The sequence below is a fragment of the Barbus barbus genome (genome assembly GCF_936440315.1).
Source record: "Barbus barbus genome assembly, chromosome: 21".
In the NCBI taxonomy this organism is placed as follows: Eukaryota; Metazoa; Chordata; class Actinopteri; order Cypriniformes; family Cyprinidae; genus Barbus; species Barbus barbus.
Window position 1 is genome coordinate 20099915 of NC_136749.1, and position 72089 is coordinate 20172003.

Here is a 72089-nt window from a genome sequence, read left to right on the forward strand (position 1 = left end):
CTTCTGAAAGCAAAATCAGCTCCACCCGTCCCTCATATCAGGTTTCTCTGTCACTTCAGACCGAGGGAAACACATCCAATCATTAACTCACATTAAATCACTCGCACAAGGTCCCTGAAAGAGAGCCCTGCTTTAAAAATAGACATGCTTTGCAAAGATTGCACATTCTTGTTGGTGTTTTTTCACTCTGTAACTGATAACCGTCTTGATTTGAATGTCACGGAATGAGGAGATGAGGAAGGCAGGAGGACACGATCGTTTCGGACGTTGCCCTTTTCTGATTGCACACCCACCTCCTCTTCACCAGTCAGCGACATGGTCTAAAACAGCACGCCTTTGCACCCGTCATGCCGAATCTCAGCTGAAGACAGAGTGAAAATGGCATCCTGGGATTTGTGGCGACAGGAGATACTAATGGCCGACAACATCTCCAGAAAGAGAAAGGGAGACAAGGCACCCAGAGACCCCAAATGTAACGAAATGAAATAATTTCAAACCCACTCAAAGGTTTTCTTCAACTAAATGTATTTAAATTATCATTTTAAATGATTTATACTGGATTATGTTCACAAAATTCAAGCAAAAGAACTGCTTGAGGAACCCTGAAGCCTTATACACCACACAAATCTATGGTGTTACAATATCTGCCCAGTTAACAGAATAAATAGTATTGAACAAGATTCATATTTTACATACAATTATGTATATTTCTAATCAGTATATACACAACCTGTTCTCTTTATACTCCTGTATGAATTGAATACTTAGCTAAAGACATGCAAAACAATCTCAGCCCTCATAAACCGTAGGCACTGATGTAGTTTCAAAAATCTTTAGGGGAAATAATAATAAATTGTTTTCTACTCGTATTCATTTCTGGAATAGAAAAAATAAGCAAAGTCCAGGAATATTGCACCAACTCCTTAACCATTAGATATTGAGAAATGTATCGGAGTTATAAATTCATAAAACTTTTGAGGAGGGCCCACTTTTATAATTTGAATCAAACGACATTCAAAAACATTAGTATTGATCAAGCAAACCAAAGTTAAACGTGTTAGCACAAAATTAAATGAAAATCAGCAAATTACAATTTATTATATTGTTGTCAAGCAACCTTGTGAATATTAAATTGTCTCCAAGTAAATGATGACATGTTGTTTGCGTGTGTGTGACTAGTTTGTGTGATCCAGTGCAGGATATGGTGGGTTTAAACGGCTCTGCAAGCAACAGCTGCATTTTGTGCTGAGTTTGCCTTTCACAACAGAGGTTATAGACTCTTTTGGCACAATCCTCCCTCTCATATCATATATTCTATACATATTTATCCTAAATTACTCTTTGGCAATTTCTCCTGCAAAATGAACAACCCCAAAAAATAAATGCTAAGTTCAAATATTAGCTGTAAAATATAAATAACTTAAACTCATAATATTATTTTACATCAATAATAATGGCTCCCCATTTTTAATTCAGATCACCTTGAGTAATGAATGAGCCATAAAACAAAACTTTTAGTATATGACATCTTTCCTATGTTAAAATACAGGGATATAGTCATGCAGTAAGTGCTCGCTTTTGTCTGAGCTGATATTGCCTTTTGCATTCGTCTGATCATCTTGCATTCACGCGCCTGTCGGGATCTATAGGAGTTCTTCATAGAAAAGTAAATAAGCTTGAGAGTTCAGCACTCTGGACTCCGGTACAGTCTGTACGTTGGTGTCGCTAACATACACCCACTGACCTTGTGGGGCTGAGCTGGCTTCTCTGGAACCTAAAAAACAAAGAGATGTTGGTATTTAGAGGAACATTCACAAAAACATCCAGACTGTATTAATAGTAATCAGTTTAATAGTCATCATGTTTTTGTATATTTAAAACAATGCATGCAACAAACAATACACTACTGTATGCAAAAATGCATAGAGTAAGGCTGGTTCAAGTTTATGGCTGTGTATTTTTAAAAAACAGTAACAAACACACTGAAATGAAATGTGTACCAAAGTAATGTGTAATTAACTTGTGTGTGAGTGTATATGTATATATGTATATGTATATGTGTATGTGTATGTGTATGTATATGCATGTGTATGTGCCTTTGTGTGAGGGTGTCCCTCAGTGGTCAGTTCTGGGTCCTGTTTTATTTAGTGTTTACATGCTACCTCTTGGGCAGATTATTCAGAAGTACGGCCTGGGTTATCATTGTAACGCGGACAACACCCAGATTTATATTAGCACTCAGCTTGATTCCACTACTTCCTCTTTGACTCTTTCTGCCTGTTTGCTGGAAATCAAGGCATGGATGAATCACAACTTTCTAAAGCTAAATGGTTCTAAAACAGAAATTGTATTAATTGGCACTCCATCTAATGTTAATAAGTGCAGTAATTTTAAACTTTCAGTTGACAATACTCAAATATCTCCTTATGCCCAGGTGCGTAATTTAGGCGTCATTTTTGATGCTCAGCTGACTTTTAATTCTCATTTCAAAAACATAACTAAAGTTGCCTTTTTCCATCTTCGTAACATTGCTCGCATTAGACCCTTTCTTTCCTGGCCTGATGCTGAGAGGCTTATTCATGCCTTCATCACATCACAGCTCGATTATTGTAATTCTTTCTTTGGGGGTTTACCAGTAAGTTCTGTTAAGAGATCGCAATATATACAAAACTCAGCTGGGCGAGTTTTGACTTATACATCTGCATGCCATAACATTACCCCAGTGCTCCAGCAACTTCATTGGCTCCCGGTTCAATCACGCATTAAATTTAAAACTCTGATTTTAACCTATAAAGCTGTGCATGGGCTGGCTCCAGATTACAGCTGTGATTTGGTCACTCTTTCTACTCCTTGCTCTCTTCGCTCTGCTGGTTGTCTCTCCTTGTATCAGCTTCGTTGTAAATTAAAAACCATGGGGGGGAGGGTTTTCTTATAACGGGCCTAAGCTATGGAACGCATTACCTGCGTTCATTAGGAATGCTGCTTCCTTGGATTGCTTTAAGAAACTTCTTAAGACACATTTTTTTAGTAAAGTTTTTAATTTGTGATTATTTACTGTGATTTTATTTTGATATGTAGTTTTGGTTGATTTGTTATTTTGTTTGTACATGTTGTAGCGCTTTTGAGTTTAAGAAAGGTGCATTACAAATAATACACACACACACACACACACACACACACATACATACACATATATATATATATATATATATATATATATATATATATATACACACACACATACACACACATACATACATACATACATACATATACTGCCGTGCAAAGGCAAAAGACTTCAAAATTGTCAAAAATTAGTTATTGATATTTTTGGGATATTCAAGACATCCTTTATCATGTATATAAGTCTCTTGAGTCAATTTTGTTGTTTTTTTCGAGAAAATAATGGGTCATCTCAACCGTAACTTCAAAAAGCCCCGGAGGAACCAAGGCAGAACACCGTATAACACCAGTTACTGCTCTTTCACTGTTTGGAACGCTCAAATTGAGTTACGGCTAGAGCTGCACGATTAATCGTTAAAAGATCACGATCTCGATTCAAACACCCACGTGATCTCATTTCTCAATGTCAACGATTCGCCTGTGTCTATTAAACCTTTGAATAAACCTTACCAGAACATTCAAATCTGCGTTCGTGCTGCCGCTGGCACAGAGAGAGCCGTTATCATGTAGGTAAGAAACAGCTTCACAAATAGTTTCTCTCAACTTCACAGTATTATTTCTGTCTTACAATTCATTCATATTATCACAGAAATACTGGGATGAAAGTTTATAATTTGGATATAAACACTGATGTCTATAGTAGCGATCAAAATATAGCAAATCACCTTTTAAAAGTAATTTGCGCTTCAAATAACGTTTGTGCAGGTTACACTGTTTAGACACTAGGTGGAGAAAAGTGACTGTTAAAGATGTAACGTATTTATTATCATTCATTCAAGAGATTTGTTCAAAAATGCTGATTCATCCAGTAATGAAACGAGTGAAGTATTTGAGTGAGCCATTGAATCATTCATTCAAACCAATTTTTCATTATTTTAATTAAAAATGGGTTTAGTTAAATATTTTAAATATATATTTTATATATTTAAATTAACAATTAAAAATGAATTAAACACTCTTAAACTGACTGCAGCAATTAATATTTGGTCTCAGCCTTTTGTAAATTATGTGTTAATTTAAGTTCAGAATCGTGGGAATATAGTGATCTCAATTTGAGACATAAAAAAATCGTGATTCCACAATTTACGGCGGTCTGATACAGCGGTCGGACTTTGTTCAACTGTGCGTCAAAATGAAGTTACGGTTACGGCTTGGAGTTATACGGTGTTCTGCCATTAAAGTCTGCTGCATTTTAATTACGGTGCAGACAAACGCATTAGATAGATCACGATCAACCAAACAGCTCCATATAACAAAGCACTGTAAAGACTAGACACCTTGGCAGCAATACATTATCGTGAATAACCTTTAAAGACTTTTTTCCCCTTTTTGTAGTGCAGATTATTTACCAGGCTGTCACTTATAGTTGGACGCGTGTGTAGGCCTACTTGAATGCCGTAGCATGTAACTTTAGCACAATCAATCATAAAATCAGTAGCCTAACAGTTCGCAATTCCAAAATCCATATCCTACCTTTTCTTGTAACCCGATAAAATCAATGCATGGGGCTGAACATCGTCGGAGATGTTTAATCCACAAACAAGCATGCCTGCATGCTGGCGTTCACACAGATCCACAAGTCGTTCTTTTTAGGTTAGGCTATTTAATTCAAGTCAATATAAGCAATTATGCTATGACTAGCATTCTTGTACGTTACTGAGCATAGCAAATAAATTGGTTGCAAAGCGGTATCCACTCACATTTAACTTTTGCTTGTAACGGTCAAAAAAATAAAAACAAAAACAATTAACACAGTCACATTACTATAAGGTATTTTGCCTTTGTAGGGCAGTATAATATATATATATAAAAAATAAATAATATAAATTTGTTTACATAATATACGTGTACTGTATATTTATTATGTATATATAAATACACACAAACATACAGTATATATTTTGAAAATATAACAAAAATATAAACAACATTGTTCTTAAATATATACATGTATATGTGTATTGATATAGACAATAAATATACACAGTACACATTATGTAAACAAAAACTTTTATTTTGGAATGCAATTAATCGTTTGACGATAGATAGATAGATAGATAGATAGATAGATAGATAGATAGATAGATAGATAGATAGATAGATAGATAGATAGATAGATAGATAGATAGATAGATAGATAGATAGATAGATAGATAGATAGATAGATAGATAGATAGATAGAATAAAAAAAAGAAAGAAAAGCAAATAATCTAAAAACAAAACAAAACAGATGAGTCCGGCAATATCCTTCAAATCATATTTTAATGCAATGTTTTAGTTCTTCAACCTTCACCAGGCATTGTTGTCCTAAAATAATCTATTTTTGTTTGATTATTTGATTTTGAGTATTTATAGCCATTTAACATATGTGACCCTAGACAACAAAACCAGTTGCTGGGGTATATTTGTAGCAATAGCCAAAAATACACTGTATGGGTCAAAATTATTGATTTTTCTTTTATGCCAAAAATCATGTAAAGATCAGATTAGTAAATTTACATTTAGTAAATTTTGTACATTTGTAAATATATTAAAACTTAATTTTTGATTAGTAATATGCATTGCTAAGGACTCCATTTAGACAGCATTAAAGATTTTCTCAGTATTTAGATTTTTTTTGCACCCTCAGATTCCAGATTTTCAAATAGTTGTATCTCGGCCAAATATTGTCCGATCCTAAAAACCACACATCAATGGAAAGCTTATTTATTCAGCTTTCAGATGAAAAAAAAATTGACCCTTATGACTGGTTTTGTGGTCCAGGGTCACATATTTGAAATGAATAATTTAGTCCTTAACTGCAAAACATCCAATTACTGTATTTATCAATTATTAAAAATTACAGAACACAATCAATACTAAAACAACCTTTTATTACGACAAACTTAAACGATCATCACAATCAATAACCTATTCTAATAAAATGCCACCTTTAGCTTTGCCTTCATTAAAGATTAAATAACACCACATGATGTTTCTCTGTCTCCTGTAGAGTGGTCTACTTTTTTCTCTATTTCAGCTTTTCAAAGCTTTTTGTGATAGATAGATAAATAAATAAAATTGACTTGTTCAAAACCTAAGATCAATATTTTTCTGTGAGAATCAATCCTCATACTACAGGAAATATTTACACATCCTAACTGATTTGACATACCATTTGCACTTTTGCCTTTTAAACAGTCCTAAAAATGAAAGCACAAGAAAGGCAACTGAAAAAAGCATGGTGACAGACACAAAATAGATTTTCAGCCCATGCTTCCATTCAGTCACTCTTTTGGAGATTGTGTAGCCTTCATTATAACCAACAATTCAGCTTCAATCTGTGCACTGCAACAGTTAACTACCACGGCTCTCCGTGGGCTTTTTACTCTGTTCCAAACACTGCTGAAAGGTGTGCTCTCTCCTTGAGTAGAGAGTGGCGAAGAACGCGTCTATAGATCATCAACAACAAACAAATCCCACTTGGCCTTTACTAAACAAGCTGCATCCTCAAGGTTGTGGTCCAATGCCGAGATGCAGACAACCCTTAGTTTACCCACAGGTTTTTCAGGCCTTTCAGAACCAGCTGCAAAGAAATGCACTGACGAGCACATGGAAACTATAAGGTGTCTGGGCAGCTTTGTACCTGACTGGTTCCGGCGCTGCTCAGGTTTACGCTGGGGGGTGCGGACCTTCACGTAGGCTGCATAGTGCCCACCTCGCATTGATCCGCTGTGTTCCACAATGCCATACAAGCTGTACAGCACACGCTCTCCTGACCCGAGGTTCTGCCACACACATATACTGAATTAATACCGTATACGGATTCATAAATCATTGGTCTTTACTGATATGCATAACTCTAATCAATACCTTACAAGTGGCAGAGCAGAAAGGTGCCAGGTCTATCAAAAGAGGAAAATCCACATGTCTATTAACTTTCCTCAGATTCATCCCGGCCTGCAAAGATAAAGAAAACTCAATCAGTGTACCGCCACACAATGAAGTATATAACAAATGACCTTGCTCACATACATGCATACATATATATATATTTTATACATTATTATATATAAAAAAACTGTCTGAAATGACACAAAAAGTACTTATGTGACACAAATTACGAAAACGGGTTATAATGTACGGAATGCTGGGGATTCAGACCTGGTGAAATCGTTTAAGGTGAAGAGTGACCACTGGAGGAAGTGCCGAGATGAGCATCTGTTTACGGGCACTGGTGTACACTTTCTCAGCCCTCTTATCTGAAACATATATAAAAACAACAGTCTGATCTACACTTTTGCCAGTATTTCTGATTAGCCATAAAAATAGCATTTTATACTTTTTAATTTATTCCTACATAAAGATTTACATCTGTGTTCTGTAATAGCTCCTAAAAACCCTACTCTGGACAGCATGAAGTCATTTTTTATGAAGTCAGTACTACAAAATTTTTTAATGAAATTAAAGACAGAAATTGACAAAGCAATTGCAATGCTTAACATGGTGTGAAGTGTGAGTGTGTGAGTGTGAAGTGTGAGTGTGAAGTGTGAGTGTGAGTGTGAAGTGACATTCAGCCAATGTCACTTCACATTGGCTATGGCATACACATAGCTAGGTTAAAAAAGTAGTATGAATTTTTATATTTAAAGCATATTAAATGTTTTCTATATATATGTTATGTGTTTTATACTTCCTAAAATAACATTAAAAATGTAAAATGCTTACTGCATGACAAAATTAAATGACACATTGGGCCAATTTGTTTCAATTTCAATTTCTTTGTAAAGAGTGTGTAAAATACTTTGTCCATAAATTGCCAGATCAAAATGGATTTATGAGCAATTTCCAGAGACATTTTTGATTAAAAAAAAAACAAAAACAAAAAAACAAACAAATAATTTTAAATGAAAATAAATGTAGGTTTGGTTAGCCTAAATATGTATGTAGTTTTTTTATTGCAAAAATATTTAAAACAATTTTGAATGTTAGTGTATTCATTAAAGGTAGTATATCTTTCAGCGACTCTTCTTTACTATGCAGTGGGCAGTATATACAACTCTATATATATTTCATGTGTCAATATACATACCACCCCTCTTCATCTGTCTTTGCCTTCTCTCAGTGCAGTTCTCACAGAGCAGTTTGTTGTTGCCCATCAGCAGCTCAACAGAGGTAAACTGATGCAGGCAGGACTGTACAGAGCACTCTTTAGAGCTGGGAGTGTAGCTGTGACAGAGTGCTTGGAAGGCCCCTTGATGGTGCTGACGGTCCCTCTCCCGGATCTCGGACGGTTCCTCTGGGCTGTGACTGACAGGTAGAGTGTCAGTGGAAGTGTGCACCAGGCCAAGCTTGGACACAGCGCTCACAAGCTGCTCTACAGCGCCGCCCTGTTGAGGTCTAATGGTGGCTAAGGGAGTGGGGCTCGTGTTCAGGTTTGGTTTTAGACTTGGATTTTGTGCTGTTGAGGCTGAAGTCGAGGTGGTTGAGACTTTATCTGATGTGCTACTGTGAGTGGACACAGATGGGATTCGTGGTGACCATTCGCTCTCAGAGGCCTCGCTGTCTGCATCGTTACTGCTGTCCTGCAGGTTTGAATCCTTCTCGCTGCAGTCTGATTGACTGCCCAGCGTATCCACCCGGCAACTGGCCAGTCCACGCCCATCCACACAGAGCTCCTCGTCTTGTCGGCTAGAAACCGAATCCGCACCTCTCTCATCATGAGAAGTGGAGGAATGGCGACCCTGCAGCTTCTAAGCCACCATCACACAAACATAAATTAATGTTAAAAACAACGAAGCAAGGAAACACATACACTACGACTCCAAAATTTGGGGTCAGTAACATTTTTAAGTAATTAATACTTGTATTCAGCAAGGATGCATTAAATTGATCAAAAGTGAAAGCCTTTTATAAATGTTTTTAAAAATTGTAAAATGATTTCCACAAAAATATTAAATAGCACAACTGTTTTCAACACTGATAACAAGAAATGTTTCTTTAACACCAAATCGGCACATTACAATGTTTTCTGAAAGATGTGACACTGAAAACTGGAGTAAATGCTGCTCAAAATTCATATTTCCATCACAGGAATAAATGACATTTTAAAACACATTCCAATGGAAAACAGTTATTTTAAAATGTAATAATATTTGACAATAGCGTTTGCACTGTATTTTTTATCAAATAAATGCAGTTTATTTAGTCAAAACAATGACTTGGTGAGGAAGAAAATAAATCTTATTTCAGACCACAAATTTTGAACGTTAGTCTATAAGGGCTATCAATGATGTTGGCTCCACCTACCTGTCCACTCAACCTCCTGCTGTTTCTATTGGCTTGTGAATGGGCAGCTGATGAGTCATCATGGGAGGCCGGTCCGTCTTGCTCCCGCCCACTCTTCCCAAGTCTACCAGGATTTGTAGGCTTGGAGATCTGAGCAAGAAAAACAACAAACCCTCAAAAGAAATCACTCAATTCAAGGCAGTTTAGCACATTTAGAGAATGGACAGATTATTAAATGCAAATAAAATAAAGCAACAAATGTTTTACAATTGTGAGTCTTACCCTTTCTTCTATGATGGGAAGGGAAATGTCAATGAAGGCTTCTTTCACAGTGGAAATCTAGTGAAGAATATAAACATGTTACACATTACAATTAGTAGTCACTGTATTATTATAATAAATATTATAAAACAATTTTTGCACTACATTATATATTGTATACATATTACATTGTATTATAGTAAATTAAAAGGCATATATTATAAATTAAATTAATATGTATACACTTACAATACTGTAACATTTAAAGTGCATAATTTTTATTTATAAAGTTAAAATGTATTGTTTGTGTGTGAAAAAGTGAAAGTGACGTGACACTGCCAAGTATGGTGACCCATACTCGGAATTCGTGCTCTGCATTTAACCCATCCAACGTGCACACACACAGCAGTGAACACACACACACCGTGAACACACACCCGGAGCAGTGGGCAGCCATTTATGCTGCGGCGCCCGGGGAGCAGTTGGGGGTTCGGTGCCTTGCTCAGGGGCACCTCAGTTGTGGTATTGAGGGTGGAGAGAGCGCTGGACATTCCCTCCCCCCACCTACAATTCCTGCCGGCCGGGGACTCGCACTCACAACCTTTGGATTAAGAGTCCGACTCTCTAACTATTAGGCCACGACTTCCCCTAAAAAAAAGGGGGAAGTGGTGTGTGGCCAAGTATGGTGACCCATACTCAGAATTTGTTCTCTGCATTTAACCCATCCAAGTGTACACACAGAAGTGAACATACACCCGGAGCAGTGGGCAGCCATTGCTGCGGCGCCCGGGGAGCAGTTGGGGGTTCGGTGCCTTGCTCAAGGGTCTCACCTCAGTCGTGGTATTGAGGGTGGAGAGAGTGTTGGTTATTCACTCCCCCACCTACAATCCCTGCCGGACCTGAGACTCGAACCCGCAACCTTCGGGTTACAAGGAGATTTAGGCCACGACTGCCCCCAAAATATAAATAAATATATTGTATATGTATATGTGTTTCTTTATTATGTATATATAAATACACACACATACGGTACATATTTTCTATTTTCTATTAATGTGTTTAATATATAAAATATATATTTCTTAAATATATACATGCATGTGCTTGTATTTATATATACATAATAAATATACACAGTACACACTTATGTAAACAAAAACTTTTATTTTGAATGATTATGATTTGAATGATATTGAATTATTTGAATGATATTGAATTATTTTGATTTGAACGTTCATATATATATTTTTTTTATCATTATTATTTTTTTTTTTATGTGAACAAGTTATATAACCTGGCTTTGTATGAGGACATTGTACATTACAAAAAAAAAAAAAAAAAAAAAAAAAAAAAAAAAAGAGAAACTCTTACATGTTCACACTCTTCACACATTATGGTGCTGGTCAGCTCTCCGACAAAGATCCGATCGACAAAATTCATTTTCACTCCTTCCTTCCCATAAGCTGTAGAACATATTAAAATTGATATATGTTATACACAGCATATTTATGTTATATAAAAACACATTCAAACAACTCAGAACACAAAAGAATAGAATTTTTAGAATTATGTTTTCATGTGAACAGTGTCATTATTTTTTTAATCTTGCAAAAACAAGCTGTCACTAGATGGCAATATTGTTCTGAATGATGTGAAATGCAGGTGACGGAAACATAGAGTGATCACCCTTCACTTTTCGTTTGGTCTCCTCGTCAGCTGTCTTCTCTGTGGGGTTGTTAAAGGCTTTGAGGATGCCTGCTTTAATGCGCTGTCAATGTAAACACAATGTGATGCCACTTTGTTAGATAAACAGTTGCTGTCACAAAAAGTTCCTTTTATCATGCTCATAATAATAGAAGCACATGAAAAGTCTCACAGCTTGTATCTTTTAATAATGAAAAGTTAACGTTTCAATTAAATAATGAAAAAAACAATGTCAACCTTTTCGTTATATATGAAAAATTACTTGAATTTGACAGCTATAAACAAATCAAATAAGTCACAGCCGTTTCCCCCTTCAGACTTTAAACTCTTCACCCTTGGATGTGTTCTTTTTTCCTCAGGTTTTTGTTGTGGTAAATAAGCTGAAGCAAAAGCAAGGCCATGAACACGTGTATGTGATGAAAAGTAAATGTGTGCTTCACATATTATACACAGCAGCACATATGCATTGTATATCCCATGTATATGTGGGCATAAAGACTTGTGAAGGCGAGTGTCCCTGTGGTCTTTATGAGAGGTGACATGGTCAGTGACTGTGTTGGTGAGAGAGCTGTTAGAAGACACAGTCACAGTATAGCACCAATCAATAGATAATTGGCCGTGGTGGCGATGTCTGTGGGGCTCGACCAGTCTCCCCCATTGTCCCGTCCCCACGCTCGGGACGGGCTATTTAGGTCAAAAGCCTGGTTAATCCCACTCCTTTAGCTACTCAACCCCCCAAACACCCATCTGTGTCGGACCCTGCTGCAACACACACTAATTAATCACAAACACATACAACCTAAAATAACTAGGCCACCACACTCTCTTGAGAAGTTGAGCTCACTTGAGCACCCCATTCTTAGGAGTTTTATTCAACGGCTAATTGGTGATAATTCAGTGATGTTAATTAGCATATTGTGACCCGGAATCCTATTGGCTAATCAACATAAATAATGTGGTGTCCACGTTTGGTGACTGGCTCAAAGGGGTCTCAGCTCCGTTGCACTCTGTAGATGAGAGATGAGGCATTTTAAAGAATGCTTTTATAAAACAATCTAAATCATAATGCTGACTGTAACCTCAACTATTTTTAAAGTTGACAAGATAATGTTTTTTTGTGCAAAAGTTTGTATGTTTGTATATACTTGTATACACTTTTGCATGTTTAGATCTTGAAATCAGTATACAATTTCAAATATAAATAGTTATTTTGGTTCATCTCTTATGCTCACTAAAGCTGCTTTTCTTTAATCAAAAATACAGTAAAAACATTAACATTATGAATAGTATTACAATTCATAATAGCTATTTTCTAAAGCAAAATTTTCAGCAGTCATTACTCCAGTGTCACATGATCCTTCAGAAATCATTCTAATATGCTGATTTGGTGCTTTAGAAACATTTATTATTGTCATTAATTAATGTTGAAAACAGTGGTGCATTTTAATATTTTTGTTGAAATTGTAATTTTTTTTCAGAATTCTTGGAGTAGAATTTATTTGAAATATAAATATCTAACATATAACGTTATAAATAATTATTTCTGTCACTTTAAAAAAAAAAAACAATTGTACTGAACGGTAGTGTAAAAATATTTTCCGTTCGTTTCGTCTTAAAAACTATATATGTGTGTGTGTGAGAGAGAAAGTACATGCTGTCTGTAAATTTATTGAAGTACGTGATATTGAGAAACATTTAAACCAGATTGTTTCCTGTTTTCTCCCCCTCAGCCTCCCCTAAGTGTGGAGGGAGGGAGGGAGGGAGGGAGGTGGAGACGGTCCTCCATCACAAAGCCTCAACAAGCAGCTGACTGTTTCCCAGGATGCACAATGAGGCCAGTCGCGCCACTTGCAAGGTTCCTAAGTGGCACAACTGTCCACATTCACAAGTCTGAATGGGCCTTGGCTGGCCCTGGGGCTCATCGCCTGATGCTGCACCCACTTTCTTAGGGCAGTTAGAGCCACTGGTGGGGTTGTGTGGGTCTTGGCCCCTAGCACGTCAGACAAGAACCACTCTATCAAACTACTATGCATCTGCCCAAAAGAGGTCATCGTCCCACCGTCAGTTTGCAAATGCAGCCCTTTGCAGTGACTGGTATAGTTTATATATGCAGTGAGGAGGACTGAGGGCATAATGCTGAGAACAAGACCCCCTGTAGACCTGATATTAACATCCGTTTTAGGCCTCTCCAGTGGAAACAGGACAATGCAAACACATAAGCAGGGTGTAAAACTCTACCACCCTGTACTTGAAGTGTAAACGCTTCAAGTATATACATATATACCTGTGCGTGTGTGTGTGTGTGTGTGTATGTATATGTGTATATGTGTATATATATATATATATATATATATATATATATATATATATATATATATATATATATATATATGTATATATGTATATATGTATATGTATGTGTATATGTATATGTGTATATGTATATATATATATATATATATATATATATGCCCACATAAATATATATATAATATATATAAAAAATAAAATAAAATAAACAAATGAATCATGCACTCACCTTTGTCTCCTCCACTCTCATGGAGTCCAGGAGGTAATGCAGCAATTCCTGACTGTCCTGTTGCTGGTAACCCTTAAAGCGAGGGGCCCTGAACACACACACACAGAGAAAGAGAATTCCTGTCACACAAACAAATTGGCACAAGTGTAAATACATCCAAAGGGACAAAAGGAGCCAAAGCCTCGCAAACACCAATTAGCCACACACAAAAAGCAATCAGCAGCATATAGACGAGTAAAGATGAGAGAAGAATGGACATAATCTTCTCTCAAGGCCTTTTCTCTGATGCTGCATGAGGTGACTCTCGCTGTCTCTTGGGAGGTTTCAGGATCTTGGAGGCAGCTATTATTTTTCCATGACAACATTCATTCACTTTTCATTTCATCATTCAACCAGCTGAGGTCGGTAACACACACACACACACACACATACGCTTTCACACACAAACAGATATATATATAAAGATAGTCTGACCTTTCAGCAATTTATAAACCCAAGATTGAAATTTATTTCTCCAAGATTTCAAAGAACTGCAAAATTAAATTAAAAATCTAAAAATGTTGCCTGCAAGTATTCAATTTCCGCATTTTAATATGTGAAGAACCACCTTATACAACAAAGTCATTTTAGAGTGATTATATACCATCTTTACTCACTGTTGATCTGTAATTTTGTTTGATTCTCCCAGGCTGGTGAGTTTGTTATTAAGATGTAAGGGTTCTGTATTGGAGACTTTAAAATAGACTAAATGTTCTCAGTAAAATTAAGCCAAGAAAAGCTAAGGGTTATGCAAAAGTTCATGCAAAATTCAAAAATGAAAACATTAAAAGTAATCCCAGAAAATGATGTAGCCTGTGTGTGTGTATGCACTCAAAAATAAACATCTGTATTTATTTACAGTACATTCAAGTCAATGTAATTTTCAGCCAAGATTTTCTGCTTGTTTTTTAAAACCAACAGCAATTTATGGCCTTTATGATTATGACCAACATTTTACAGTGACCTAAATTTCAGTACATCCCTAAACACTTGTCATATCTTGATGTTTTTCAAACACATTTAATGCCACATGCTCAGAATAACTGAAATTACAGACATGTACAGAACAGAACCATACAAGACCACCCTAAATACTCCAGACTGGAGGACAGTGGCACTGTGGAGATATGTTAGTTCTTCCTCCCAGCTAGGGATGGGCGATATCTTATCGTTTGCGATATACTGGTAAAGATTTTCCCCATGAAAAGAATTAGTCTTTCCACGATAATAACGATAAAGTCTAGTTGTTGAAATATTTCTGTGCGTGACAGTGCGGAGCGACGGGTGGACGTGAAATTGAGGAGGAGTATATCACTAAATGAGGAGCTCGAACTCCTTTTACAATCTGTAACTGTTTGGTTAGGGCTGTACAGTGCACAAAAAATTGGTCTGAATAAATGCAGTACAGTAGCACGTGTGTAATACAGTTTTGCATGTGTATGAGCCTGTTTACAAACCTATTGTCCAACAAAGATATAATTTATCGATGTGCTTTTTCTCCAAATTAACTTAACATTCGCATGTAAAAGTCGAATGTTTGAAATATTTTTTATGACCAGACGTGGTTTCATATTACAGAATGATAATATTATATACAGTGATAAAGGCAATATCGATTAGCATTGCGTTATAAATATATTTTCCTTATAAAAATACTCAAGATTGAAGAACACAGATAAAAAAAAATATATATATTTTGTGGAATCATATGTTTATTGTCTTCAAGTTTCATCAGTTAAAAGTTCTCCATCTCCGTTGTGCGTTTTATTCAGCGAGAACTTGATACCTTCATGGATGGAGCGTTGTCAGTAGGATTAGTTCTACTATGGATATGTGGAGTTTCTGTGCAAGGGCGCCCTGCGGCTTCCAGTATGAATTAAACCGTGTGTACTCAGCAATGCTCCCAACACCCTATTTTGGGTAAAAATAGGAAAGATTATACTTTTCTCTAACGAAACAGGATTCCCTGAATTATTGTCATTGATATCGTTATTGCAATAAATACCAAAAATATCATGATATATTTTTAAGCCCATATCGCCCATCCCTACTCCCAGTTAACCCTGTGGCAAATCTAGCGGAAAAACATGTTGGGCGTTTAGGAAACAACTCCTTAGACTCTGCCGGGTAGCCCAGGCCAGATGTGGGCCAGCTGTGGGCAACATATGGGCGTTTAAAGCCGGCCCTGCATCAACCTGTTGTGCAATGAGGCTGGATAGCTGGTCAAGATGATAGGAAGGCCATTTGGCCTGGTGATGAACCCAAGGGTAAAGGGACAAGTCAAGGTGTTGGGTCGGGTTGGGATGTCTGAGGCTGTCCAGATGCTCATCAATGATTTTGCTATTAACTGCTAAGCTAGAAAGCACTGTATTTGTGAGGGCAGGCTGGGTGAATGAATGTACCGGCAGGACTGATGGTCAGGCAGTCTGGAATGCCTCTACCGTGGGCTGATGAGTTTTGACGTTCTGCACAACTCTGTGTGACCGGAGTGCGTTTAAGAATGTCCAGCCACCTGCTTCTAACACAGGTCACGAACAGGAGGTCTGGAGAGAGGGCTTCCCTCCCCTTTCTCAGTTTCTCACTGCTTCTTTTCTTATCAGCACTACTGTTCTATAGAAGCATGCATGGAGAACTTCCAGCATAAAAATGCCACGGCAACCTACAGTGGAGTCTAAAAGTCTTAAAGAGACCAATTTAAATAAACTGTTAGAATTTAGATTTTTTTCTAAAGTAAAATAATAATATATTAATTTGATAAATTATAAATATACACTTCAGTTGAAAAGTCTGGGGTCAGTAGGATTGATTATTTTATTTTATTTTTAAAGAAATATTTTTTTTTTCAGCAAGGATGCATTAAAAATGAGAGTAAAGACATACATTTAATAAATAAATGCAGTCTTCTGAACTTTCTATTCATCAAATAAACCTGAAAAAAATGGTTTCCACAAAAATATTAAGCAGCAATTCGGCTTTGCCACCACTGGCATAAATTAAAAATTTAAATACATTAAAATAGAAAATATTTTTTTTTAATCAGTTTTTTAAAATAAGCTTTGGTAAGCCAAAAGAAACTCCCCTTCAAATCAATGACTCTGACATTATTATTATTATTTTTTCATTAATACTGTTATGTGATCTCATGATTTGTAAGAACAGAATTTGATTTTGAACCCCACTGTGCATGTATAGCAGATATAGACTAATATTACTTTTTTATGAGTGATAATTTTTATGTTTCAGTGTCTCTCTAGACATCCACATCTGCCAATGTCAAACCCAAGCTAGCTCTTTGGTAAGAGGTTCAAACAGTAAGCACAGCACGAGCTGCAGAAGGACAAGAACAGTACGAATGTGTTCTGGAGGGAAGCTGACGGGTGAGACGGGCTCCAGTGGGAGAGGTGGGAGAGACTGAGAATGTTCTGGAAGCTCATTGCACTGGAAGAGAAGGCTGAAGGAGCCTGTAGCGGTGCACCCAATATGGCCTTGCCACAGACGGACAGCTGTAACCACTAACACAATTAACAGCGGATGAGTTAATACCAGACGCCAGGCAGCCCCAGCACAATGCTGCAATGCACACATGCACACACTAGCATACTACATCAGTCGAATATAAAACACTCCCATACATGCATCTTACGCTGAGCACAAAACACACAGATCTGAGACAAAAACATACACACAGCTTAATCCCATAGCTAAGCACTCCCAAAATCTGGCAAGTAAACATTTCATCGATCACCTCAAATATCAGCAGAATCATGGCTCAATAAATGAAACAAATTATTATAATTTAAATTTTAAAAATTACAAATTTATCTATTAAATCATTTAGTACATGGCTCTCCTAAAAACCTGATTCTAAAAAAAATGATTTTGTGTTATTTTAAATCATTTTAAGTCATCTTGAGGCCCCCTTTAAAGTTTGCAGAGGCCCTCTGGGGCCCGGCCTGCTGGTTGAGAATCACAGAATTATTTGATATGCAGCCAACAAACTGGTCACTAATCACTTTCAGTTTACTACCTTTTACATCGGCCATCAACATGTCTGGGATTATTTTCTTAAAAAAAATAAAATAAAAGTTGAACCATACATTATCCTTCACATGTAGACAAGAACTAAGGGGCTGTTTACACCTGGTCACTTCCTATGTTTTTTCTGATCGGATAGCCATCCTATCCTGAAAAGACCTGGTGTAAATGCCCTCCGAGATATAAATCTGATCGCTCAAACCACTTTCAGAAGGTGGTCTGGGCCACATTCCTGATGAAACTGGACAAGTGTAAATGCATCTGGTTGTTGAAACCACATATGCTAATTTTACTCCTCCCAAAATATTAAAATAATAAACGTGTGAGAGCGTTTTATAGGCTATATGGTATGTTATAGTCAGATATGACAGCGCTAATGCAACAAGCATCACCGCGGACGAGTAGCTGAGTATCTCTTCAGCAAGCCGACGCGCAAACTGCCCCGAATGAAACAGAGTAAGTCGCAGACGCTCAACACACAATCATCTTCATTAAAAGCAGTGAGACTAACATGTCTTTCCAGTGCTCTATCCTGTTGTGGTCTCTTATATTGAAATGAGTTGATAATGAATAAAATGCAGCGCATATCTATTGCTTTCATTGACGTGAACGTTAAATTTGCATATAGCGCAGGAATTGAAGAACGGATTTATATCCGTTTTGCGAAGACACATTTATGTGGCCAAGTGTAAAACGTTTTAAAAAATCAAATAGATATCCGATTTAGAGACAACGCATGAAGTGACAGGTGTAAACAGGCCCTAAATGCAAAGAATTCTGTCTCAGCAACCTAACAAACATCAGGTAATAAATAAAAATACCTGAAACGTGCTGTCCTTGCTCTTTTGAAATAAAGAGCAAAACTAAATGGCAAAAACTGGTCAAATATTTTTACTCCAAAAAGAAGCAACCTTTTGAGAAAGTAACCTGTAATCAGCTCAGTTTTGAATCCCATAAAGTGATAGTAAAGAGGGAGAAAATCGATGAGATATGAGCAGAGGTGGGTGGTAACGAGTTACATTTACTTCGTTACATTTACTTGAGTAAATTTTTTGGGTAACTAATACTTTTAGAGTATATTTAAAATTGGGTACTTTTACTCTTACTCAAGTACATTTTTTGTAAAAAAACGGTACTTTTACTTAGTTACTGTGGGCGACGCTCCTCTCGTTACTTTATCTTAATGCAATACGTAATACAGGGTTCCCACTCTTTCATGAACACCAGATTCAAGGACTTTCAAGGACTTTTTAAGCACCATTTATTTTATATCAAGCACCTATCAAATTCACACGCCAGCGAATGTAGTGTCATGAAAGACCTTACAGTACTAAACATTTTACTTGCACTTAACATTTACATTAAAAATTTCAGAGTAATAATGTTTTGAATGTGTAGGTTTCATAAATTTAGACCATTTTGAGTAGTCGTGTTCGAAGAATTTAATGAAATCCATTGAAGTTAATACTGGTAATATTCAAATACAATTTCTAAAATATTTTTAGAAAAACAGCAAACTACAAAAAACAAAACAGTTTTTTGCTGTAGTTCTTGTACAAGATTTAAATTTGAAAGAATTTCACAATTTTTAAATTAATAAAAAGTGGTTAAATGTTGTAATAACACTGTAAACCTGTTAACATTAAAAATTAGCATGTTCTCTCAATAGAGACATTACTCATTAATAAACAACTCAAGTCAAAATTATTTTGTAAATCCCATTTTTTTCATCTTTGACCTAGAGGAATGCAGGTGCTCAAACATGCAGCTGCTCAAAATTTAAATTTTTTTTTTTTAATATGTCATGAACATTTTAAACATTGTACATGTGCAAATAAATATAAAGAAAAGAAATAAAATAATAGGACTTTCTATTTGCTTTTAAACTGTAAACGCGTTCCACTAAGCAGTTTTTCTTATTTTTCAAGTTCTACATTTTCTCCTTAGCTCCATGTCGCAGTAAGTTTTGGGAGTTCATTTTTAGTCCATCTCCTATCCTGAAAAGTCTGTCTTGCAGAGATTGACTAAAAATGAGCTCCTAAAACTTACTGCTATTCTGGAAGATCAATTCTTCAAACAGTGGTACAAGAGGATGTGGTGCTGGTCCATCAAGAGTCACTCTCAACCAGAGTTAATTTCGTTGACGAATACTTTATCATAACTTTCATCAACAACATTTTTTTCACTGACGACAACCAGACGATAATGAACGAAAACTATTTTTGAATGACAAAAATTATGACATATCTATCTATCTAATCTAAAATGTTAGGGAGGGACAATTTGGGAAGAGATTCATTCAGAACGAATCTGCTGCATAGAAGGTTAGATGCAAACATATGAACTGGCGGGACATAAGCTAAAATACACTTGCTGCACGGCGCATAAAACATTTAAAAAAATGTCAATATGTGGGAGTAAGAGGAGAGCAGACATATGCATAAATCTGACGATGCAAGAGAGAACTCAATTCGGTCCTGTTTTCTGAGTGCAGACACTGAAGCATACACACACAGAAAGCGCGTCTCACAGCACGTGAGTACTCTTTCACATGAACGGAGAAATACACACAAAATGATGTTGAAATGTCCATTTTGACGAGTATTCACATAAACACAGCTGTGAACGTAAACAGTAGGGAGAACGTGTATCAGTAGGCCTACATTGCATCCGTCACCGTGCATTTGGTTTTAAAGGGATATCAGCCTAATTTAGTTGCTATTGTCCTAGTCATTGATGTTAATCAAGCAACAAAAGAAAGACATACAATCACTCACTGCTCTTGACTGAAAAACTTTAGTAGCCCTAAAGATTAATCTAAATTTATTTATAGAAATAAATATGTCTGCTTGAAAGAATGATAAACAAGTTGTTATAAAGAATGCATAATTAGCCTATATAACCATTGGTATTTCATTAAAAAGAAGACCATATTCTTGTTCTTTATGAGAAGTGGTTTTATTTAATTTTATCAAAAGGCATGTTGTGTGTCACCGCAGTTAAATTGCAGTCTATCATGATAAAAAAAAAACATATCAAACCTATATAATGAGTTTGGAAATTTTAGAGAAATGCTTAATAAATGCACTGTAACTAAACCCATTAGATTTTAGCCGACTAAATTTACTGTAGATTTAGTGGACTAAAACTAAAAACAACTCAGATGACTAAAATATGACAAACTATATGGCATTTTAGTCATGACTAAAACTAAATCAAAATTTGCTGTCAAAATTAACACTGCTCTCAACTTATCTGTCTATAAAGCCTATAAAAATTTGTCTTCATGTATTTAACAACACTTCAGCATGTTATTCTCATTAAGTGAGGGTATTTTTTTAGGATTTTTTACAAGCAAAGTCTCTGAGAACCTGACATCTTATAATTCTGGAGACTCCAGGAAGGTTGCAGTTCTGGAAAATGGTGGCGCTGGAGACTAAATGTTTGATGGTTTACACCTAATTCTTCACATTAATTCTTAATTATTTTGCAGTTACCATGTGTCTTATCTTCTCCACCTGTTTGTGTCTAACCCCGCTGACCCAGTGAGCATTTCGCTGACCAATGGTCATGTCTTAACTTTACAATTTCTGTATTGCATTAGTTTTGAATATTTCTCATTGGGGATTTAATCATTTTTGACTTTTCAGTTAAATCTCTTTTTTGGCTCATTTTATCTGTAAAAGAAAATGTGCCTAATAATTCTGCACACATGAATATAAAGAGTTTTTCACTTCCAGCCTTCATGGACAATTATATATCACTTATAAATTATTAATTACAAAATTAATAGTAGGCTAGTTATTAAGATTGATGTGGTTTGGAATTGGTAAAATGTTCTTGGAAATAAATCAGAATATCAACGTGTCTAATAATTATTCACGCACTGTAAAGATGTGCTCACTTTACACAGAGTGTGCGTGATCGTGTAATCGAAAGTGAAAGTGAACTGCGAGCGCTCATTCATGTGATTTCACTTATTAATAGCGCGAAAATGATATACAATATTAGAATGTTTGCGGGAGCGGCACACACGCGTTGCGGGAGTGGGCGGTAATGGTCAGACACTCAGCGGGAGCGGCTCAAGAAAACTCTAGGCTGCCATAGGCGTAATTTACGGGTGGGACGGGTGGGACATGTCCCCACCACTTTTTACCAGGCTCGATATTGTCCCCACCACTTTTAAAAAGTAACTGAAAAATAGATTGCGTAAGGTATGTATTAAAGGAAAAGCACCAACTACAAATCGTCACTCTTCATAATCTAATTCATTCATTTAACAATTTTTTCCGCCGGTCAGAAGCTTTTCAACGTCCTCAAAGATGAATATTAAGTCTCGTTGTGAAACTATCGCGAGATACACGATATGCGTCATGGGATATGTAGTTTCCTTTCCCTATAATTAATTAGTCTACGGATCCTGTACCTCTTTTAAAATTTATTTGTAGTCTACAATGTTAATACTGTATTTTAGTCTTAAGGTCTCTGCACACTGAGTTTTTTCGCATTCTTAAAAATTCGTCACGCACAGAGACCTTGCACACTGAGTCCAATGCGTTTTAATTAATCCGTTGCGAAAGAATTCGCAAAACTATACAAAATGTCTTCAAGCAGTGAGGATGATTTTGTTGGCCTCTCTCTTTTTAAAAAAAGAAAAGGAAATATTGGGTCCATCCAATCCTTAGATTGCGCAGAGAGGAAGGAGAGTTCCACCTCCTTATCAAAGAGCTGCGGGATTATCCCGAGAGATTCAAAGTTTATTTCAGGATGTCAGTGCCTCAGTTTGATACTTTGCTAGCGATACTGAATCCACATATTAAAAAGAAGACCACCAATTTCCGTGAACCAATTTATCCTGAACAGAGACTGTCTGAGGTAGCTGCTATGGATACACCAACACACACACACACACACACACACACCCCGAACTGCTGCATCGGAAAGGTGCGCGCCAGGCATAAAAAAATAGGCAACAGCAGTTCTTTATATTCTGTATCTTTGTATTCCGCAATTTGTTTGTCATAAAGTGCTCTGTGCTGCAAGACGAAGTGTATTAATTTGTCTGACACCATTTTGGATTTTGGCTTTCGCTTGTACGGTGGCTCTGAATGGTCAAAACACCTTCTCAAAGCATCTCAAAATGCTTTATACGGATGCGAAAAACGCAAAAAATCGAACCCGATCCGATTTTTTTTTGACGGACGACAATTTCGGAGGCAGTGTGCAAACGTGATTGACAACGTGAGTTCGTATTTATTTTTCTACGTGCGAAAATTTCGGACGAAAAATTCGGACTCAGTGTGCAATGGCCTTTACTGTGCGTGGCTGCTTCACTAAAAAGCTTCTTATATCACTTCCACACTTTCGTTTGGACATTTTGTTGATGTTTTAACATTTATGCTATAGGTAGCAACATTTACCGTTAACTAGCCTTTACATGTGGGGTGGGGGAGGAAAAAATAGAGCTTTTATAAAAACGTCATAAAAAAAAGATTCGTCAAAACAATTTAATTTATTTAATTAATAAAGGTAGTTTAACTATTTCAAACACAAATGAACTCTCATTCATGTTTTACACAAGGTTTTGCGTAGTTCAGGATTGGTTAAATTATTTGATTGGATGAGGAAACATTTTGTGGGCTTGTCTTGACTCTTGACGTAATGTTGATTCTTCGTTCAGCGCGTGCATTGATCACACCTACTTTTAGCAAGTTGTTCCACATTGTGAATGTTATGTTTTGCTTATTTGGATGTTTATAGACATATTTGTGAATGTGATGCATGTGTGGAAATTAAGTGCATTTCCAACTCTGAACTCAGTCCCCAAGTAAATTCGGTTATTAAATAAACAAATAGCAAAACGTCTTGTGCGGTGTCCCCACCACTTTTCAAAGCAAAGTTACGCCACTGTAGGCTGCACATCAAAACAGGCTAAGTTTTTTTTCGCACTACCCCATCTCCACCCCAATTATTTGTGCCGTTTCGTTCTGTCTTTGACAGCACATATAGGACAATTTTGAAATAGCGCCATAAACAAAATTTATTTAAAATTTAATTCAAGCACTTTCAAGGACCTATGTTTGTTTTCAAGTACTTTCCAGGCCTTGAATCCATATGTCTGAAATTCAAGTACTTTCAAGTACTTTCAAGAAGCGTGGGAACCCTGGTAATAATAAAGACAAAAATGCTTCAATTTATTCCAAACGCGCCGTCTACCTTTCTCTGGGCAACGAGCGATGTCCGTTCGCGAATGATTCATTCTTTTGAGTCAATTCTGTTCGAAGGCTCGATCAAACCAGTTGGCAAACCAGTGAATCGGTTCGCGAATCAGTTTGAATGATTCGTTCAGTTCCCTGCCGCACGCGCTGAGTCGCTGAAGCGGTTCTCACTCAGATAACAGAAAGTTTAAGAACATCAAGAGCGTTGAAGACGTGGCTTTGGATCTACAGTCAGTTGAAAGCAAATCTGCAAAGGCTATGGTTTGCTAGAGCTATATGAAGATCTTCATTAGATGAACACCGCGTGTGCTGTCGGTTCCACAGGTATAGATTCGTTTACAGTACACGAACCACTATGACATTACCATTTTTTTGTAAATGTACCTTATACATTAAATATAATCTAGAATTTAATTCATTAAATAAACTGTCACAGAGTATGAAATGAACACCCGCCAAACCCGCGTTAGTTCCAGGAGGAATGCCTTTGCTTAGACACAATTAATATAGATATTTTCACAATATTTAGCTTGCAGAAATAAAAGCTACATTTGTTTACATTTTGCGGAACAGACGGAAGAAGATCCGTCATATGCATTTATTTCGTTATGTTCAGATGTTCTGTAGCGGTCATGTGAGGAGATTTCTCTCTTCTCCGTGTCAGAGGTTATATAAATACAAAATACATCATTAATAATGAATTAATATACTTAACATAATTAATATACTTTAAAATATAATTTAATTCAGTGATGCAAATCTGAATTTTTATCAGCTGTTACTCCAGTTTTCAGAGTCATATGATCCTTCAGCAATCATTCTAATATATTGATTTATTATCAGTGTTGTTGAAAAAAACAGCATATGCTAGTTAGGTATGTTTTGAAGCTGGGATGCTGGTTTATGCTGGTCTTTTGCTGGTTTATGCTGGTCCTTAGCTGGTCATGTGCTGGTCTTAAACTGGTCAGACCATTTTAGGACCAGCTTAAACCAGCCCAAACCAGCATCCCATGCTTCAAAACATACCTATACCAGCATAAGCTGGTTTTTTCAACAGGGGTTTGCTGCTTTTTTTGGAACCTGTGACATTTTGTTCACAATTCTTTTATGAATAGAAAGCTGAAAAGAACAGCATTGATAATAAATCAAGATATTGGAATGATTTCTGAAGGATTATGTGACACTGAAGACTGGCTTAAAGGCTGATAAAAATTAATTTGCATCACTGAAATAAATTACATTAAAAAAAACATATTTTGAATGGCAGTTGTGTGTGTGTGTGTGTGTGTGTATATAAATTGTATCTAAATATCTATACATCTAAATAAAAATAGACTATATTCAGTATATGATCCAAAGTAGCGAGTAACTAACTACTTGAGTAGTTTTTTTATCCGATACTTTTTTACTCTTACTCAAGAAACTATTCAGACTATTACTTTTACTTGAGTAAATATTTCTACAAGTACTTTTACTTTTACTTGAGTACAGTTTTTGGGTACTCTACCCACCTCTGGATATGAGAACCAAAATAGCAGCCAGTGTAAATAGAGCTTATTATTTCACATTGCCAACTCACATAACCAGAACATCCTTGAAAGTGCTGTATTGGAACCCGTGAATACATGCTTGAATCTCTGTACTAACAAACATGAAATAAATTCTATTCCCCCTCAATGTGAAGTATGCAAAAGGTCCGAGACATAATTATAACTCAAATTCAAATGTAGTTACAGAAAGCAGAAGATAAGGACATCTGGACTCAGGGTCAGTGTGCGTGTTTACAGGCTGGGACCCTCACTAGCACCAGGAGCAGGGAATGCTGCTGACTGCTCTCTGGACCGCTGCTGGCGCTGGTGCTGCTCAGATCTGTCCAGCTGGCAGTGTGACCTGGCCCTCGATCAACCATGCCAATAGCACTCAGCTGTGTAACACACACAAACACACACAGACCACTTGTTCTTCACCCATTTTATGGTTGGTGTTCATCCCACCTTCAAAAACACTATCCTTTAAAGCGTGATGTCTCAAAAGAGGCCATTCTGCCACATTGTCCAACATAGCAAATGTACAAGATGGTGTTCAAGATGGCGCAGCAGTTCAAGTACCCCATCAGACCAACAGCTGTGACCCGTAGTTTGCCAGTCAACAAACGCATTAAACAAACAGGATCTTTCCTGTCAAGGACATGCTGGATCGCACAAGCACACACACAAACTCTGCAGAACAGAAGGCCTTCACTTGACCCTATGAGCTGCCGCTCTGGAGTGCTCCAAGTGTGTGCATGTGGGTCCACCGTACAGAGAGGGAATTACATTAAAGGTGTATCTGAGGCAGAGAAATTCTGTTTTTAAAGGGACCATGACATGCTTTTTTTTTATTTTAAAACGTTCCTTGAGGTTTACTTAATAAAGTAAAAAAGAAATAATAAATTTGGAACCCTCATTGTGAAACTCTCTTTAAAAAGACCTGTTTTTAAGTGGTGGATCTTTTAAGGCTTGCCAGTAATCGGCCACTGTTATGACTGGCTAACCTCATTGCATAAGAAACATTATATCAATGCTAGGGTGACCATACGTTCTCTTTTTCCCAGACATATCATCTTTTTTGGACCTAAAAATACGTCCGGCTAAGATTTCTAAATCGCCCAAAATGCCTGGGATGGCTTTTGCTTTCTACAGTCGGCATTCAGTGTGTGCATTTTTTTGTATTAAAGCCCTGCGCGTTTTAAAAAGACTGTTTTCTTAATCCTGCTCACGCTGAATTTCTGGCCTGCTCCTGCAAACATTCTAATATTGAATATAATTTTTGCGCATCAAGGAGCTGCTATCAATATTTATTTATTTATTCAATTTTTAATGCCATGCCAGCATCAAGGCTATTTTCATGGCGATCTCTGAATAAATTATTCAAGGTATACAATAGGTATACAATTAACAACAGGTTATAAAAGACATTTCAGTCAAAAATTCTAATACATTCAGGTGACACACCTCTGAATAAAACACTATTTACATTGAAAACAGTACAATCCAATAAAATATGTTTCACAGTCATTTTAGTTTGGCAAGTAAGGCATGATGCCGCTATCAATATGCGCAGTACTTAAATCACTTTGTATGCAGCTCATGTTGGATACAGGGTTGCCAAATCTGCATTATTTTGCATGAAATTGGGGTGATTTTAAACTGCTGCAGTGGGTTTATTTTCTCCCGTGGGTTAAAGGTTTGAAATATAACAAATTACATTTGACTGAAATGCTTGTATTGAAACATTTTGTATTCTACCTATGATAAACTGTGGTAGAATTTAAGTTTTGTGAAGTTTTAGCTGTGTTTAAGACCAATCTGCATAACAGTGACTGTAAAATATGTATTTTTAGGAATGGAAATGAGTTTTGATATTTGGGACATGGTCATTGCGCTACTTTGGGGACTACTTTAACCCCCCTCAAACCCAACAACCTCCCTCCTGTCTGCATTCCTGCCCTAACTGTTCTCTTTTTTGAAAACTAAAATATGGTCACCCTAATAACCCCCTTCGCAATTGCATGTGAGTGTGTTAACAACGTAATCAAAATAAAACGTCATTTCCAGACAAAGCATTATGAAATCATTTACTTACAGTTAGTGATGCAGCTTGCATTCAGTGTAATCAAGTCAGCCATTAAGAGATTGGATGCCAGTAGGCGGGGCCTACAGTGAGAAGATTATGTCTTGCTCTGGAGGTGGTGTTTATGCAAATGTTTGTGCCCAGGTGACATTACCTTGCCCCTCAGATCCAAAACAAGCCATTTTTGGAGCTTGATTAAATAAATGCTTCGTTCATAATGAGGACGACGTTTTAAGCTGTGAAACTGAAACAGGATATTTTGTATGTAAAGACCTCATGTATGCCAAACCTTCAGTGACTTTAACATTAAACATTTTTAAATACTAAAAAAAAAAAAAAAAAAAAACCTTACAGGTCCCAAACTTTTGAACGTTAGTGTATGTGTAGTGCATATAAAAGATATCAGGCAGATGTGGAAAAAGCACTGTACAGGTTTTATGCATTCATAATGGCTGATGTGTTTCTGTGTGTGCATATACTCAAATGAATTGGTGCGCTTAAGGTTGAGACGATGCCAGGTGAGCAGAACGCACATGTACACATATGCAACCCCACAGGTCTGATAAAGGCACAGTACCGGAGTTGAATATCACAGAAGCACCAGAGAGACACCCAACTGCCTGGCAGGCTCCTGTCTGAGCCACCCAACCATTCAGCACGATCAAACAATGTTTAAACAGCAGCTAGTGAACCGTTCAGCCTGTACACGGCATAAAAATCAACCCCCAAGAGCAGATATCCAACCAGCCATTTGGGTTTAAAACAGAGGCTTGAAACCGCTTGGCGTACAGCGACGATCAATTAGCTACGTTTAGATTTGCTGACCCACAGAGCTTTCAGAGACTTTCATAGAGTAAATTTACAAATGGCGACAGTGTAAACATACTTCTGACATAGCTGGTTGAAAAGGATCTTGGGGGAGACAGGCCCTTTTCCAGGCTCCTTCATGCTTTGGAGGAACAGAAACATGGCTGAGGTGAGGGGTTCTGGGCTAGGCAACGTCACTGTTAGTGGCCCCTGTAAGAAAGCATAGCACTCATATCATATCTAACACACAGAACAGTGAGGCTTTTTGCATATTTACAAGCTAATATGAGTGAGATTATGACAGAGACTGGACTAGTCCAGTCCATGATAGTTGGAACCTACCAAGTTAGTCTCAGCAGAGGGGCAGATCGTCATCTTATGTCCCTTCTCCTTAACGTCTTGAATTAGGTCATTCAGCATGTGGGTCTGGGAGAGATTCTAAACCAAAACACACAAACAGCTTTTACAATTTCTCTTTTATATTTTCTGAAAGATGAGTTTCCACAAAAATATTAAGCAGCACAAGTGTTTTCATCATTGTTAATAAGAACAGTTTCTTGAGCACAAAATTATCATATTAGAATGATTTCTGAATGATCATGTGATGCTGAAGACTGGAATAACATGAATAAATTACATTTTAAAATATATTTAAATAGAAAACAGTTATTTTAAATTGTAATAACATTTAACATTATTACTGTTTTTACTGTATTTATGACAAAAAAAAATGCAGCCTTAGTGAGCATAAGAGACTTCTTTAAAAACCGCAAACACACACACAAACACATTTCTGTCATGACAACTCTCGGAGGGATCGGGATGGTAATGTACATGACAATGTTAATGTGTTTGGTTTTGGCGGAATAGATCTGCTATGCTGCTGCTGCGGCAGAGCAAGTACCGAGATTTGCTACTGCCAGTACATCCACAACATGCTGCTGTGAGCATGTAAGAAATACTGCTGCTGCAAATATAACATACATGAAATAACCCCCATATAGCATCCATGAATCAACTCGTAGCAGGTAGAGCTGGGGAAGGTGGAGGGTTTCTGAAGTATGCTACTAACTGCTACAGCAAGCACTAGTCATATATTTGACTGTTGAGCAGTGAGCTCATTGGCTACCGATGCAGGAGAGAGCCAATCAGCTGTGCCATGTGATAATGATGTCATTAGGTCAGACTGAGTTAGACCTATCGGACTGCGCCATCTACAGTTTCATGCCAGAACTCTGTATATACAGTTCAATTTGTGCGTTTCATTTAATTTCATTTGTATCCTTGTAATTATTGGAATTTTTAGTTTGCTTACGGTTTTTTTTGTGAACTGTTTTAATTCAAGATTAATCTGAAGTGTCCTTCTTGAAATAAGCTTGTCCCTCAGAAACCAGCAAGAATATGTTCTCAAGACCACAAGGGTGAAGGGGCAGTTTTAGTGACTCTTCCAAATAATATATATTAATTATTTTGTGGAAATAGCCCAGATCATAAACCAGCTGGCTTCCAGCAAAACACACAGACCTGACACAAACCAAAAGTCAGGTGAGTAATGTGTGCTCTTGGACACGACTTTACCTGCATCACAGCATTGAAGAAGCAGGTGTTACCCAGGTTGTTGATGCCCTTGACTGGGATAAGTGTGCTATTCACTGGAGTCTTCCCTCTCTGAGTGTCCGCATACTCAGCGGCTTCCTCTCTGAGCCTGATAATTTTTGAGGTTGTTCCTAAAAAACAGAACAGAATATAAGTTAACAAATCTCTAATTAGGACACTATTTAGTAAAGCAGGTTATCTACATTCAAAAACATTTCAGTGCAATTAAAAATAGCTGAAAGCTTGACAAACTTTAATTTAGTGAAATGAAAACAGTTCTGTTATGTGAAGATCTGGACTGGGCCTGGTCCCAGTGTGCGCCTGATTTTCTACAGCAGAAATGGGTTAACATGCTGGGTAGCAGCTGGGAGAGGCTGCAGATGACAGCTGGATAAAACTACGCTGGTTAGGAAGCAGGGAACAAGCCCAGCTGCTCCCCGCTACTGCCATGACTCTGCGGGAGATTCTTGGCCCAGGCAGCTAAACACAAGGCCCACAGAGAGAGAAAGAGAGAGTTTTTCTGCACAAAAAAGCAAAACTCCAGAGAAATGACGGGTGCACTGCCTTCAACACTCAGGAGACATGAAAGCAACCTGCATGATAATTCAAAGCGAGCAGTCGGTCCTGTAAATAGCTCTCAGCCCCTCAGAAGAGAGGCGGATGACGCCTGTGGTTTTCAACAATACAGATACAATAATGCGATTTATTTTAACAATGATTTCTAACAGCGACTACTTCGTTGTGAAATCATTTATTCAACAATGACTAAAACACTTGAAATTTCTGAAAGAAAAAAAAGACTTAAATGACACTGGCTATTACACACATACTTTAATGAATGTCACAAATTGTAATAAATTAATTGAATATCAACTTTACAATTTATTCAGTATTTTTATTTTCTGTATTGTGTAGTGTCTTTCATCATCCAATAAATATACATTTTATTTTGTACAATGTGTTTTTAAATTCTAAATAAACAATAATATGATAATTAGATGATGGTCATTTAAAGGAAGTCTCAAATCTGACGGAAAATGGTGCATAAAGAGTAGATATCCTGTACACAATGACATACAGAATACAAGGCCAAAAGACCCATAAAACATAAAAGAATATAAAAGCATTTATTAGAAAAACTGTCACATTGAATTTTTTTTTTTTTTTTTGGTAGCTTAAAGAGAAACACACGCCAGTGCCAAGGCCAGAAATCTCCAAATGAATGGAAAAGGGCAAAATAGGGTGGATGAATATTGTACCATCAGTTTTTATTCACAAATATTATGAAGCACGGCATTTAACTTAGCCTTCACGAGACATTATCTTTTATATGCATAAAACCAACTATCTGCATGTTTCACTGGGAAAATAAATAAAAACATCTGCAACTCAATGAATAGTCTACATATACACAACAGAAACGTACATGCAATTTTTATATGCAAGATATTTTTTAAAGTTTTACTTGGTGGACCAGCAGTCAAACTGGGTGGTGGCCTTTAGCAACAAAGCACTGGACAAGCCTTAACAAAACACTAAATCCATGAATGGCTCTGGACCCTTCTTTTTATTTTTATACTCACTGGCACCATTTGTGAAGGAGAGCACAAGTGTTCTGTCAAATTAAGCATTAATGAACAGCTACAAGCACCCAAGGCACTGAGAATGAGAAAGAAAGTCAGCATGGTGCAGCTTGCCGCTACTAAATATTGCTATTTACACTCTTTTGTAGTACTTATGCATAAGTAAGAGCAGGAAAACAAATGTACCTTTTTATGAGTATTAAGTAAATAAGTAGCCATATACTCCGATTAGCTCTGAATAAACATCAAAATTAATTATAAAATGTATTTAAAAAATACACTAATAAACAAAATGCCAAAATTGGTATCAGCACAGCAAATAACAGGATTGAAAACTTAGACAAAAGTAAACTGACGCTCAATAAGTTCCAGCTAATTTGGGTTCAAATGTTGTTTTGTAATTATTGATAAAATGATATTTGCTAGAGACACTAGTGTAACGTATTGATGTAACGTGCTCTAAATAGTTTCAAAATGACCTGAAGTAATTCATATCATATAGATGAGCGCAGGTTTTGTACATATCTACAGCTTGTTTTGCCCTCAAGTGGAATAATATGCCGCCTTCTTGTGTCCCAATTGGTTTATTCTTGCATGAATGATTTCTGTTTAGAAAGTGGATAAAATTAGTTGTTACATTCCTTAGTGTGCATTGATTTCTCCCAAACGCTCTTGTTGGAAAGATCCACAAAGAGGACAACATACATTGACGAGCTGTAAACAACACGGCATATGATGCCTTGGAGGTTATCTTTTAGAGAAACTACTCAAAACCAAAGCACTTATATGAATGTACCGTCACATTCTTGTGTATCCAACAGAATCGAAACTATTATGAAAAAATGCACTTTAATGTACAATAATAGCCATAGGCTGTTGAATGCCTGTGCAGATGGGGGATGTTGCTGCCAGTCAGCATTTGATGAATCTCTGCTGGATAATACCAGGGGTCTTCATAAACGCACCTAAGCTGACACATAGATTCTCATAAAGACTTCAAGGCTGCAATATAATCTCTTAAATTCAGACAATTAATACCAAGGCATATGGTGGGGTGGAAAAAGTAATTTCTTAAATCAGGAAAGCAACTAAAACATCGAGTTATCTTTCAGGTTGAACTGACATTGCCGCCCCAGGATCACCTTATTTAGCCCCCCTTCTGAAAGCCCAAGGTCAATCCACGTTCCCCAATTCAGGAAGTAAATTGGATTTCCTTTGTGCAACAATGCTCTCCGGAGCTCCCCAGAATGTTATGCAGATCTAAACACACTTATTGCACAAACTGGCCCAGAATTAAGCCTTGTTCAGAAAAAAAATCCATTAAAATCTAAAATGGGCAGCTTCTGTGCCCTCACGATTTTCTCACAGGGGTTAATCAGGCGTCAAAACAATAGACGGGAGTGCTACTATTCCTAAGTGGGGCCAAAAGCATCTGGAGCACTACATGGAAACATCTGGAAGTTTGTCTGTGTCCATACAGTCATTCGGGAGGGAGCCCATATGTCCAGGAACACTGTGGTGCAAACAAGTGTGGACAACAGGGACGCACAGCGCTTACAATAGCAAATAGGAGAATGAGTGAGTGTGATGGCAATAAGGTACTTTTGCATCTTGTTGGTCCCATTTTTTGAATGGACCAGGAGAATAAATGTGCGATGTGGGAATGCCTATGGAGTTACATCGCATCTGGGCCCACTGATGAAGGTAAACAATGTTCAGAGAACCATCTGCTAGGATGGCAGCGAAGGAGATACGTAGAGGGGATTTGGGGTTGGGGGGGGGGGGGGGGGTGTAGTGTCCTGAACAAACATATGGAAAAACAGATTTTTCCTCTCCCTGCAGCAGTTAGCAAAGGCAAATGTCAGCATGCACCACGGCCACGCTTGACTGTCCTGCACTCGGCACCACCACCTGGCTCTCCTTGCTCAGCCACCGAATATGGGCAGGAGTGACACTGTGGAGCATGTCCCCAGGGCAGCCTAAACTATCAGCTATCCACTCCTCCCCACCCAGCTCTCTACAAAACGCACAAGTGCCAAAGTGAATGGGATGTGGTTTCCTGTTAACTGTGTTAAAAAGAAGATCTTTCATAAGCACTGTAAAAATCTTTTTTACCCACCCTCACCCTTAACCAGCAAGAATTTATTGTGTGAAACACAATAGCTAAGCTGCTCTTCTCTATACAATAAAAGCAAACAGTGACCACAGTTGGGCCACGTCACCATTCACATCCATTGTATAAATTTTCAAAGAAAGTAAGAAGGCCCCAATAGTGACATTTCCACAGTATTATTCATACACTAAGTATTTATTAATATTTCAAATTAGTTATTTTATTATTATGGTTTTCATTTAAATTTCAGTTTAAATTTTAGTAATTGCTTTTTTAGCCATTTTTACATTTCTATTTAGCTTTATTTCAGTTTTAGTTTTATTCATTTGAATACTTAAATGAAAAATCGCCTTACTTTAGCCCGATTCATAATGGTTAGTTTATAATAACGTTTTCTAATTTGAGTGGTACGGGAAGGTTTTCGCGGGAAATTCAAGCATGGCACTGCGTCATTACGTCACATCTGTAAACAAAGAAGTTGTCCCAGCTAGTAGACTATCGCATGTGAGGATCCTGCAGGTGGCGGATTCCTCACAGCAGATAGAATAATTAAACTTTTCATTTTGATGGCGGATTGTATTCCAGACAGGATTATGTGTTTATGAAACACATGTGAATGAAATTAAATTATATTGTATAGAAATTGAAATCTACATGTTAATACACACTATACTCATATGCTGTGTTCACTGCCTATCGGAAATTTCCTGTTTCCCACTTATGAAGTCGTGATTCAAATGCTTTTATGTCGGAAAGAATAAAATGTAGCATCCCATTGGTTGACAATCATATAAACATTCACCGCGCTATACATGCAGTTTGCTGACAATTCTGGAATTTAGGTTAAATACATTCTTATTTCACTGCTTATAAAACATACAATATGCTTCGAATGATTGTTCATATCTAGCCTATAAATACACTACTTTAGCGACTAGACAAAGGGATGTAATTGTTGTGAGAACAGCATAGACAGCAGCAATGGTTGTCCCCTCCACCATGTTTAAAGTTTATGACACGCCCAACTTGGAACCTCTGGTATCAAAATTATTTCAGAATTTCCCAGTAGTAATTATGACTTGAGAGGCCGTTCACGTCCAGTTTCCAATTAAGAAACTTGTAATTACGATAATTCCAATAGCACATGAAGGCAGCAATAGTCACGCAATGCTGATGCTGTTAACATTATTAATTTGAGAATAAAGTATAACAATAATAATAATTTGCACGGTTTGATGTGATATGAGCTAGCCGATCGTTAGATTTGAATCACCATTGGCAATGGTAACGCGATTTATTGTAATGCTTTTTTCCTCAGCTGGTCAGAAAAAGTGTGGCAGACTTGTTACTTGTTCAGATGAGAATATACGGTGAAAATTCTTATTTGGGTCATATTCCAAGACATAGGCTAGAATCTGTGATTGCGAAGTACAGTAAACATCCACACTGGTGCGTGAATGACTGCCACACATTCACCTCAAAACATTAGATTCATCTGCGCTGCAGCCGTGCCGGAGCACAGCCCATGCAAGGAAAATAATTTCAAAAGCAGCTGCAATTCCAGGTTTTCAAACAGATGGCGACAAAGAGGCAAAATTTACAGATTGCAGCTTTAACAATAACAACAGTGCATTCTTGCCTATCTAACATTCTGTATTCTGTCTAAATAAATGAAAACAAAACCCTAAAACTAAATTCAATCTTTGCTAAATGCTACAGAATGATAAATAGACATTCGTTCAGAGATTTGCTGAAGATTATATTGTTAATGGTTTAAAGATTAACTTTATTTGAGTGTTAGATGACAGAAAATAGGTAACCTCAATGTAAAAATAGGGAAAGTAAACATGACCAGTTTAAACATCCAATAAGTCAAAACATCCAATAAATAAAAAAAAAACAAGCCTCTTTATATCATCTAAGCAGCTTGGACATTCTGCTAAACATCTTAAATATATTTTTATGTTTAGTGCAAGAAGGAAAGTCATTCAAGCTTGAAACGACACAAGGGTGGGTAAATAACCACATAGACAATCTAGGCAAGACCACATTATCAGAAGTAATTATTAATAACCTGTTTGGTATACATAACTCCAAAGATCATAAAAGTAGCACTACTATTCATTGGTGCTTGAAGAAAAGCATTGAAACAAGTGTCACAAAACTAACAAGTGTTTAAAGCGTTGCAGTAGAGAACTTGCCAAGAAGAGTCAAGCACAGACTTATAGAAGTGAATGCACTGAACTTGCACACTATTCAAAACCTTCCCTTTTTTTCTCATAAAGTGAAGGACAGCTCTCCTCAGGCTGAAGATGGCAAGCAGTCATGAGGAAGGCCGAGCAACACCAAATGTCTTATTAATTTGTTAATTTGTTGTGGCCATGGGGCATGAAAACCTTGCTTCATTGCCATCTGAGGCCAAGGGTATCCAACGTTTTGATTCTTTCATGCACACACATGCATACACACACACAAATGTACTGTTCACATTGGCCCTGGATTGACCTAAATAGAAGAGGGTTCTTCCACCCGAGGCTAACCATCCTTAGTAATCAACAAGACTTAGCTGTAAAACCCTCAATATTGGCAGATTAAATGTGATACAAGGTTTAAAAACCATAAAAGTGCACATCAAAAAAAGGTTAATAAGTTCCAATGAATACAATCAACATTAAAGTAAAAAAAAAGTGAACCAGTAAAGAAAAATAATTTAGGAGGCATTTAGTAGACTTGAAAGTAGGGATGCACTGGTATTAAAATTCTGGGGGATAATTATTTTTTTAATGTTATATATTAAAATTCTACACTATTTCATGAAAAATAACTTGAAAATAAAATGACAAATTAATGTTTTTAAATGTGAAAACCTTTAAATGCTACAGGTGAAGTTACCTTACATACGAATTAAATCAAAGAAAAAGGAATCTAAATGTAAAAATATGGACAATAAACCTGCACAATTATATTTGACAGATAAAAAAATAAAAAATTATAGGTCCATCCCTACTTCGAAATGTTACTTTGTTAAGTGCTTAGCTGTTTTAGACTGGTTTAGGAAGCATAATGGATTACAAAAGAGACCCTGAGTACAAAGTACAATTCTATGCTAATTTTAATATTATCCATTTACTCTGGATTACTTTTGCATTATCATGCAAATTGTTTACAACTGTTTAGAAAAATAATAAATTAATAAAAACAAGAAATGTAAAGCAAACTAACTTTGAACTCTCACCTCATGAAATACGAAATTAGACTGAAAATCGATAAGAGAAAATGAAGATTCAAATGTTGCATGTGTCGGCCTCTGATGCCTATTGAAGCAAAAACATTTTAATTTCCTCAAACAAAGCCTTCCCAGCTGTGTTTCAAGCACAAGCCTGGCTCTCTGAGGTCAAGTCTCTTTCTACCAAGACTCTGGTACTTGAGCTGAAGGCCTTTTTGGTGAGAGAGCGCAGTTAATAGATTTTCTTTCTTCTCCCTGCTGTTGTGGAAAACTATTATGGATTCTGGAAAATTCTTGCTGGGGCTCTTTTGTGCCACGGGTCTATGAGAAAAAGCGAACACAACAAAAGACTGTGTCTAAAAAAACCTTGGCCTTCAAATATTGCAGAAATGCAATTTCACCAGCTCCTCTATGCCAGCGGCAGTCCATTTCGCAGCCACAATGGCCGCCCCTTTCTCCCTCATTTAGTCGGCTCGCCAGGAACAATGAGCATGGAAGAATGGCAACAGGTAATTTAAAGAGCTAGGTAAGAAGGATGAGGGCAGGAGGTGGCCCAAATCTGGCCAAATACCACAGACCACCACCAGCTACCTTCTAGTCCTCACCAGAAGAAAGTCACAACGGTTTTTCCCTTTTCTGTCTTCGAGTTTATTGGCTCGGAGAGTCTATCGGGCTTGATCAGACAGATTATACACAATTACCATCTGGCAAACACCAAGATGTTTGAATATGTTCAAGGCCATCCTGCGAAGATGATTGAATCTGTTTGACTCTGTCTGGAGTGGACTGGTTTTCCACTAAAAGAAAGAGTAAAAAGTGTAGTTGCGAAGTAATCAAAACTGTGTTCATATGTTTGAAGTAAATGCAAAAAGTCCTTCTCACAACATCCGCCGCATTTAACAGCTGAAGATGCAAGCTGGAAACAAGCTGCTCCTCCTGAAGAAAATGAGACGAGGAATCATGCGAGATGAGGCAGAGCAGGGGGAGGAGCAGACCTTAGGATCCGATCGCCACACAGCTGCAGTTGTTCTTCAGGGAATCTGACTGGGGAGCACCACTCAAGCGCCTAATGCCATTAATGAGCGCAGCCGTGCGGCAGTAACGGAATTGGAGCGCAGCTTCTCCTGCAAGAACCTGGCTGCCCCTGGAGTGGCGGTCGACCAGTTAGGCTGGGTTTAAATGAGCTAAACTTTGCTACACCAGAGCATCAGCGCACGGACAGAAACGGATTCAATGACTGTTGAGTATCATGCAAGGACAAGGTAGTAGCATATTTCACAGCTGTGTGAAATTTTATACACTAGCCTTTGCTGATCACTGAAAAGGGAAATGAGAATTGTAACAGACACTGTGCTTCGTCATTTACTGTCAAAGTCAGATGGAGAAGGTGTCTAAACTTGCATACCAGAGAATACAAGCTCACTTTTACGCTTATAGATGAAACTCAAATAAAACAATGACAGACAGCTGTAACTGAAAGTAATTAAGATGTTTCCTCACAATAATCACTTCACAACTACAGCACATAATTATATGCTTATGTGATTCTTATCATTTCAACCAGGCTTTACAGGATTAACGATTTAGGTGAGTCTCATAACATTTGCAAGATCATTTCCAGGTCATAACTCACTCCAATTTCACAAAACAAAATGAAAAATGTAACAACAACAGGACAAAAACTGCTCAAAATATGTGAAATATTATTATGTCGTAAAATAACTATTTTAATATATGGAATTTATTTCTGTGATGGCAAATTTAAATTTCCAGCAGCTGATACTCCAGTCTTCAGTGTCACATGATTAATCAAAAATGCTGATTTGGTTCTCAAGAAACATCACCTATTATTATTGTTGTGGCTGCTTAATATTTTTGAGGCAACAAAGATTTTTTCCAGGATTCTTTGATGAACAAAAAGTTCAAGAACCACTTTTATTTGAATCCGAAATCTTCTGTAACATTACAAATGTCTTACCCGCCACTCTTGATCAATTTAATGTGTCCTTGTTGAATAAAAGTATCGATTCCTTCAAAAAAAAAAAAAATCTTCCTGACCACAAACGTCTGAATCATTATTCTTTAGCACATTATCATGAAAACAATATCGCAATGTTTAAGCACTTAATTTTCTTAAATATGAATATAATTTCCTCCTTTCTAATTATTTCTTCTGATTTTGGAGTGAAATATGACCCACGAGACAGAATCATCAGTAAAAAAAAAAAAAAAAATCATACAAAGGATCTGATGATCTTTGAAACAACTTGTCCAAGACATGACAAGACTAGTAAGTGGAGAAATAACTGAGAAAATATTTCTCATTCTAAATGTGTAACAGAGTAACTTCATCCTGCATCCAAGTTAGCATTGGTGCTGGAGCTCTAGATGGAGCCAGGGAGCTGCTGTTATGACAGTTACACCTGGGTAACACACTCAGCAGGAGCTAAAGACTGAGCCAACAGCTTGCGATTCCAGTATCACAAATTTTAATACATCACTTATAAGGCACAAATCAATGCTAAAATGAGAGGGTCATTGTACTGTGACTTTCTTGAGCAGTTTTATGTCTTTCTTACAATAAATACCATTACATTTACGAGCTTCAAACTGTAACTGAAGCACAGCATGCTGTAAGCCAAGGAGGATTTATGGCATCAAGATTTTTCTCACTGATATGAAAGCGCGAGAGGAGATGTTATTTCAATTATGGTTGCTAATGCCGTGTAGAAACATATTGTGTGAAATATCTGATTTTAAATAAAGTATGAGTGGTGTGAAAAGTCAAAAGTGAGACAAAATAACCTAGGATTTTATTTGCCAAGTAGTTAGAATGATCCAAGGTTAACTATTTCAAGTGTAAAATGCCTCACATATTGTGAACAGTGCTACAATTGAAACCTGATTTAAGTGAATGCAGAAGAGGATACTGAAGATGTTTTGCCTGTGAAATATCACAGTGCTTTCAGGCTGCCTAAAGACTGTGATGAAACGTATGTCCCTCATTGTATCTGGCAAACTAAAAACCAGTGATCCCAGGACAAAGGTCAGTGACCGACAGATGTGCCAACATGGCATTGCTGTGGACAGAGAAACAATGAGGAGCTTCTAAAAGAGCCATTTAAGAGAAATCAGCTCTCATTTGAGCTCTCTACAGCACTGGAAAACAAGGGGATTTTCATGTTTTAATCTTTAAAGAAGACTCGGCATCTATTAAAGATTAATCTCCACAATAGTGTGAATGACTCTCACTACTATACGCAGATGAAGAAAGAGGTGTTTTTCTATGATTAAAGATAGTCACACTTCTGCTTGTTTTCCTGTGGAATAACTACCTGAGGTGGCCTTTGCTGAGTGCTTCTGCAGGAAATCCAGAGTCTGAGCCAGAGCTTTCTTATTGCAGTGAGTGGAGAGCTCTTCCTTACATTCAAAACACCTGTTAAAGGAGAACAAAACAAACATCAATATATATATTTTTTTACAACTATTATGCCTTTAATGTCTTTTACGTACACTAAAAGAGCATACACTGGTACCTTTCAAAAGTTTGGGGATCGTAAGAATTTTTTATGTTTTTGAAAAAAACCTGTCTCTTATTCTTTCTTATTATTTCTGTGAACGTGCTATTTCTCCAGTCTTTAGAAATAATTTGAATATGCTGATTTGTGCTTAAGAAACTTTTTTTATTAATATCAATAATGAAAACAGTTGTTTAATATTTAATATTATACTTAATACTTAATATTTTTGTTGAAACCGCAATCTTTGATGAACAAAGTTTAGCATTTGAAAAAAAAAATGTAACAATGTAAATGTCTTTGTCATTTTTGATCAATTTAATGCAACCTTGCTCTGACCCCAAACTGTTGCAATTTGCATACATGATCTTTTTAAAAACGCATAAGGATAAATTATCATGAATAATACAGTATCATCAGTTGATGTTTCCTACCAGGCTTTCCATGTACTGAGGCTGATGGTGATACAGTGAGAGTCAGAGTGATGAGCTTGCTGGTGTTTTGTGGAATGCTGAGTTTCTACCTGGTTACAACCCTGAAAGTGAGAGACACAATAGATTAGTAAGGTTCATATATTACTCTCAACGGGAAAAGTGTTTTAGTACAATTCTTCCGGTTCAGCATGGTCAATCAAAATCGAGTGATTGCAAACATAACTTTTTTTACACTGTCAAATCAAGGCCAAACAAATCACTGTCATATTCCCAAATGTGTTGTCGTGGCTTAAATGCGCCATACAAAAACAGTGGCTAAAAGCCAAAGGAAACGATAGGGACACTCAAATTACTTTTAGAAAATGCTGCATGAACAGGGGCCAGAGAATAATATGATATTTTAAGCATAGGCCCAATAAAACTTCATTATTTGTTTTTAAACAGTACCCAACCACCACAGCTGTGTGTTAGGCCAGCCTACATTTTTTACCAACACTTTTTACAACGTTCAAATGTTTGGGGTCAGTAAAAAAAATTTTTATACACATATATAAACTCTTTTTTTTTTTCTTTTTTTTAGCCAGGACACATTAAATTGATCAAGAGTGAAAGTAAAAGAATTTTACATTGTTAGAAAAAAATATATATTTTAAATAAATGCTGAACTTTCCATTCACCAATCCTGAAAAAGCTGTATATGTTTCTATTAAACCACTAAACTGACTGGAGTAATGGTGGCTGAAAATTCAGAAAACAGTTCATTTAAATTGTAACAATATTTTACAATTTCACAGATTTTACTGTATTTTTCAATCAAATGAATGTAGTAGCCTTGGTGAACACAAGAGATGTCTTTTAAAAAATTTTTTTATATAATACCAACCCCTAAACGTTTGAGCAATATCGTTGACACGTCAGTGTGGCTTAGCGCCTATAAAATGCCTTAAAATGACTTGTCAGTTATCCTTGCTTTGTTTGTAAATGTCTTACAATAAATTGTCTATTATGGCAGTCAAGCTTCCAACATTTGTGAAAAGGAAATATGCCACTTAAAAACCTGTCACTGTACACTGACAAAACTGCCTACATTGTAGCACAATATATTACTGCTGCTGAATGAGAAGATCTCACCTGGAACCCACACTTGAGGCACACAAGGATGTCATGTGCTCCTGCTGGTTCTCCCTCATGCATGTTCCTCTCTTTAAGGCAATCGGAGCACACCGACCACAGGCTGCCTGTCACTGCCTTCTTCACTGAGCTGAGGTCCACAGCCCTGCTCACATGCTGGCATGTCAGCCCTGGATGACACCAAAATATGCATCTTTACTGTAGTTTACAACTCTATGCAAGCATTGGTAAACCCAAAATCTGAATCAGAATGAACTTCATGCATGATAGATCCTTAATGTCTGATAAATACCTTGGATGCTTCTCTATGATTTTTGAAACGAGTACCAAGCATCCCACGAATAATGTTCTGGCATGAAAAATGATACTGAAACCTTTCCTTACCGCCAACCTCGTCAGACGAGTCTTCATCATGAGGCTTCTTTGGCTTGTTAGACCGCTTGGTCATATCCGTTTTTAAAGAGAAGGGGTCTTTCAGCCGCATTTGTATCTAAAAAAAAAAAAAAAGTCACTAAGTATGAGAGCCCACAGCACAGTTGAAATTGTGTTTCTGAAGCCTAAAACTCTGAATATTATCATACAACACATGCCTGGGAGCCTGGACACAAATTTTATTTAATTTCAAAGAATTATATTAAAACAAGCCATTGTCATTAAAAGGCTTGTAAAAAATAACCAAAAGGCTAAAAAAAAAATACAAAATGTAAAAATATATGAAAAAATATATATTAATTAACATAGCTAAAAATATATAATGCAACTACAAGGCTAAAAAAAAAAACTAAAATATAATACAATGTAACTAAAAGGCTAAAAACTGCTCAAATAAAATTATATGAAAAATATATATTACATTATATAAAAAATATTGTGCAACTACAAGGCTAAAAAAAACCTAAAACAATACATCTTAAAGGCTATAAACAGCTAAAAAAAATCAAGACTCACAACATGCAAACTGACATTAAATTTCACAATCTGATTTTCCCCTCAACAATTTTTGTTTTTACTGAAGAACATACCGTTTTAAAACTCTGTAATTAATATAATCTATTGACACCCCTGAGTATCGTTCCTTTCCATCTCAACTATCTCAGTGGGCAAACATTGCAGTAAGTACCAGTCCTATTTAAACCACATGCATATTGTACCAAAGAGGACAGCATTTGAATACAATTTTGATAAGGAAGTCTCCAGTACAACCACTAATTAGAAATGACGAATCAGTAAGTGAGGGTAATAAAGACATACAGGGGAATTAGTTATTAGCACAGCCACTGTAGCAAAGCAAACAAGAACACGACACCTGAGACTTGCCCAGGTAACTGATACAAACATTGACAGAATGTACCGGCTAGTTAAAGGCCTTTGCTTCTTTAGTAAGTCATATCTGTTAATAGCACAATGTTGCTCCAAAAGAGTGGCTATAAACATCGAATGGTCTTTGGCTTACAGTAATAAACCCAGCTCACCCTCTTTATGGTCCCCTCCTCTCCAGGCTCACTACCAAGTGAACGTCAGTTGTCAGGTGGCCAGGTGGAAGAGAGAAGCTGATAACATGCATATGCTTCCAAGTTTATAAATAATGAAGAATTTCTGCTTGTGTTTTTGCTGTTCGGATCTAACACTTCGACAATCAGGAATCGAGTAATCCCGAGACGCAGTTTATATTCTGATTAACAGAGTTTGTCCGCGTATTTGGTGGCATTTGGAGAGGAACAGAAAGCATAAGTATCACATGTGTCACGTGGTCGCATCCTCAACGACGCACTACGGATACTTGTATGGCCAAACTCGTTTGTATATCCACTGTAGTTACAAAAGAGCTGTTCAGTTTAAAAGTGCTGTTGTGTTTTGTATAAATGTAAGCGCAAAAGGGCAATATTTTTGTTAAATATAATTACCTCTTGCTTGTTTTATGATACTCTATTTTTATTTTACTGTTTGCCTAATTTAATCAGTTACACACTTTGCAATGCATTATTTACTGTATTTGCACATTTCACTTGTCTTTTGTATTTTTTATGTTAATATGCATATTTGAGATTTGCATTACGACTTGCATTTATAATTAAAGTACGGTAATATTACAACAATGTATCATTCATATAGAAATTAAAATTAAGATGCATTTTAGATTTAGTCAGCTTCTATAATAAAAAATGTAATCCACATAGCACGTGTGGGTCTACTTTTTCTTCTTTTAATTTCCAGTCAAATTATAACATGACGATAATTTCTTATATAGACAGATATACAAAAAAAATAGGCAAAGAGGAAGTAATAAATAAAGAACAACGAAAAGAGAGTTTTTTATTATTATGAGTTTTTGTGCTCGTAAACAGTACAGAGATTACATTAATAGCATACCTTTGTATGCAATATACAAAATGTGTCAACATGTATCAATGTCGTCAGAACACATGAAAGAAAATTAAAAATGTTAATGATTAGAAAACAGAAAAGCTAGATAGAAGAAAATAAAAAAAATTGCATACGATTTTGGGAGTCAAAAGACGAGGAGCCAGCGTCACTGGTAATGCGTAGTTGTGCGCATGCGTGCAGGAGTAGTGGGTAGCTGCAATCCAGCTACGTACCTTACAGTCACTTGTACCGTGTTTTCGTCAATATTTAAATACAAAACAAGAAATAAGGAGCGCAGTCATCGTGCAGCTTTCATTACCATAAATCTTAGCATGGCGTTAAATGTCTATTCACGGCTGACGAGGAGTATTGTCCGCGTTTTAGCGAGCAGAAGTGTCATTCCTGTTACAAGACAACTGGCAACTACTTCATGCTGGACACATTCGCGTTGCTTACAGCGTGAGTGTTGAAATATTGTATTGATATTTAACAGTTAAAAGTAATGCACCGTGCTTGGCATCGATAGTTCTGAACACGGTGATAATCTCTACCGATTTAACATATGTCATTTCTGGCTCTGCGTATTTGGAAACGTTTGGGCTGTAAGAAGTACTTGTATAAATTATTCTAAAGGTGGTATGTTTCTTTTTTAATGTAAATATCTCACATGACAATTATACGTGCAGCAGAAGAACGGCCTCTGTTGGTCAAACGTGTCTGTCTGTCTTCCAGACATCCGTGTCATTTGTTATGATGGAGCTTCATTACGAAATTTCAGTTCTTCAAGCCAGCCTTCAATAGATGTGTCCTACGAGCAGCTGAAGAAACTGCTGCTGTCCGACTCCAGTGTGGTTATAGACGTCCGCGAGCCGTGGGAACTCAGGGAATACGGGAACATACCGGGGTCAATTAACGTGCCATGTAAGTCAGTGCATGGCCTAATCCGTATATACTGTTTATTTAAATACACATTATATAAATTGTTATATTGTACCCTCTCTTCTGCAGTGGGACAGGTGAATGGAGCTCTCCAGCTCACGCCTGATGAATTCAAGGAGAAATATGGAGGAGTCATGCCATCACAATCCCAAAATATAGTGTTCTCATGTCTAGCTGGTGTAAGAAGCAAAAAAGCCCTGGAAGCTGCAGTGTCTTTAGGATACACCAAGTGAGCAGTTATTCTTATTATACAATAAGGGATGAATATAATACAGTGGCATGCAGAAGTTTGGGAACCCCTTGCAGAATCTGTGAAAATGTGAATAATTTTAACAAAATAAGAGAGATCATACAAAATGCATGTTATTTTTTATTTAGTACTGTCCTGAGTAGGATATTTTACATAAAATATGTTTACATATAGTCCACAAGATAAACAAACAGCTGAAATTATTAAAATAACCCTCTTCAAAAGTTTGGGAACAATTGATGACTCAAACACAACAATTAAAAAAGGTTCAAACATTCACTGATGCTCCAGAAGCAAACACAATGCATTAAGAGCCGGGGGTGAAAACTTTTGAACAGAATGAAGATGTCCAAATTTTTCTTATTTTGTAGAAATATAATTTTTTTTTCCATTTAGTTCTGCCCTTCGGAAGCAACAGAAGCTACTTGCATGTTTCCTGGAAGACAAATTAAGTACAATTTACCTTGATCTTCAAATTCAAAAAGTTTTCACCCCCGGCTCTTAATGCATCGTGTTTCCTTCTGGAGCATCAGTGAATGTTTGAACCTTTTTTAATTGTTTTGTTTGAGTCCCTCAATCATCCTCAGTGTGAAAAGATGGATCTCAAAATCATACAGTTACTGCTGGAAAGGGTTCAAATATGCAAAAGATGCTGGAAAACTAAGGAATCTGCAGGACATGGAGGATTTTTCTGAAGAACAGTGCTCAGTTTAACTGTTCAGAACAAACAAGGGACTCAAACACAACCATCACAAAACAAAAACACAGTTGTAGATCATCCAGGTAACCACACACAGTAGTAAGAACCAAGGGTTCCCAAACTTTTAAAGGGGGTTATTTTAATAATTTCAGCTGTTTTTTTATCTTGTGGACTATATGTAAACATCTTTTATGTAAAATATCTTACTCAGGACAGTACTAAATAAAAAATAACATGCATTTTGTATGATCTCTCTTATTTTGTTAAAATTATTCACATTTTCACAGATTCTGCAAGGGGTTCCCAAACTTTTGCATGCCACTGTATTTTAATGCAGGACAGGCCAAACTTTTTACTATGATGGGCCAAAAATCAAACCTAAATGTTGCATTTTTCCAAATATATTTTATTAAAATAATAATTTTGAAATGCTTATATTTCAATGCAAAAATAAAACAAAAAGCTTCAATGGCATGTTTCCCCCTTCTTGTGATATGGCATTGGTGGGCCAAATGAAAGGTCATCACAGGCCAACTTTTTCCCTGGTTTGGGGATCTCTGTGGTTTTTCACTGTTATTCTCATTATAAGTATGTAGATGCATTAGTATCATTCATGCATTATAGTATATAGACTATGCTCGATTTTATATAGTATACTAAGGTTGAAAAATGTAATAAAAGATATTTCTTGGATAAGTGCTTTTATGAAATGCATAACAGAAAATGTAATTTTTTCTGAATAAATAAAAGATAATATAAAATAAAAGATATTGCACATTTAAACCAGTTTAAGATCAATGTGCTATAGTGCTGTATACTGAAGTTGTGTTTGATATAGTTGTCTAAGTTGTCTCTCTCTTCTTGTAGGGCCCAGCATTATCCAGGCGGATGGCAAGAATGGGCAGAACATCAATTATTAAAAACCAAAAACTGATTGTCATGCTGTAGTCATGTTAACACTGTGACAGAAGTTTGACTGAGTTGTACTGCAGTCTGAATTATACCATTGACACGAGTCAAAATGTGCCAGTAAGACTGAATCATTTAACGCTATTGACTAGAAATAAAGGAATGGTGTGATTGTATTTTATGCCTGAAAGATGCACTGTTATATGATGTGAGCAGTGCGCATTCTACACTGATAGTCAGTTTGAATGGGAAGTGCAGTGGCCTACAGTGTGTGTTACAACTTCTGTTCAAAGGGCTCTTGGCTATTTGCCTAGTAGTTAAACCTAAATACTTTGAGCAGACAATCCAAATATCAGGAAAAAAATATATATGCATTTTATTCAGTGATTTATGAATTCAATATAGCACTGTTTAAAAGTAACCGGAGAGTTATGTTTTTGTATACTTAAAAATAAAACCTCGATGCTACGTTGTGTGTATTGTGATTGAAATAAAAATCAATCTGTGTTATCGCGCATTTGTCTTGTTGGATAAAAATATCTGCTAAATACTTAAATGTAAATTTGAAATAAATATTCAAAATGCAGGGTGTAACTCAATTGTGCTACAAATATGAATATCAACATTAAATGGAGTGGCTTTAGTTTTGCACAGGAAAAAACTACTCCGGTTTTCTTCACAAAATGTAAAAATCAGATGTACATATCCTTGTAATTTAGTGAACTACAAAACTTTATGTGCAAATACATATTTTTAAAAAGAAAATAATACTTTTATTCAGCAAAGAATATTCTACTTCAAATAACTCCTGTTCTGTCCTGTTCCTGTTCCGTCAAAGAACCCTGAATGAATTACTGTTTTAACAAAAATATTAAGCAGGATAACTTTCTCATCACAGGAATAAATGACATTTTAATTTTTCAAAGGTATTGTTAATGTTTACTTGCTTATGCATGTTTCAGTGTAATCTGTGACTAATGATAACAAGAGCTGTACATGGCACTGCCATTATATAATCATAGAAGCATGTCTTACACTACACAAAAAAAAGAGGTACAAAATCCGTCACTGGGGCAGTATACTTTCCAAAGGTAAATGTTTGTACCTAATTAGTAAAATATACCTTAAAAAGTACCTTAAGTGTACATATTAATACCTCACTAACTTTTTTTTTCTGAGAGTGCAGTGTTAGTCTTATTATAAGTCATGTTAGTCTTTGAGGTATGTTTACGATTATAAGAATTATGTGTACCATTAATGTACTCATTAATGTGGATGTGACAACGCTGTCTCTTACTGATGAATCTGAAATTTAGAAAATTGTTTTAATTATAAGTCAGCAAAACAGCATGAGCGGACAAAGACAACAGTGCCTTATCATTGCCAATAAAGAGGCTAGTCTTTTGTCTTTACCAATGCTGTCATAGTTTTTTATTTTTTCTGTATGCGCACTGCTATAGGGATGCGTGACTAATGTACTGTAATTGAATGAGATAGCAGGAGTAAAATAACGCCTGAGTGTTTGAGCTCATTTAGCCACTGTTCACATCTCAGAGAGATGCAGACCCAGCCTTCCTCCCACATGCCTGGCAAATCTTAGATAGTCGGAAAGAATCTCATAAACCACATTCGGTCAGCATTTTAAAAAAAAAAAAAAGTTCTGTAATGAAAAAAGATTAGACCATATGTCAGCTGAAACTGACATTTTAAGAAAAAAAAAATATTCTTTAGATCCTGATTAAAGAGACTCCAAGGACTTTGTAATTCCCACTTACATCCTTTAGTCACCTCAAGCGTGAATCTCAGACAGGCCATGGAAAAACACTCTTGTTAATTCCTCTCGCGTTTCTCATTTTTGCACATTCTGCTATGTAATGGTGACCACATTAGTGTCATCTCCCTCTGCTCAGATTGACCTTGTGACATTACTCCTTGCCCTGTCTAGAAGCATGTGTAATTAAAATCCCTACATATCAAACCACATCACATCACGACTGCACCTCCAGACTAATGGAGCCTTGTCTCATAATTTACCCCTTCGTTCAACACCTCTCAAGACCCTGACAGATGTTTGAGTGATGGGCCCAATTCTTGATGGTGCAGAGGCTCAACATTCCCATAGCATTGACTCATGTTTATAGCAGAGTATAAAACGTCTGGATCTTTGGGAGTCTGGATTTGCGAGCAGAACTTGCGAGAGGAAGACTTCAACAGCAAGGCCTTAAAGTTTAGCCACTGACCCAGGATGAGTCGCAGCCCAGAAAGGATCTCATCCTATCGCCGCCATTTCGAGGACACCAGCGCCTCCTCTTACCAGGTGAGGGTCAGCAGCCCTTCTCCCATCAGACGGGATGACGGGAGGTGCCGTTCAGCCAGCTACAGCCATAAAGCCAGCGCTGTCAGCAGCAGCATAGCAGTGGGCCGGAGGACCATCTCATCCTCACGCAGTCAGCCCTTCATGACTGGGTAAGCATTGCCCATCCTGCCGGCACAGATAAATAAAAGAACAGTGCAGAACATCCTCACATGCATTAAACTAAATGCAATTTGTTAAACCTACAGAAAATGTTTTTTTCTCAAAGTAATTAATTGTTTCTGCCATTTAGGAGATGCTCAAAATAAGCTTTTAATAAAAGAATAATGAGACCATTACATCGTACAAATATATATATATGTATATATGTATGTGTATGTGTGTGCACGCGTGTCTACTTACTAAGGAAGTAGGTATATTAAAGATATTTCAATATATTTATCCATATATTTAATCTTAGAAATAAATATTTATTTGAATACAAATATGTTAATATGTATAATAAAAATAAAAAAATATTTTGTTATATGTGTATTTAAAAAACAATAAAAATCCTGTATTATAAAATTAATGATACTGCAAGAAAATCTAAATATATAATCCAAAATGTATATATAAAATAAAAGATATAAATCTTATGTAAATAAATTATCTCTCTCTCTCTCTCTCTCTCTCTCTCTCTCTCTCTATATATATATATATATATATATATATATATATATATATATATATATATACACACTAAGGAAGTATTTAAAGATATTTAAATGTATTTATCCATATATTTCATCATAAAAAAGAAATATGTATTTTAATATGAATATGTATGTTAATATGTACAATACTAATATATGTTTTTATTGTATTATTAAAAACAATAATACTATAATGTAATATAAAATTAATGATACTCTAAAAAAAATCTAAAAATATAATCCAAAATTAGCATATAAAGATATAATTTAAATGTATCTGTCTATCTATCTATCTATCTATTAGAGAGATTTTTCGACTGCCAAATATAATTAGGCCTATTCTGTTGTTTGGTGGCAAATAATTTCTTTGTTAGAACATGTTAGAACATAGTTTCTTTTTAATTGTATTTATTGATCGGATAAAAATGTTAGAACACAGTTTCTTTTTAATTGTATTTATTGATCCGATAAAAATCACACGCAGCCTCTAGTCTAGGAAACTCGAGCGCTCTACTGTGACCTAATAAAAACCAAAGTGACAAATGCATCTTTCCCATGTCAGCCACACGTTACTTTGCATTCACTTCACATCTCATTTTACCTTTTGGAATACACGTTGTGATAAATCTGAATTAATTGCAGTGTCGGAATGGGAGCCATCTGTCTTAGCAGAGGGGGTCCAGGGGTCGATCTCGACCAGGCTTCTGCAGAAAACCGTGAATTCCTGAACACACGAACCAGTGAGAGACAAGAGATGATTCTGCTCAACGATCGACTGGCAGCATACATCGAGAAGGCAAGTGCACTCACACAAACGTAGTATGCCCTTAGTGCATAGCCTATTTAAAACACTGGATGCGTATCACAATGTTATAGTGCCATATACATTAACATAGCCTACTATAATAAATGTAACTGATTACAAAATAACAAAAATTTAATATAATTTAACAGTGCTCTGGGAAACAAGCATCATTTTAGAGCCATCTTTGACAGGATTTGTCTGATTTGGCCACGCTTGATTGCTTCTCGGGCACTGGCAGTGTGGAAATGCCACTGCTGGCTCGCGAGATAAAGCGCATTATTCGCACTTCTGTGGACACACAGTCAGAGCACATAACGCGCGTGTTGTCTCATTCTCCTGTCGCAACAAAGGTCCGTTCGCTGGAGCAGCAAAACAAATTGCTGGAGACGGAAATCGAGGCCCTAAAGAATCGATACTTGAAGCCCACCGGCCTCCGCCTGCTGTACGAGGAGCAACTCCAGGAGCTGAAGAGGCTGGCGGACCAGATGAGAGTACAGCGGGTATAGCTCATTCGAATGGATCTTTTGACAAATCTTGAGCATCAAATAATATTTTAAAGGTCTACAATAAATGTACACCTGGTAAATTAACACGCAGCCATGTAAATGAATGAAATTAAATACATTATTTATAAACATTTACACTAGGCTCTTTTTTTGAGTAGAATAATGTTGTCTTAGATAAGGAACAGGTGATGATTCGTATTGAGCTCGGAAAATAGTATCAGACTTAGGCTAGACATAGTCCTAGTCTATGTATTATATGATAATACCTATAATTACTTTTAAAGGACATTGCTATCGCTGCAAAGGGTGCTATGGCGGGTCAGCTGGAGATGATGAAGGTGAAATATGAGGAGGCCTTGGAGTTGAGGAAGAAAGCCGAGCTTGATATTGAAGCCTTCCGTCCGGTATGATTACCATAAAGTAAAGTAAAGTCGTGACGCATTGTCAAGAAAATTTTATAATAAAATTGCCTTATAACATTTAGTTTTATAAGTAAAAAAAAAAAAAAAAAAGGTGAATGAGGTGACCATCTTTTATCGCCTCAGGATGTGGACGCCGCCACCGCCGCGCGCATTGCTTTGGAGAAGCAGCTAGAAAACCTGGAGGTGGAAATAGAATTCCTTCGAAGAGTACACAAACAGGTAATTAAAACGCAAAAATATTGCCCTTGATACATAAAAAGCTAAATGATAAAATTTTTCAAAACCGCGCATTTTCAGGAAATCGAAGAGCTTATGAAACAGATATATGCGGCCCACGCCTCAGCAGCAGACGTCTACAGCCTACCAGACCTCTCGAGCGCCATCAAGCAGATCCAACACCAGTATGACGACATTTCCGCCAAGAATTTACAGGTGAAGATTTCTGTGTAACAAAGTGTTTCAGTTACAAAATATTTCAGGTAAAATATATTGCTATGTTGATCATTTTAAACGTTTTAAATGAAAGGGGGTGGTATGGGTTTATTTTATTATTTACATTTTTGGGGGAATTAAGTTTGTTTGAGGAAAAAAAAAAAAAAAAAGCCAGCACACTTTGTAACAAAATGTTACAACATTTCCTGGACTTAATATTAATAAAACCATTTTTTTTTTTTTGCAGGAAATGGACTCTTGGTACAAAACCAAATTTGATGATATCAACAACAAAACGTCAAAACATGTAGACAAGATGCGAAGCGCGCGAGAGGAAATTGTAACTGCGAAGAAGGACGTAAGTATTAATGATCATTCTGCACACATGCTTAAATTGGGCAACATAACAATAGTAAAATTACAATATTCAAAATGATTACAGTATAACATTCATTCATTGTTTCCTCTTGTTGGAAATATTCTGCTTACTTTTAGATTCAAAATAAGGAGCGTGATCTGGACTCTTTGAAAACCAAAAATGAGGCTTTGGAAGCACAGATCCGTGAGACTCAAGAAAAGTACAGAAAAGAACTGGAGGAACTCCAGGTGAGAAACCGAGGCACATATAATCACGTCTTGGCCTATACAAAGTAAAATCAAAAGACATCTGAGCATAAGTATGAATATAAATATGACCTTAGCACTTCTTAAGACTTCTGTATTTAAAAAAAAAAAATGTTGTCAGACAAGAATTGAAGCCTTGCAGCTTGAGCTGAAATCCTCCAAACAAAGGATAGCAATGCTCCTGCGTGAATACCAAGATCTGCTCAATGTGAAGATGGCCCTGGAGATTGAAATTACCACATACAGGTAGATTTTAGATACTTGAACACTTTTTAAATCCAAACACATACCACCTACTCCAAAACCACTAGTAGCTTTCAGGTTAAAACATACCAGAATTTAATGACAAGTCACATCTATTTTGATATGGAAACCTAAATTTTGTAACTTTCATTGTTATTTATTTATTTTTGTGCTATTTTTCTGCCTACCTTCAAAATGTAATCATTGTGATCTTTTTACTTGACTGACCCTTTAATTTTGCATGTCTGATGAATTAATGATTTTTCTGTTTTCTTCTTAATTTTTTTTAATATTTGTCTGTACCATTCTATTGTTGTTCCTTTTGGACCATGTTTGCTGATCAAGTTAATGCTGTATAAGAAAGCTAAATTTCTGCAATTTTCTTCAATCCTTCCTTCTAAATTTTTGCTCACAGGAAGCTCATTGAGGGTGAAGACTCTCGTATTGCTTCTGTGATGCAGAGCATGCAGACCATGTCCCTCATGAGCGGCAGCATGAGTGTTCACAGTGTTGGAGCTGCAGGTGTTGCAGGAGTTGCTAGAGTGGCCGGAGGTCCTGGTGTTGGTCCAGCCACAGGTCTTGGAGGAGGTCTAGACAGTGGGCTTGCAAGAGGTCTTGGAGGAGGGATTGGCAGTGGTCCTTCCAAAGGTCTTGGTGGTGGTAATGGTGGAGGCATTGAAGGAGGTCTTGTTAATGGTATCACCGGTGGGTTTGGCGGCCCAGGCGCCACTGTAGACTACACTCAAGAGCAGGCTGTGGAGATGACGGAGAGAAAGACTGTGCTTATCAGGTAGCATTAAATTCGAGCTTTCTGTCAGAGCCGTGACTTAGTGGCTTGCATGTGTTCGCTCTGTGGTGTTTGTGTAGGAACTTCAGTTCTGACCTTAAGTCAAATTCCAATCCCATTCCCATATCTCTCTTTACATATTGTTTCTTTATAAAATAAAAAGTGTTCAGTTTTAGAGTTTCATTCCAGGCTACTTAGATTCTGCATTGCTTTTTCCCACAGAACTGTTAAAACTGAGGACGACACCCTGGAGAGTAACACACAGGAGAAATCGTATTCCATCTCTGGAGCTGCTGATGAAGAAGAGTAGTGGTGTTTTCTGCTCACCAATCATGCCTTCAGATGCGTGTGCCTTAGAAACCAAAGATCAACTTGCGTCTTGCATTGCTTGTCCACAATAAAGCTCTGAGCATCACATCGTTTTGCGGGTTTTGTTTCTCCATTGTTTGCGCACATAATCCACAACATCGACAGGTGTAGACGCAGGACACATTATGACTGTGTTGGAGACAGATGATGAGGAAGGAACAGACAGGAAAACAACTTAGGATAAAGGCAGGGAGTGTGATGTGTCACTCCAGGCTCAGTGTATCACCTCGATTCTTTGGCCAAAGGGGAATCCCATGCAAGCCGTCATAAGAATGGTACTGCCACATCATGAAGTCACACTCACTGTATGGCCCCATTCTATCCAAATCGGCCCTCCTCCTCTGCATCTGATCCATCCTGATCGGTCCACACTGGAACATGCCAAACACTCAAGCTGTCTGGAAGTGTGAGAGAGATGTGCACTGGAGTACTTAAGCATTAAACTAGAGAAGTCAGACACTGTGGGTAAAAGGAGCATGTAGCTGACACAAAACAGTCACAAATATATAAAGCATGGCATGTGGCACACTAACAATTTAATGTGTTTTCTTTGCGTTTCTATGCAACTCGCTGTTATTTTATCCAATTTAAAATATGAAAGGATCTATACGCATCCATCACAGACTTTAAATGACAGAGCATGAGTCTGACCTTGAGCACTGACAAACTACACTTCATACCTGTGAGTCGACAGTCTACAGCAAATAAAATGTTAATGTTCACACAGAACAAGCACTAAAACATGCAGAGCTAATCAATCAAGAAGGAAGTCTAAATATTGAAGGAAGCCTACAGTATGTGATCAAAGAAAGAATTACTCAAAGGCCTCCTCCTAACATTGTCATGGGATATGTGTGAATTTTAGAGCAAGCATGATTAGCAACAATAAAGCTGAGTGTAAGGTATTTGCTTTCTCCATATTTAGGATTTTATTTAATTTATGCCTATAAAATACACTGATTTATTTAGACCTTACTAAATAAATGCATTAAATTGTTCAGCACAAATAATTAATTAACCTCACTGACTTTCTGTTTAAGAAAAGTGGTTATTTTATTTTATTTAATTTTATGAAATTATTTGACAGAACTGGGAGAATCATTGGCCTCCTGGGATTACAATAATAATTTAATCTAAAGAAAAATGGATTAAGCCTGGGTAAAAGAAGTCAAAACAGCTATTCAGTCATTTAGTCGTTGTTAGGATATTTTGTCATGACAGCAGTTCATTTCATTTTCAAAACTGAAAAACAACAAAAAATGTTTTCATAATAGGTCTAATAACAATAACAATAAATATATTAATTTATACGACATTATTATTATTATTATCTCAGGTCAGTTTGCTGGATCTTTTTTTTAATTGACAGCACTGGGACGATTCAGGGTCTTGAACATATCGGGTTAATCAATAGCCCCTCATTACTATATTATCCACGGTCATCATTTCCACAAGATCATCCCACCCGAAACGGAGGCGCAATTAACGGCCAGTATGCCTTGCATTGTCTCTCTGCAGAAATGCACTGGACATTATGAAAAACCCAGAAATGTCAATCCTGGCCAATTATGAGTGACTACAGACAGTCTCCAGTGACGGTCGCTGATTCATATCATTAGCATGCCTTTTGCCAGTCTTGTAATGCGCATCCGAGCTATAGGCGTTGTAAAGTTGGTGATATGCATTACGGCATGATAAAAATGAACTGCCTCATGCATTGCCTGCATGCGTGCATTATCAATATAATTAGCAGGGGTTTACTTGATTGGCCATATGACCTTTGAAAGACGGGAGCTATCCAGGGTCCTGCCAGGCCCACATACGCATTTAAAGCTGCTACAAAAGGATTTGAATGTTGCCATTAGAAATGATTAAAATCAACGGCAAATGCAATTATGTTTTTTTTATATAGTATTTATTTTATTAGCCATATTTAAAATATTTCCATATTAAATTTAAAAGAAAAAAAATCAAGTGTGCAAAAAAAAAAATGTATGACTCATTCAAAATTAATAAAAATTGAATTTCTATGTTAAATAAATCCCTAGGCCTCATTTACAGGTTTCAATGTGACATTTTTCAATTTATAAAGACAACATTTTCACCAAGTAACAATTTTCCTTACAAATTACATTCAAAACCACATATTTAGCTTACCTGATGAATATTGTGTCTGAACAGTTACTTTTCAGAGACTCAAATTATTCAAAATGTTTTCAATTCATGACTGAATTGAAAGAATGCCGCCAATGGAATAACTAATGACTCGTCTGTACATACCATCACACGAAACTCCCTCAGCTTTTTAATTTCTTTTTTTCCCAGCGCCCACGTGATCCCAGATGATCTGAGGCTCAAAAGAGGGCAAAAGTTGGTGCTCTCTAAAACCTGAGAAATTCTGTCAGTTTTTGCATATGGTTTTAGTGCCTTAATCCCAATTAGGCCCGGCTGACACACAGAGCTATTCATAGCAAACCTCCTCTGAATACATTTGCCTAAAAATGAACTTCACAAATAGAGCTCGCGGTAAAGGCGTTCGACAGCAGAGAGAATCGGATAGACTGAAGGTTCATTCTTACGCGCTCGAGTGAAAAAGGGTATGAATTTATAAGGTACACCGAAACATTTCAATTCAGACAAGTTTACACCCCATTATGCGAGGCCTTTCATTTGGGACAAGAGAGTTAAAGTTGGGGAAATTCGGTTCAAAAGGCAGAGCTAACTTTGTTCAGGCTTTGAATACTGAAACGAAGCAGCCCCCTTCCTTTTGAGAGCATTTAGAAATGGGAGCACGCATGAACAGAGTCGAATCAGTAGCCACTTATCTTGCCACTTTCTAATGCGACTTTGAATATTAGTCTGGGTTAAAATCCCAATCATGTCATCTGGTGGGACTCCCATACAAGCATAATTACTATTCAATCGCGTCACTAATGTCCCACCCGCATCCCCTATCTGCGACGCAGCTGGTCCGGCCTTTGTGAGGCTTGCACTTTCCTGCAACGAGAGCGAGAGGGTTAAGCGCATTAAACTAGGCAAGATTAATATTTGTAGCCAAACATATTTATGTACTTTTAAGATACATTAATTGATTTATTAATGAATAATCATAATTTTTCCGAGCTTTAATTTTTGAAGCACAACACATGCCATGCGACTTGTTGAAATCGATGCACAGCACAACTCAAGTAAAAATAAGTGACTTGTACAAAACAAGTTGTTTTCCTTATTTGTAATGGGAGTCAGCCTATATAAAAGGAAAACAACGAAAAAATAAAGTAAGAGCCCATAAAAGGAATTTGTATGGATGAGCGTTTATGGTTGGCGTAAATAAAATAAATAAATGTTTTCTAGAGAGCTCGGGCATTGTGCATCGTTGAGATAGAGTGGTGAACCCTTGGCACTCAAGCCCAGTTTGGACGCATGAATGAAACCCCTGGTGGGACACTGCAGTTCTTCACACAGTCTCTGTTACCCTACATTCATGCTTCATTATTTGGCAACCTGTTAAATCAAATCCAACATTTAGCTCGAATTGCGACGCTGAGACCCGGAGAAAATGCTTTCAAGCACCTGACCGGCACTTTCTCAGAATCTCACAATCCAACGCGTAAAAAATGTCCTGGAATGCTCCGTTCGGGTCCACAATGTTGTTCCGAAATAAAGCTGCTGCCGTGTAATTAATGTGCCGTTTAAAAGACAGCGGACAATGCCAGCGTTCAAGCTATTTGATTTCATTAAATTTTCCATCCCATTTGCTCCGAACACTGCTTTAGCTCCCAAAAACCGTGCTCCAATGAGCGCTTTGGGATGACTTTCACCCTTTGCTTCTCCCGGTGAGGAGGACAGAAAAGAAAAACGTTCCCGTTTCCGCCTTTGTGCACAATTTATTAGATGGAAAACTTCGACTTTAAAGACACAAGACGAGAATGAGAATGGGCCCGGCTGGTGTGAGAGCTGTAGAGGCCGGACCCGCTGTTGCAGAGCGGATGGGAACCAGTCACAAATGGCAACATTAATAAATAACCCACCACACAGCCGGCCTTTGCATGCGCCTATTCAAAAATTGTTCGCGTGTCGTTCACGCTCTTTGACTCATTAAGGAGCCCAAAGAGAAAGCTCCCAGAAAGGAGCAGTGGGGTACCTTTTCCCGAAGAAAGAAATCCCACCTCTGCTTCTCCAATTACAGCGGAGTGTCATCAGAGTCGCCAGGCCAGAGGTTAGCAGGACATGTTCATGGCTTGAATTTATCGCCCACAAATTCTTGTTTCTTTCCCTGGGCCACTGTTCAGTCATCGAGGGCCACGATCAAAGAGGTCAAAAGAAGTTTTAAAACCAGTGGTAACAATACCACTGAAATCCCTTCAAATGACACCCAAGGGTCCTGAGTGAATAGGACTACTCTTGCCATATCCGAATGAAAAAACAACAACAACAAAAAAACAACAACAACAACAAAAAAAAAAACAGCAACAAGTAGCCTATTTAAAAGAAAATTCGAAATGCTCAACTGTAGTAATTCGTGCCAGCTAAATGATTACTTTACCGGAATGTTTAACATACTTGAATAAAGGTAATAAAAGTATTATTGCTTTCTCCTTGAGAATATTCAGCACAAGTGAAGACACCTAGGAGAAGACATGCTAGTAGATCAAATATTGGCAAGCAGCAACTCTTGTCTTGTATAAAATTTCGTGTTTTGTCCTGCATCCTTTGAGAAAAATGTCTTTTTTCACACTTTCCATTAATTCTGGAGCCCAGCGGGGCGCTTCTTCAAAACTGAATGCGAACATCCTGATACGTGACATGTTGTCAAAAAGTGTGAAATGATAAGGTGGTGGTTATTTTGAAAGCGGCTCTTATTTTTTTTGGCTGGTTCTCCCGTTGAGTACCTGCCCGGTCCCAGCACGGCACACGCCGGGAGTCAATAGAAGTTAACAAGTCTCCCAAACATTCCTGCTCCTTTTGTTGAAACGGCAACAGACAATGCAGCCAGGAAGAGAATAAAGAGCTTTGAAGTACATAAAACCTAAAAGGATGCAGCCAAGTAGATTTAAAGTAGTCACTGATTTCCAAAAACTGGTTTGCATAGGAACAATAAAAGGGGAGAGAATTTATGGAGAAATTATACAGTGGATTTGTCACTTAAAATATCGGAACTGTCTGGCGGACAAAGCCACATGCTGAGGATTAATGGTTGTGCCAGACCTTTGATTCGGCACTCTCTTTTCTCTGCCCTTGACAAATTGGATTTTGGGGATGGGAAGGTCGCTGGGGCCTATTGTCTCTTGACCGTTTGGAGCGGTTCATTATGCGTGAGGGTGAGGGAAAGTCTCCATGTGACCATTTCGGAGGGTTCTACAGCTGCTAAAAGAGCGCAACTCTCTCATAGCGCGCTGCTTGCACTTGCGCATTAATGTGCCGAGGGATACCTGACTGCGCCATAAGAAAAGCCGGATCACACACGCCACCGCGTCACTTGGCGGGCGGATATTAGTCTGTCCTCATCTCAGACTCTTTGCTCATCTCAATCAGTGCCTGCTTGGTCTTCCTGGTTCGGATAGCGCAGTCCCACACAGAGCCAGCCATGCAAGCGACCCGGACACCCACTATCAGTGTGTTCGCCGACTGCAGCATCCCAGCAGGGCTTCGGATAGGACCGGTCCCGGGCATCTTCAAACTGGGGAAGTATGTTTCGGACCGCAAAGAACTTGGAGCGAAAAAGAAGGTGAGTTAGGTTGATTTATTTTCTTGACCAAAGTGTTCAACTTTGTATTATCACTTTTAAAAGTTTTTTTTTCCTTCAGAGAAATGTGAAATATTTTCCTTCTCCATTGCAAATGGATAAAGCATTCGTGACATTTAATTTTTTATATTTTAAAAATAAGATAGATCATGAATGCAAATATACCTTTTCGTTTGTAATTTTTCTGCAGTTTTTTATTTAAACTACTGAATGACAACTACATTCAAATACACATAAAATTAAAACTATACAATAATAACAGTTAATAATAACTATTATTATTTATTTTTAGATTAAAGTAATATTATAAAGTAATTATTATTAACACATTATTATTATTAATACAATTGCTTTTATTTAAAAACAAACAAACATGCAGTTAAAAGAAAGTTAGAAACATCTTACTTTCCTTAATGCTCTTCACTCTTCATAAAGCATCCTCGTATTAATTGGTTTGTGCTGTCAGTTTGGAAATAATTGAGTTATATTAGCAGGACAACATGTCATTCTATGCCTTTCACTTAACCGCTTTAATAGGGTGACCTGAGTTTCTGCGCGAGATTTCATGCCCTCTCTCCCTTTAAATTTCAAAAGCTTGAGTGGTGCTTATTCCCATGTACCATTTCATTAAAAAAAAGAAAAAAGAAAAAAGATATCTGTGAACTAGACAACAACCAATCTGTAAATAAAATAATGCTTACATTTAACTGGAAACACTGCTAAATATGAGCAATAATCGTAATTCTATCAAATACAGGCGAAGTAAAATATATTAAATATATATTACATTATTTAAAATTATAAAAAAATATTTTAATTATTTTATTCTACAAGTCCATCAATATGTGGAATATTCGTAAATCAAAGGGGCGTAAAAGGCGTCACATATAAATGGCATTTACTTAAATAAGTTGTAAATAGACTGGAGCTCTTTACGCTGTCTGGTTCTGTGATTGATGCGCGTAAATGCAACGCCGCGGGCCATGGGCGATCATCAGGTGCAATCTCTGTGTCAAATGTCACGCTTTAATCTTTAATTTGTTTGAACAGAATAGAAATGCTTTGACACTCTTCAAATTCGTTTCTCATATCAACTCAATTATGTGGCCTGTTCCTTGAAAATTATCGCCATTGTCTAATAGACCGAATAAAACGATATTAACGCTCTTTTGTTTGAAAAACCTTGGGGTGATATAATTAATAATGTCTGAGACAAAAAAAACAAAAAAAAAACAAAAAAAAAAAACAGAAGACAATCTGAAACGAGTAGCATTTTAAATATATATAAATATTTTTTTAACATCTTTAGATAAATATTCTAAAATACTATTCCATAATATTTCCAACAGATTTAAAGGAGGCACACATCGTAATAATTTTATATTTCAATTTCACTGAACATTTGGACTGTTTTAGCTATAAGATAAGTAAACAGCCTTAAAACACGTTATTTATGTTAAAACGGTGTATTTGTAGATTCGTTTGGTGAGGGGAGAATTCGTGGATGAGTCTGGCAGTGCAGTTCCAGATTGGATCGGTTTAATACGCGCGGCCAGGAACAGCCAAGAACAGAACCTCGAGGCAGTCTCGGATCTACCTGGAGGACAGGTGAGTTAAGCGAAAACGAATGAATTTGATCCTATTTAAAAAACGGATATTTTCCAATAATTTGATTTCTTTTCAAAAGATATTCTACCGTGTGCTGAGAGAAATACAGGCTGGAGAAGAGTTGAGTGTTTGGTATTCCAACGCACTGGCGCAATGGTTTGACATTCCTACGACTGCAACTCCAACACATGACGAAAAAGGTGAGACTTGCATCATAATTTCGTTTATTTAAAAAATGTAAATTTTTATATAGAAAAAAAAAATACACTTCAGACTTTTTAACATAGCTCAGAAATACAAGTTGTGTGTATACACTATAAAATTGTTTTGAAATGAAAATGCGTGTTTTTATTTATTTATTTTTCAGTATAATTCTGGCCATTTTGGTGTCATTAAATAAAGCGCAGGGGAATTCCTAAAAATAATATTTTATGAAATAATAATAAAAAATTTTTGATGAGCAACAAACGGATTTTAAGTAACGCCGCCACCAGCAGAATCAAGGCAAATCCCATACAAATCCGATTTAATAGGCTTATCTGAGAATGCTGTCAGATTATCCGTGTTTAGTTAGTAAATCGAAAGGTCTGTAGTCTGGGGCAGTAACTCTTATTGATTGGTTGAGAATTTGTGAGCTGAGTACACACATACTGCAGGCTACGGTATTTGCTATAAAAATATATGATTGATCATGCTCACTATTACGGCTGCATTATCTCTCCTAATTCGTTTCATTCATTAATAAAGTCCCGGATGCCCTCTCATGGGCTGATGCGCGGTGTAGTTTAGCAAGGGGAAGAGGATAACAAATGTCATCTAGTCATTAATATTCATGTATTCAAAAGCAAATAAATTCAAAAAGGTGTTCTACGGTAAATTAGCTGGCTGCGTAAGGTATTGTTGGCTAGTGAATACAAACTTTTATGTGGGATGTATATTGCCCTGATTTGCGACGCTGTACTGTGAGCGCTGCTCTCCGGCCAATACGCGGTGCGCTCCTTGACATACGCTTCCTATTCTCCAGCGTCAACAGATGGGCCAGCCTCATTGTCTTATGCGACTAGCGATTTCAAGCAACAGCTGCCGTCAGTTCCACGGGAAAGCACACAGAGAAAGTCGCTATTCAATGTATTGGTTTGTAAGCGCCAGATTGGGCCGGCGCTTGCTCTTTTGATGGTGACAATAAACAACGGGGTTTTGCAGATTACAAAATCATTACATCTATATCATTGACCCCAGACTGCCCAACTGGTGTCATGCCAACGTGACCAAGGCGAGGTGATAAAAAGTCACGACCGCAGGCTTTAAAACGAAAGGTTATCATATTCCGCAAAGAAGCATTTTCTGATCAATAATTGTACACGTTCTTGAGTTGCCTATGTGCATAATAAAACATCTTTATAGCGAATTACTAGTATATTTTCCTTTTTGTTGAACTCAAAAAGGCTCTCCTACCTAATCTAATTGCAAAACACTTTCCTATTCAAAGTAACGCCATTTAATTGCTTTCCAATTTTGTTTCAGGCGAGGAGCGCTACATTTGCTGGTACTGCTGGAGAATATTCAAATACCCGAACACCCTGAAAGCTCACGTGCATTTCCACTGTGCGTTAAGCAACGGCAGAAGTTTGGTGAACAACGAGCATGCTAGAGGCACAGACAACTTTAACAGATCTCCAAAATCAGGGGACATTCCAAATACGTCCTCCTCTCCACGGAACGGCCACAGCACCTTTATGCCAGACGCGGTGAAACGGGTCGTGTCCACCTCACCGTTTGCCAATAAAGCGGGACTTACTAAAAAACCGAGCGCAGAGGATCAGGACAGAGCCCTTGACATGAGCGTGACCTCCGCCAGAAACCCCGGACACATCCTGGGCCTCGGCGGGACATCTTCTGTGCTCAACAGCATGGGCTTCCATCCAGGCGTGCGCTCTGCTTTCAAACCAATGGGACTTTCGAAGATCTCCGCGACCGAGGTCGCGAGAGACGAGCCTAATGGGAAACCAAACAGTATAGGGTTTAGCAAACTACTGGGGAACATCAAGTCACCTCTACCCAACGTTCACCCCTCAAAATGCGCGCACCCTATGGACAGCACACCTCCCGTGATTCCCTGCACAAACAGCATCCGTGGCTTTCCCCTGCTGCCACATTTTGAGGAGACCTCTGCTTTCAAACACGTTGACAGCCGCATGCACCCTGCCCTGTCCCCCACGCGTTACTCCCAGCTACCGGCCGGGTTTCACTTCGAGAGGTTCTCCTTGCCACAGTTTGATGGGGGGAAATCCTACAATGGGGACTGCAATATACCCCTCATGCCATTCACGGTTTACAATGGAGAGCTCCTTTATAGTTCCCCATACTACCCTCTTAAATTTCACTTCAGCAATATGCTTAAATACCCAGACTACTTTGGCGCACCATCTCTGAATCCAGATCTAAACGCGATTACGAACATCGACAGGGAGATAGCGATGCACACGCAACAGCTGTCTGAAATCGCCGTAGAGAAGAACCGTTCACGGCTGGAGTCTCTGCCCGCATCTAACACCAGTTCTGGCAAGCCAAAAAAGGGACATTTGTGTCTATACTGTGGCAAATTGTACTCTCGAAAATACGGGCTGAAGATTCACATGAGGACTCATACAGGCTACAAACCACTCAAATGTAAAGTGTGTTTTAGGCCCTTTGGCGATCCCAGCAACCTCAACAAACACATCAGACTGCATGCGGAGGGAAATACGCCCTACAGGTGCGAGTTCTGCGGCAAGGTGCTCGTGCGCAGGCGAGATTTGGAGAGGCACGTCAAATCGAGGCATCCAGGTCAAAGCATCAAAAAATCCGACGACAAAATCGACGGCATCTTCGAGGATGGCGAACAAAAAAGCGACAACGACAGCGACGTCGACGTTTGCTTCACAGATGACCAGAGCGACCAGGAATCGAGTAAACACAATGATTAATGGACCAATTTCTGAACATGTTGAAATGGACTTTGCTCTTAAGTAGCTAAATTATGCATGTACATAAATTAGTTATGAATTGTTCGTTTATTTTATAAAATTATTGTGAAAAGAAAAGCTTGCGGAAGCAAATGTTCCTCTAGTAAATTAAATAATTCTGTGAAGGAGGCACTCATCAAGTTTATCTCATAACATGCTTATTGGTATTGAGGACATCTCGGCACCCCCAATGTGGAGCTGCACTTTATAAAGACGGGTTAATGCCATAAAACACGAGTTTGCTTTATTGTGTTTTTAAAATTGTCTGACCGTTTAAATTATCTGCCAGAACCGCACTTTTATTACCAAAAGCATTTAACACATTCTGTAAAAAATGAACTTTGCAGAACAACGGGCACCAACCAATAAAAATAAAGTGGTGTTTAAAAGAAATACTGGTATGTCTATTTAGTCGTAAAGCATTTGTTGAGTGACAGCTGTTGGTTGTATCGTTTATTATTTTTATATTAAAATAATAGGTTAATAATTAATATTGCAGGCCTATACCATTTTTCCCAAACTAATTTTTTTTCACTGTCCGTTTTGAATAAAATTGAGAAAATAATGAAAAAGGTTTGATCATTAATATACATTTCATATATTTTAACTTTTTACAGTCTTGTCTGGCTTCAAAATAAGCTCCCTGAAAATAACTTGCAGTATGGCAGGAATTAATAATTGCTGACCTACACACCTCACTATTACTTCGAAGATGTGCTTCATTGTAGTTTAAGATTAAATATAAATTAAAACGTGGAAGGCATATTCGTAAAATGATCAAGGCTAGACTGATATACGCACTTGTCTTTATGACCCGAAACATAACTGTCTGGATTTAATGTTTTTACTAGTTGAGAAGGCATGCAGAAAAGATGTGAAAATCTAATTTTCCTGGATTTTCTTACAGTGCATTGTTCACTTTCTTAGACACCAGATTAAATTATTTAAATCACATACCTTTAGCGGGTAATGCTTTTCAGCAACTCAATTTCATCTACGTATCTTACAATGTAAAAATCGGTTACAGACATCTGTTATCTTATCGAGCTCTATTTCGTCCTGATCTAACTTTTAAAAATTACTTTTAATTATATTATCTAATGTAGTCATTGATTCAATCCTAAAAAAAATATTTGGTATGAATAAAACCTGTTAACTTTGAAGCACATTTTCCCACTATAGCAGCTTTCTTAGGCCTACTGTTTAAATTACGCACCTCTATCTCTCCTCAACACATGAAACATTTCAGAATATACATATACTGCAAATCAACAATTACATCTTGACTGAATAAAGTGAGGTCTTCCAAGTTAGGAATAAATCCAAACAGTCACACTTATAAGAAATTTACCATTAAGGTTGGGGGATGTGGACAGCTGAAATAGCAGTCTCTCTCCACACAGAATTCTTTGCTTTACTTCTTTCTCTGTCCTTCACCACATGGCTGTGTCCTTGATATGGTGCATTCTTCTCCTCCTCTGTGCAATGCAATGCTTTGGCATTCTTCATACAGTGGCACAAACATGTGTGACTTTCTCTTTCATAGCCTGGGCTGTTACCAGTCATTGCCTCTGCGTCTTCAAGGAACTGACAAGAACATCCTGTAAGTTATGGCATCAACACCTGACCATGATTGTTTTAATTTGTTATTGTGGATGAAATAAAAGAGGATATGTAATTATTACTTCTGGATAAATAAATGTCTGTTTAATTACAGATTTATGAATTTATACAACTGTGTTTTTTCCCGTTAGGGAGTACTTTTTTCTTTACATGTTCACTGTTCATTCACTGCTAATATGAAAGATCTTGGATCTGGGCCAGATATAACCCGCTCATCCCCTCCCCTGGTGCCCCCCACCCCCACCAGCGCTCAAATCAATTAGTGCCGTTGATTGATAAAGAGTGTTGGCTTTTCACACAGTCTGAGAGCTAGAGAAATTTGGGAATGCTTTATCACATCTATAAGACACTTATTAATACCATACATCTGGGAACAAAATAGAAGATAGAAGTAACGATAACAACACAATAAATAAATACATTTATTCATTTAATTTGTTATTATTTGTGTGTGTGTGTTTATATAAACACACACACACAATATATAATATATAATATATAATTACACTAGATTAAATATCTTCACTTCCACGTAGCTCTCTGATGCATCTTCATTAGAGATTCTCAACAAAGGCCTGTTTATGTGAAAATGGACATTATTGTGAAACCCAGAAGCTCTCTCTGCACTGTTTGAATCAGTTTACAGAATCCCTCTTCTTTAGTTGTAACCTATTAAAATCACATGACAGTTTAAATTACAATCAGTAAAAATGGACACTGACTTGGCTTGTTGCTTCAGCAAAAGCACCATCATTTTAAAAGTATAGCTTGTACAGAAAATTACTGGGTTCTGTTTTCAACACTGCAATAGTAAATATACCAAACCACAAATGCATACAAACAGGAAACAAGATGTATTGCAGTCCTTGACAGCTGGGTCAAGGAACAGGACCGCAGAATGATTTCATTTCTTTCATCTGCACCTCGCCACCCATCCACCGCACATCTATTGGATTTGTAGGTGTTTATTAAAGACTGGTTAGCCGTGAAACACATAGAAGTATAGAAAATGTGTTGACAGGTAAAGGGGAGAGACACAAGCGTTAAAGCACAGAAAGCCAACGAGGCATCTCATCCTTCACCCTCTTTGACCCACCATAAGATTGAACTCTCTGTGCAGCGTTGCAGCACTAGACAGATAAAAGCGACTGCTAAGATGGGTAATCATTTAGAAACCAGCACTACCATTACTAAAGAATTATGAACATAATTCTTTATCGTGCATACATATACACACACAGGTCAAAGAGGGGGAAGGATGAGATACCTCGTAGGCTTTCTGTGCTATAATGCTCACATCTCTCCCCTCACAGCAAAAGAAAAGTAAAATACAATAAAATTAATTAGATTTAAAAAAAATAACACAAAATAAAATGGTAGATTCCTAACGATAGCGATCGCAACACTTCCTGCTCTTAGAGCTGATGTTGAACTGTGAATCAGGTTAACGTCTCAACTGTAACCACTTTAGTCTGCATTCTGCAGTTTCTATTCAACTCTTTCCCATTCCACATGTTCGCTTCATCAGTGCACTTAAGTGCAATGTATAAAACATAATTCTTGAGCATATCAAAAGCAGCAGATAAATACCATTCATGGCAATATTAACAGTTAATCTGTCATTGAAACACTGAAATGAAAAGTCAATGTGCAGTGTGTGCTTAAGGAGAAGTAAGAGGCAAAGGAGGAACACAAGCAGGTTCACTGCATTTACCACAAATTTACTGTACATACACTTGTTCTACAAGCTGTATGTACTCATTGCATTAACGCCATTTAACATGGCCACAGAAGGCTCTAAGAGTTCATCAAATTTCCCTATTTCTGTGAGAACAAATCTCTAACAGTGCTGATTTGAAAATGAAAGGTCATTCTCAAGAGACATCCTTAAGCCTACATCAAAAAGAGAAACGAGTTATATTTTTTTTTGTGCAAAAGACTTAATGCCGAAACATTAATTTCCTCTGTGTGGAGTAAAAACATGGCCCTTTTTAAACCTGGCTGAATGTAGAAAAGTAATTGAAGAAAAAAAACGCAACGAGACATTGAGGAGCTCAAGAGCACAGAGCCTTGGTCAGGTTTCTGAGGCTTTTGTCTGGTTGTGTGGCTTTGTCTGCAAAAGAGTCTGTGTGCTGGTGAAACATCTGTGGGGTTCCGGGCATGCCACAATTTCTGTGTGATGTGCAGGGATGCTGAAGACACTTCTTGTTTGGGATCAGACGTCCACTTGTTTCTAAGGCAACAGGGATGTCAGTGCCAATCAGGATAAGAATGAACTCCCTTATGGAGTAATGCGGAAAGCCATTCAGTGCCAGTTGGGAAAGAGATGGCTGGGGAGTTGCAAAGAGATTTTGTACTGTGGCTAAACTGATGGCACGTTAGGTTGGCATGAGAGCAGAATCTTTACTTCAAATACGTCTTGTTTAGCTCTTTTTGTGCATCCATACACCTCCATATACACACACATTTAGACTGTGCTAGGGAAAAAAAGCAGCTGCCAAAGTGTTTTTGTATCACGAAAACCAACCGGTTTCCAACAAACCATAATGTCTTGTGCAATTTCCAGAACAAATTCAATTGAGATTTAGAGATAACCAGGCAAATATTTAATTAACATTCAATATTATTTTATTTATTATATAAAGGGACAGTTCACCCAAACATGAAAGTTGTGCCACCATTTACTTACCCTTATATTGTTCCAAACCTGCATGACTTACTGTCTTCTGCAGAACACAAATATTTGTTTTGGTCCATACAACTGAAGTCTATGGGTTCTATTGTTGTTTGGACCTGAAATTTCTTGAAAATATTTACTTCACTGGTTCTTCACGTGGAAAAAAAGAAATGTAATATAGGTTTAGAATTACATGAGTGAGTAAATTGGAAATTTTGGGTAAACTACCACTATCAAATATTTTGTTTAGCTTTTATATTCTGTATTTCAATTTCAGTCAGGTATATTTAACTGAGAATTTTCCTTCAGTTTCAGCAAAATTAAAACTGTTAATCCTCAGAACATTATAAAAGTACTGTGTTGTCTTTGAATCAGATTTACCCACCAAACCCAGAAAATAAACTGTTATTAGTTGATCAGGTGCAATTTTCCAGTAAATTTACCAGTAAATTTCTCAATGCTAGAAGGCAGAATGAAATAAGAAACCATTTTTCCAGGTTTTGGATTTTACCTAACAACCCTTCTCTCTGTCACACTCAGTCTCTATGGTGCGCATCCTCCACCTCTTCATGCCTCCAGCTGCGATCTTGCTTATATCTTTGTCTAGCCATCAGAGCCGTGTCTCCTGCAGCTGATTAAAATCACGGCACACAGACACAAGGACATTTATCCCACAAACACGCATCCAACATCACCCGGATACCCTGTCACATGCAAAGCAGTTCAACATCCTACTATGAATGTTGCCGTTCAATTCTCACTTCACTCGCTTCTCATCATACCCTTAAGTTTTTGACAATAAAGTAGCCTGTCTTGCTCAGAAACTTTCAAATGCTCAGAATTGCAATTCAAAGATCATTGGTAATGAATTCTGGAAAATGAAGTTTCACTTTGGGCCACAAAGTTATTTTATTACATATGATGAAATACAGAAAATAAATCTGTTTTTATAATTTTAACTAATTTTCCTATTGTAGTTCTGAATCTCAATTTAAATTTAACTAAAAACCAAGAATTTAAAGGTCCTTCTCAATTCAAATCTGAATGGCGCTCAACCCTGCTGCAGACGGGCAGCTATAGCAAACATAATAAACATGTCATTTCATAAGGATACAAGACAAATTCAGAATGTGATTCCTTAAAAAACTGAAAGTCAAGTCACCTCTCGCAAAAAAACACATGTGGGATCCTCTTGATCCCACACTCTTATCAAAAACATTCTAACCTTTCCTGCCACTAAAATACCAACAAAACAAAGACTGAATAAAGACATTTTTATTTAATAGCACTGAATGGTTTGGGAAAAATGAGCCATGTCAGAATAGCAGGCCAAATGTTCTTCTCTCCTGACATCTCCTTTGAGCTGAGGGGATAGTTTGTTGTGTGTGTGTGTGTGTGTGTGTGTTACTGAAAGTGGATGTGACAGCTCTCTGAGGTTGAAGTTGATAGTCTGTCTTCCTGGAGCAGGTAAAACCAGAGGGTCAACACAGGTAGAGTACACGCACAGCTAGTCACAACATCCACGTGAAGGACAGAGACATGAAGGATTTAACATGGCCTCGCTACTTACACACACAATGAATCTACAACACATATTCTTTACTGGATGTCTTGTACTACTCCATTAACCATGGCTCATTGTGTTTCAGTGGTAGTGGTCAATAACCCACAGCTCTTGTCCTTCAAGGTCACTGACCTCTTCCTCCCTATTCACACCAATAGAGACATCCGTCAGACCTAGTTTAGACCTCACACAACAGTGTTTACTATGATCCAGGTAATCATTTCAGCATCACATATTTGATAATTGATAATAAAACCCACCTGTTTCTTTTGACTTATAAGAATGGAACAGAAATATGTGAGATGAACAGTGTGTTATCATCAACCACTGTCCCCTTCAGTTTTAAGAGGATGGCCTTCAATAGAGGTCCCAGCTCAAATGCAAAAATTGTACAAATGGCTTAGTTAGTGAAAGAAATACTTCAAACGTGGTATTACAATGCAGACATCAGGGTTTCATATCGAACAATACTGCATAGTAAACCATGCATGGCACCGCTCCATGCAGAACCTCTCAGCTTAAACATTACAATAATCCCATTACAGTTCCTCTCCAACATGACATTGTATTGCTGCATGGTTTGCAAATACATGTTCTTTTGAATCAGATCTTCTCAACGAATGAATGAATTGAACTGATTCTGGCTGGCTGAACTGATAACAGTTTTTTCTTGGACCAACAGGTTACCATCTACAAAAAAAAAACTGTAATGTTGAAGTAAATTTACTGGTAATATTTCTTTCTCTGGCTTGATTGTATGGCAGTTCTATAACACCACAGAAGATGTCCAATTAACTTTCCATTCAATGAATCCTGAAGAAACGCATCACTGTTTTCACAAAAATATTAAGCAACACAAGAGTTTTCTACATTGATAAAAAAAATCTAAATCAGCATATTAGAATGTTATATTTAAAATATTATTTCACAATGTTATTAATTTTACTGTATTTTTGAGCAAATAAATGCAGCCTTGGTGTATATAAGAGACCGATCCCCAAACTAGTCAACAGTAGTTTACATATTGATTTAATTTACTTGATTTACTACAGTAAATCTCTTCTACAGTCGAGAGATGAATTTTAGGTTTAATGCAGATGCTGATTATATTTTGGTTTTGATTAAGTGCAACAACCTAAACCGGGAAACATGAAATTACACTCAACACCCTTAGAAATGAACAATTCATTGGGGGGGGGAAACGAAAACAATCAGCAGTTTGTGCCAATATGGCTTCATTA

At 37.1% G+C, this 72089-nt stretch overlaps 4 protein-coding genes across 6 annotated transcripts; 3 read left to right on the forward strand and 1 right to left on the reverse strand.

The window, feature by feature from the left end:
• Positions 1-515: 515 nt before the first annotated feature.
• On the reverse strand, positions 516-44040 carry LOC306887743 (ubiquitin carboxyl-terminal hydrolase 45-like). Of its 2 annotated transcripts, XM_079445742.1 has the most exons (18): positions 43739-44040; positions 42651-42756; positions 42267-42436; positions 41136-41236; positions 40519-40619; positions 30244-30392; positions 29008-29103; positions 28745-28875; positions 13955-14042; positions 11398-11479; positions 11083-11174; positions 9733-9789; positions 9472-9600; positions 8255-8915; positions 7327-7424; positions 7036-7122; positions 6809-6950; positions 516-1774 (listed from the first exon to the last, which is right to left on the reverse strand). In XM_079445742.1, the coding sequence occupies exons 2-18, from the start codon at positions 42748-42750 to the stop codon at positions 1644-1646; spliced, it is 2415 nt and encodes an 804-aa protein (XP_079301868.1). In that variant the 5' UTR covers positions 42751-42756; positions 43739-44040; the 3' UTR covers positions 516-1643. The 2 variants fall into 2 exon arrangements, with proteins under 2 accessions (XP_079301868.1, XP_079301867.1); XM_079445741.1 differs by lacking the exon at positions 516-1774 and having other exon boundaries at positions 6037-6950.
• Positions 44041-44807: 767 nt separating this feature from the next.
• On the forward strand, positions 44808-48350 carry LOC306886947 (thiosulfate sulfurtransferase/rhodanese-like domain-containing protein 3). 2 transcript variants are annotated; one of them, XM_079444341.1, is made up of 4 exons: positions 44808-45089; positions 45363-45551; positions 45639-45798; positions 47387-48350. In XM_079444341.1, exons 1-4 carry the CDS (start codon positions 44822-44824, stop codon positions 47451-47453), a joined length of 684 nt encoding a protein of 227 aa, XP_079300467.1. In that variant the 5' UTR covers positions 44808-44821; the 3' UTR covers positions 47454-48350. The 2 variants fall into 2 exon arrangements, with proteins under 2 accessions (XP_079300467.1, XP_079300468.1); XM_079444342.1 differs by having other exon boundaries at positions 44810-45089; positions 45409-45551; positions 47387-48019.
• Positions 48351-49608: 1258 nt separating this feature from the next.
• On the forward strand, positions 49609-54670 carry LOC306887824 (desmin-like). The gene is made up of 11 exons (XM_079445829.1): positions 49609-49894; positions 51080-51233; positions 51593-51742; positions 52033-52152; positions 52294-52389; positions 52468-52602; positions 52850-52960; positions 53098-53208; positions 53348-53472; positions 53885-54259; positions 54479-54670. The coding sequence occupies exons 1-11, from the start codon at positions 49674-49676 to the stop codon at positions 54564-54566; spliced, it is 1686 nt and encodes a 561-aa protein (XP_079301955.1). The 5' UTR covers positions 49609-49673; the 3' UTR covers positions 54567-54670.
• A 5432-nt stretch (positions 54671-60102) lies between these two features.
• Positions 60103-65369, forward strand: LOC306887263 (PR domain zinc finger protein 13-like). Its single transcript, XM_079444882.1, has 4 exons — positions 60103-60353; positions 61848-61979; positions 62059-62179; positions 63504-65369. Exons 1-4 carry the CDS (start codon positions 60213-60215, stop codon positions 64943-64945), a joined length of 1836 nt encoding a protein of 611 aa, XP_079301008.1. The 5' UTR covers positions 60103-60212; the 3' UTR covers positions 64946-65369.
• The last annotated feature ends 6720 nt before the right edge of the window (positions 65370-72089 follow it).

Coding starts and splice junctions, on each gene's coding strand:
- LOC306887743 (XM_079445741.1), bottom strand. CDS start 42,750: ATGCGGCTGAAAGACCCCTTCTCTTTAAAAACGGATATGACCAAGCGG. Junction 11,480..13,954: donor TGAGAGTGGAGGAGACAAAG/GTGAGTGCATGA, acceptor TTACATTGACAG/CGCATTAAAGCAGGCATCCT. Junction 9,790..11,082: donor TGTGTGAAGAGTGTGAACAT/GTAAGAGTTTCT, acceptor ATTCTTCACTAG/ATTTCCACTGTGAAAGAAGC.
- LOC306886947 (XM_079444341.1), top strand. CDS start 44,822: ATGCGTGCAGGAGTAGTGGGTAGCTGCAATCCAGCTACGTACCTTACA. Junction 45,552..45,638: donor GGGGTCAATTAACGTGCCAT/GTAAGTCAGTGC, acceptor TCTCTTCTGCAG/TGGGACAGGTGAATGGAGCT. Junction 45,799..47,386: donor GTGTCTTTAGGATACACCAA/GTGAGCAGTTAT, acceptor CTCTTCTTGTAG/GGCCCAGCATTATCCAGGCG.
- LOC306887824 (XM_079445829.1), top strand. CDS start 49,674: ATGAGTCGCAGCCCAGAAAGGATCTCATCCTATCGCCGCCATTTCGAG. Junction 53,209..53,347: donor AAGAACTGGAGGAACTCCAG/GTGAGAAACCGA, acceptor AAATGTTGTCAG/ACAAGAATTGAAGCCTTGCA. Junction 54,260..54,478: donor AGAAAGACTGTGCTTATCAG/GTAGCATTAAAT, acceptor TTTTTCCCACAG/AACTGTTAAAACTGAGGACG.
- LOC306887263 (XM_079444882.1), top strand. CDS start 60,213: ATGCAAGCGACCCGGACACCCACTATCAGTGTGTTCGCCGACTGCAGC. Junction 60,354..61,847: donor AACTTGGAGCGAAAAAGAAG/GTGAGTTAGGTT, acceptor GTGTATTTGTAG/ATTCGTTTGGTGAGGGGAGA. Junction 62,180..63,503: donor TCCAACACATGACGAAAAAG/GTGAGACTTGCA, acceptor ATTTTGTTTCAG/GCGAGGAGCGCTACATTTGC.